Consider the following 56051-nt stretch of genomic DNA (forward strand, 5'->3'; position numbering starts at 1 on the left):
AAGATTTGTGAGGACTATGCGGTGAGTCACGGTCTTAAATATAACGTGACTAAAAGCCAGTGTTTAGTCTTTGAGCCTGGCCGGAACAGTTGTTCAGATATTCCTGCAATGTTCCTTAATGGTAGTACGATAGACCGAGTAACCCAATTTAAATATCTCGGGCATATTGTGACGGCCAACCTCGGGGACGACCCAGACATGGAGCGAGAACGAAGGGCCCTGTCGGTGCGGGCGAATATGATAGCACGAAGGTTTGCTGGTTGCTCAAGGGGAGTTAAGATTACACTCTTTAGAGCATTTTGTACGTCCCTGTATACCTGCAGCCTTTGGGTTCAGTACACGCAACGGGCCTATAGGGCCCTTCGGGTCCAATATAATAACGCGTTCCGGGTGATAGTGGGACTGCCTCGCTTCTGTAGCGCATCAGGTATGTTTTCTGAGGCGCGCGTTGATTGCTTTCAGACGACCTTGCGCAAGCGCGCCGCATCCCTGGTGCGCCGGGTGCGGGACAGTCCCAATGTCATCCTGAGAATGATAGCGGACAAGCCTGATTGTCCGCTATTGCTACACTGTGCGGGATTACATTCCCCTCTGACCACCATACAGTGGTAGCTCTGTAGGTTAACTTTATATGTAAATATTTTAGATTTAGGCTCCTACTAACCCTTAATTAATTGTCACTTTCATTCATGTATGTACTAACAAAATATGTGTCTCTGTTACACGAAATAAATAAATAATAATTTATTTTTATCTGCTTAACACTATACAGAATTTTTGATTGTTATCTTGATCCGTACAAAAGATGGATGACATATTTGATATCTAACGCCTCAATGACATAAAAGGAAGTAAGCTGAAAATCATGATTGATGAAAAACAGATAAACAATCTTGTTTCTTGATTGATCTCTGAGTCTTGTTTTCTTGTTTGACTGATGTAAATAAGATTTTCCCCTCACTAGCTCGAAAACACGTGTTTTGTCCTTTAATACCAGCGGGTAAAAACGCATTTTATCCACTAGTGGGTAAAGTAATTTGACCTTGAATAAAGTCAAATTAACTGCTTTAAAATTGATAAAATTAGGTGAATCTAGTAATAAAGATGATTTACCACCTGTGGAACTACTGGAAGCAGTGATAAACGCATTTTTTGCGTTGTAGTTTCCTCGCTATAGTGAGGGGAAAAGTTTTGTGTTGCACTCGGGTGCAAATGTATTTTACTTCTCGTGTGTTAAAAAACTCGCAAGTTCAGGATTCTATTCTCGAACCACTCGCTTCGCTCGTGGTTCAACTATAGAATCCTTTCACTTGCTCGTTTTTCAATTCCACACTCGGCGTTAAAATACAACTTTGCCCCCTTGTATAACAAATAACTATTATTGACTCCTGCAACGCCATCTTTTTCTACTTTCAGAAACATGTACGTATAATGATGATAAGCAGTCGCTTTAACTGTAGTCTGTAGCTGGTGAGCGATATTTATTTGAATTTTGTCTTATTTTTTCTTGAAGAAAAAAAATAAATATGATTTAATACTATCACCTTGGAAATAACAAACAAGTTTATGTGCCTTCCACCACTGCTGATGAGGGAGGGAGATTATATCATGTGAGATAATCTGAAGTATGTAAATATGATTTTCTTGTATCAGCCGAGTAACGTTTTATTAGTGTATTCGCCAGATTTTTAATAGCGTTTAGTTAATACATAGGTTGTGGTATTGTATAAATGAAAATAACTATCACTATCAGATATTTCAAAACGTCATAAATTAGTAGTATTATCGTTTCGTCATTAATTATCTGTATTGGTTTATTTATAGTAACCTTTTTATCCGTCCGACTCTATTCTCCTGACGCCCAATGTGCAATGAGATGTACATTTGGGTTCAATGGAATTTTAACTCTCATGTGAATGAATAAAGTAGCATTTCTTTTCTCTAAATTTCGAACAATTGAAACTCAACTCAATTTAAAATGCAATTAGGATCAAAATTCTTTAGCAAATTTTTTGTATGGTGGGCGTTACGAGGCTATACTACTATACGGTATCTAGTTTTTGTCAAGTCTGGCTAACCTGGCAGGCAAGTATGGTCACGCGATAAATGATAAAACATCTGGCCCTGGATATCGCACTTACAAATAGTGCGATAGGGACGGCCTGATGTTTTATCATTTATCGCGCGACCGTACTTGCCTGTCTGGTGACTTGTCACCACTACTGCCACCATAGCTGGGCATTAACTCGTTAATCCGTTAATCGTTAATTAACGAAGTTAACATTTCGATTAACGGATTAACTTTTAAGTTAACTTGAAAAAATGTTAACGGACTCGTTAACTTCCGTTAAATTTCTCCGAGTCCGTTAATCGTTAATCTAGTAGGGCACAGGCGCCATCTGCGCTGCGAAAAACACGTTCTGAACGCTACTATAAAAGCCCGAAGTACGGCGAATCCTATGATTTGCCGGTAAATCCTAGGTTTTACCGATGTCGATTGCTAAAATTCCGAAATATTACCTAAAAAAGTATTCTTCACGTGGATTTGCTTTTACTAACTTTGATTCGGTGTATCCTAAGCTTTACCATGGCGACTGTTGTAGTGATAGAGCAGCAAATTCGAGCCCTATTTACGACCACATTCGCTTCCTTAGCCTCTACCACCCAAAGTGCCACAACAGCTCTAGCTCAGGCAATCACTGTCTTCCACGTGCAGCCTAGAGTTCAATAGGCTAGCTGTACTTCGGCCTTTTATAGAAATATAATACGTTATAGTGGATACTGATGCAACTAAATATTTAAAGAAAAGTTCATTTTTTTTTACGTGTTAACGGATTAACGATTAACTTTAACTTACGTTAAATTTGTCGAAATGTATCGCTTTAACGATTAACGAAGTTAACTTTTTTAGTAACGGATTAGCGATTAACGAAGTTAACTATTTGATTAACGGTGCCCAGCTATGACTGCCACTATCTAATTATCTATACAACGTGTTTCCGGTAACACTCAAAACCTCAGACACCCCAACTGATTTATTTTTTTAAACTCATCTAGAGTATTCATCTTTTAATCTGATGGTTACTTTTTTTTAAATTGAATTTTTAATTTTCTGTACAGCTCTACTTGACTTTTAGCTGTACACTCAATAAAATAATTGCTAACTTCCACCATAAACCATAAAACTATTTATTTGTGTACGTTACTGCAACGACATAAGGTTTACCAATAGACAGCTAAGATGTCACTGTAAAACACTTTTAATCTTTGTCACAGTAAACTTCTAATTGGACAGGTAATCGCAGTAAGCAAATTTAAACCCAATATTCAAAATGACAAGGTTGTAATTAGGTACGAGTTCAATTTGTTATGACTTATGGATAAACATTAAGATTAAACTGACAAACAACGTCAAACTCGTAGCGGAGAAAATAATCGTCCAAGTAACCAGCCAGTATTATTAATACCCCTAAATACTGAAAAAGGTAAACAACCTCTAGCAATGCGATATACACAATGTTGTCTTACGAGTACAATAGAATAGGCACGTAAAAAATAACTAATAATACAAATTTAAATAAAAATATTACCCCCATCAAGATATAGTTCAATCGATTCTACTCTCGATTTTGAACAAACTGTTTTCAGGTTTTTAGTGTTAAGTGAAACACGGTGTATATCTACTTTGTAAGTTGGTTTTGCAAGTTAATTATCCAATAACTACAGAGCATGTTCCCATTAGTTTTTGACGATTTAGAATACGTTACTCGATAGCGTATACGGCACTAAAAATGTATACAATGTGTAATTTTTATAACCGGCAATATTTCCTGGATATAATAAGCTTGCTATATAAAAAACTAGCTTTTACCCGCGGCTTCGCCCGCGTAATAAAAGTATTCATTAAGATTTTCATTTGGATCCTTAGGTTTCTCTGGTATATTTATCTGCGATTATTTCGATTGCACATAATACTTTTGCTTGAAATGATTGTAGAAATATTACACATCGACCACAGCGTAGGTAATTCTATATACGCTGGGGAAACCTTTATAAACATCCCACATAGCCCGTATTTCGACACTATGATCGGTGGGTAAAAAGTACTTTTTCTATTATCCCTTACAATTTTTTACATTTTGCTTATACTTATCGCAAACGTAATCTTCAAGCAAGCAAACAACGATCGTCTTAGAGCACTTTGATTGTAAGAGACCGCCGACCGGTTATCCGTATCCCTCTAACGATACCCATATTATCCGTATCCGTATCCGTTTCCGTATCCGTATCCGTATCCGTATCCCTATCTCTATCCCTATCGCTATCGCTATCGCTAACGCCATGGCTATCGCTATCCCTATCGCTATCCCTATCGCTATCCCTATCCCTTATCAAGATAACACTAAGTTCTCGCGCTTTGTACACATATTTAAAGTCACATACAGGTCGAAAGCGATTAATTAACATTATTTTTACCTTTTTTCCCAACGTTTCGGCCAGGTTGCACTGGCCGTGGTCGCGGAAGACTGACGTCCCAGCAAAATGTCACCGGAGATGTAAACAACACAAAACTACCCGATATTAATTTATATAAATGTTCGGGGTAGACAAATAAATATAATCTACCCGCATGTAATTATTTACGACATCACATTAGAAACCTCAAAAATAACAGTACTTCTCCACTATTTAATGGATGTTATTATACATATAAACCTTCCTCTTGAATAACTCTATCTATTAAAAAAAAAACCGCATCAAAATCCGTTGCGTAGTTTCAAAGATTTAAGCATACAAAGGGACATAGGGACAGAGAAAGCGACTTTGTTTTATACTATGTAGTGATATCGCTATCCCTATCCCTTATCAAGATAACACTAAGTTCTCGCGCTTTGTACACATATTTAAAGTCACATACAGGTCGAATGCGATTAATTAACATTATTTTTACCTTTTTCCCAACGTTTCGGCCAGGTTGCACTGGCCGTGGTCGCGGAAGACTGACGTCCCAGCAAAATGTCACCGGAGATGTAAACAACACAAAACTACCCGATATTAATTTATATAAATGTTCGGGGTAGACAAATAAATATAATCTACCCGCATGTAATTATTTACGACATCACATTAGAAACCTCAAAAATAACAGTACTTCTCCACTATTTAATGGATGTTATTATACATATAAACCTTCCTCTTGAATCACTCTATCTATTAAAAAAACCGCATCAAAATCCGTTGCGTAGTTTCAAAGATTTAAGCATACAAAGGGACATAGGGACAGAAAAAGTGACTTTGTTTTATACTATGTAGTGATGTAGTGATAGTGATAATAAAATATTAAGTAATATTGCAATTCGTTCCATTTTACGGACACGCCTCCGCGCTGCGGTGACGTCGCATACAGAGATAGTTGATCGGGCGATTAGATTATGGTGATTTTTTATTGTTTTGGTTGAGTATATACTACCTCCTGAAATATTGCCGGTTATAAAAATTACACCCTGTATAACTTTTGGTTACACCGCATATCTGCTGAAATATTCGCTAACGTCTACGTAACTTACATCTCGCTCATTAATGCATAATCATAATGCTAGAACGAGAATGTGTCAATGTTAAATAACCTAGGTGCATGATCTCTGTTGAAGGATAGGGCAAACCTCAAGTTTCATATTATCCACCTAATCAATGCCACTTCGGGTGCGGTTTAATGCTGCCAGTGCAAGGTCGCCTAGATCAGTGTTGCGGGAAACTGTCCAATGATTAGTGTCGTTTGTAGGCAATGGCATGTCCCTGTCGCTATTTCTTTTTTTAACTACGTATACCTACATTATGTACTTACATAGTTCGTGTCGGCAAAGGGACTAGTTTAAAAACTATTGGCAAAACATAAATAAATATGTCATGTGACTCTAATCGGTTTTTTGACTTTCTTGGTGTTATATTTGGCGTCATCCATATATTTATTACGTCACAGTGTAGGGAGAGGGGGGGGGTCATACTAAATTTGACAATTCAAAATTTTGCGTGACGTAATATGTGGATGGCCCCCTTCCCGCAGGAAGTGGTACACAATTGATTATTGTTAACAATGTTTTTTCTGATTTCAAAATCGTCGATTGTCCAAAGATAACTTGAGGAACGTCATTGTTGTTATTATAATTCTAAGCATACGTATTCATGGAAATCGAGGATCGTATTCTACAGTTTAGTGAGTGCATCGCCTCAAGGGTTTGGAGGATTAACCTGGGGCCTCTTACATATTAAAATGCAACCATTGCAACCTAATATTAGTAGGCATTTTATATGAAAAATCACTAAATAACTTCCAGGTAGGTACGATACGGTTCTAAACTTTATTTCTAGCTTTAGAATTTAGAGTAGCTTTGATGTAGTTACTTGTCCACAAAATAAAATAAAAAGTTTTGTAGTTTTCATTACATGCATAAGGCACTGTGGAAACACGTAATAAAGAAACAAAACGAACAAAAGATTAATCACTCCCGTGCAAATAAAAGAGACACGGTGATGTTTATAGTTACTCGCCCAGCAGTCAGCTATAAAAATCGCCGTGTCTCTTTTATTTGCACGGAAGTGCTTATCTTTTGTTCGCTTTTATAGCCGATAGCTCATAGCTTACTAGCTCGCAGTGGGACCAGTGCCTAAGGGCTTCAGTGTTTTTAATAAAAAATTACCTGTACGTGTATATCTCCATTACACTTATATGTCAGTTCGCTTCACACTATTGAAAAGTCTATGGGTACACCGGCCAGCTAGGAACTTCTAGAACGGAGAGAAAGCACAAGACACGTCTGCTTGGTAACCACCATTTATTGAAAGAGAAAGATGATACGTAGGTAGGTACATAAATCTGTCGCCGATAATTGATGCTACCCTCTTTCATAATTATACCCATATATTACACCTCCACCCTTATTTCTAACATGTACATGTACCTTTTAATCTTTAATACATTTGAAGCCATTTCTGGCGATATGACTTTAAAGTTGACAGCTATTAAAGTGTACACAAAGAAATATTTTATTACATTCGGTAAATGGTTAACTAACTAAAATTCGATATTTAAGGTATTACAGTGTTTAGTCAATCTCGAAACCGTATCTTTTTACAGGAGGCAACTTATCTCTCGGTCTCAGTATGGGCCGGGGAAGGTTGACCGGGGGGACGCTGGGTTCCAACCTGTCTGGTTGTGGTGGTGAGGGAGTTGCCACTGATGTCCCACCAGACTCCACATCCTGAACCCCTACATTAGAATTGTCGGTGCGCTCGCTCCCCAAACCGTCCGACTCTTGGGTTGATGATGATGGAGACGGATCCTCATATGTGCTCAACCATCGACTTTTAATTTGATCTACATGCCTATGAATGGGTGAACCGTTTTCCGCCGCAACTATATAATTGCGTGAACTTGTTTTTTCCTGAACTTTTCCATTTAACCATCTCCTACCTCCACTGTAATTCCTATACCACACATTTTCCCCCACGTTAAACTCCCTGGCTGTACCTCCAGCGTAAGTTACTTGCTTCGTTTGACGTTCCTTGACTCTGTCCTCTACCGACCCGTCTTTTAATAAATCAAGCCTGGAACGAAGTTTCCTACGCTGCAATAGTTCTGCCGGTGAGACCCCTGTGGTACTATGTTCTACATTTCGATACGCGAGAAGGTAAGCCTGCAATGCGGCATCTATGTCGCTACCGTCCCGCATAGCCTTTTTAATTGCCCGTTTGCACAGTTTAACCGCGCCTTCCGCGGCCCCGTTCGACGCTGGATGGTACGCTGCTGCATAGGTGACCTTAACCCGATTATGTGACATGAAACTATTATATTCTTGGCTCGTAAAGGGTGGTCCGTTATCGGACACCACTTCTCGAGGTAAACCAAAACGCGCGAATGTCTCTCTTAATACCTTTATAACGGCTTTCGCCGTGGTGGATTGCATTTGGAAAACCTCTAACCATTTTGAAGTAGAATCGATAATAATCAAAAAGGTCCTACCCTGTAGGGGCCCTAAAAAATCTACATGTAACCTAGTCCAGACATCTGTCAAGTAGCGCCACGGCTGTGGGGGCGCACGCGGTGGCGCCGCGCTCTCCGCTGCGCACGTGCCGCAGCTCTTGCAGGTGCGCTCCACATCCGCGTCGATGCCCGGCCACCACATGACACTACGCGCCATACTTTTCATTTTTACAATCCCCATGTGGCCCACATGTAGCTCCTGTAACAACTTCTCCCGTAATACTTCGGGAATTACTAACCTGTAGCCCCAAACCATACAGCCTCTTTCCATATACAATTCCTCCCGTCGCAAAAAGTAAGGTTGGATCTCACTGTCCTTTACCGATGATGGCCAGCCGGTCTGTAAGTAAGTTACTACTCGTCTTAATATATGATCTTTTTCTGTGTTAACCTGAACCATATGTTTATCTATAGGTAAAAAATTTTGAATGAAATTCAAATACGTAACTTCTTTCGGTAACCTGACCGATTTCTTTACAGGTAAACGGGACAGAGCATCTGCCGCGTTATCCTCACTTCGCACATATTCGATATTAAAATTATATCCGGTCAGCAATACCGCCCAGCGTTGAAGTCTACTAGCTGCCATTACCGGTATTCCTTTCTTTTCGCCAAAAATAGATACCAGGGGTTTGTGGTCGGTCCGTAAAGTGAATTCCCTGCCATATAAATATTGGTGGAATTTTCTCACCCCAAATATTATACTTAACGCTTCCCGTTCTATTTGTGAATAGTTTTTCTCTGCTGCATTGAGTGTCCGCGACGCGTACGCCACCGGCCGCTCGCCGTCCGGCGTAATATGAGACACCACTGCCCCCAGTCCTAAACTACTCGCGTCACATGTGAGAACAACCGGCAGATCTAGGGAATAATGAGCCAGAACTTCACTAGACATTAATACCTTTTTTATTTTTCTAAACGCTTCACTACACTCTTGATTCCAATGAAAAGTAACCCCTTTTTTTAGTAACTTGTAAAACGGTGTAAGTATGGTACTAATGTTTCGAACAAATTTTGCATAATACATTACTAAGCCGATAAACGAACGCAACTCGGTAAGATTACTTGGTTCGGGGACCTTTTTAATTGCTTCTATTTTCTCGGGGCATGTGTGTACACCTTGCCTACTGATAACAAAACCTAAGTACGTCACTGCCTCGGAAAAGAAGGTACACTTATCTTTCCTAACCTTTAGACCGTAAGTTTGGAGCCTCCTAAACACCTCATGTAACGTCTTTAAATGTGTTTCATCATCTTCCCCGGTTATAATCAGATCGTCCAAAAAAATACCTACGCGCGGTAAATCTCCGAAAAGCTGCTCTAATTTTCTCTGAAAAATACCGGGGCTCGACGCTAACCCATATATAAGTCGATTATACATGAACAAACCTTTATGAGTGTTTATGACCGTAAACCGTTTGGATTCGTCTAGTTCAAATTGCGCGTACGCTTGAGATAAGTCTAATTTGGTGAATCGATTCCCTCCATGTAATTTAGCTAGTAAGTCATCAACCCTTGGCAGCGGGAAACGGTCCACCTCCAAACATCTATTGAGAGTTAACTTAAAGGCTCCCCACAGACAGTCTTAAAAATTCATAATCTTAAAAAAAACTTGTATGCAATCTGACAGTTCAAACTGACACTGACAAGACAGTGACAGATTTGAACTGTCAGATTGCATACAAGTTTTTTTTAAGATTATGAATTTTTAAGACTGTCTGTGAGGAGCCAAAGTCAGCACATACCCGAATCGTTCCGTCTTTTTTCATCACCGGCACTATAGGCGTAGCCCAGTCGGACGAGTTTACCGGAGTGATCACGCCGTCAGCCACCAGCTGGTCGAGCGCGCGCTCCACCGGCTCGCGCAGCGCGTACGCCAGCGGGCGCGCGCGCAGGAACACGGGCGTCGCGCCCTCGCGCAGCCGGAACCCCACCTTCCCGCCGGTAAACCTTCCCAGGCCGCCTTCAAACACTTCACAATATCTGGAACTGAAATCATTTATGTCAAAAATATGCTTCGTACTGACATTATTACAATCTACAGATTTCACTAAGTCCGGCAATAAACCTAATTCTTTAATCCACTGTCTGCCGAGTAAACTCGTTTTCCCGTTAACCATTACATACAAATCTAAATCTTTACATATATTTTTATATTGTACCGACGGTAATATCCTGCCTATGGGTTGGACATTTATTTTCGTATAATAAGATAAGTTCAAGTCACTAGCTTTTAATGGACACTCTGAAAATAACTTATTATAACAATCATCGCTAATACAAGAAATCGGACTTCCCGTATCTACTTCCATTTCTAAAATTACATTATTCACTCGTAATTGCACTATGTAAGGTCTATACTTCGTTAACTTTTTAGCCTCTATAGAAAAGTTATTTACCTCTTCACTGCCGTTACTGTCACTTTCCAAATCCTCGTCCGCTGCCTGTTCTTCTAACATCGCATGAAATGACACATTTTTCCTCATATTTGGACACATTTTCTTAAGATGCCCTTCTTTGTTACAAACTCTGCAAACATAGGCTTTAAATTTACACAAACTGTGCACATGTGGCCCTCCGCACGTCGGACATTGCTGAGTTTGTCCTCCCTTCCCGTCTGCAGTGTTCCTAACCGCTCGTCCCTTGCCCGCGCCCGTGCCGCTGGCGCCCTTTGACCCGTCGCACTGCACGACCTTTGAACCGCGCGATGCATAGCGCTCCGGCCCCGCCGACTGCCGCTTGTCGCGTCTGACCGCGGCCAGCTGATGCACTGCCGTTGCCATCGTGGACGATGATACTCCCTCCCCTGTTATAGAACGGTCCTGTACCAACGCCGCATGATTTTCCGCAGCTTCCATCGCCACCGCCACTTTAAATGCTCTTTCAAATGTTAGGTTATCTTCCGTAAATAACTTTTGCCGAATACTGTCATTACGAACGCCACACACAAATTGGTCTCGTAAATTGTCTTTTAAACTAGTCTCGTCGAAACCACAATCTTTGGTTAACTTTTTCAACTCCGCGGTATATTCCGCCACGGTTTCGTCACTTTTTTGTGTCCTTTGACGAAATTTAAATCGTTCGGCCATGGTACTGCGAGCTGGCTGTAGGTGCTTCTTCATAACTGCCACAAGGTCATCGTATTTTTTTGTTGACGGCTTGTCCGGTGAACATAAATTCGCCATGAGCTCGTACGCCTCACTACCCATGACGGTGATTAACGTTGCCACTTGCACTGCCGGTTTAACGTCGTTTACCAGAAAATATTGGCCTAATCGTTCCACATATAAGTCCCAATTATCCTTATGCACATCGAACGCACCAACTTTACCGATCGACATTGTAACTGTGATATTCACTTTTGTCCACTTGACTTAAAAAAAAAATGTTCCACACGCGTTTATTCCTCGATCTCGTCGCCACTGAAAAGTCTATGGGTACACCGGCCAGCTAGGAACTTCTAGAACGGAGAGAAAGCACAAGACACGTCTGCTTGGTAACCACCATTTATTGAAAGAGAAAGATGATACGTAGGTAGGTACATAAATCTGTCGCCGATAATTGATGCTACCCTCTTTCATAATTATACCCATATATTACAACTATCTACGAGCTCGGTAAGCTACCGAAATAACACCTAATTTGAGTATCCGAACCACAGAAATCTCTGCACCCATCTCAGTTCACACCGTGGCTAGCAGTGACAATGTGGTTACTAACTATTTCAATACTTTTGTTCATTTCTTTTTATAAGATTACATTCCCTGGCCGATCGCGTTATTATCCTCCAGGTTTGCAATATTTTTTGAAAAACATGTTACATGTCGGCTGACGAATACCTAAACATATTTTATTTTAACTTTAAGGTCCATGTTCGTTACCAATAATAGGAAATCTAATATCCGTTTGGATCGGGTTAAGAAAGCTGAAACATCACCACAGTCTTTGGCAATCATGGGCGAAAATGTATGGAGACATAGTGGGTCTCCAGTTAGGCTCTATGAATGTTGTTGTGGTGTTTGGAAAGGACTTGATCAAGGAAGTTTCTTCGAGGGATGTGTTCGAGGGGAGGCCGGATGGGCTGTTTTATATGATACGGTCGTTTGGAAAGAAGTTAGGTGAGTACCTACTACTTTTATTTGTGACGATTTGATTCCTGTTGATTTTACTTATACCTAGAAGCTCTCGTAAGATCTCAAATTAAAGATAGATTTTTTTGCATCCTCCTCATCCTCTATGCGCTATCCCGGCATTCGCCATGGCTCATGAGAGCGGGGTCCGCTTTGACAACTAGATAGATTAGATTTTTTTGCATATTTAAACTTAAACTCTTAATAGGTAGTGTTTTAATTTTATTAAATTGTGTTTTAAAATTCGTAAAACAGGTGTCAGTTAGGCTAATGGGCGTCTCAGGTGACCCTAGAGCGGGCTCTTTCTTTGCCCAGAGAATAAGTTTGGCGATTCAGAGGGGGAATGTAGCCAGCATATTGGGGGGTTTCCCGGAGGGAGATGAATTGGGAGAAGTTTATATAAAAACTATAGTTTGTAGTTGTAGTTTGTTTTGTGTGATGTTTAGTTGTAAGTCTTAGTAAGTTAATTTTAAGATTTCGTTTGTTAGTGTTCAGAATAAGTTTTATTATTAAGTAACTTTTTGTGTAATCATTGATATTTTATTTACATCTTGTTTCTCAAATAGGTACATGAACTCGACTGGACTTCAGTTTCCCCCTCAAATTACGTTTAAAACTACATAACACAATGGTTTCATTTATAACTGACCCAGGTAATTTTTATGATAAATATTTACAGGAGTAGTATTTTCTGACGGCCAAAGCTGGAAAACAACTCGTGGAGTGCTCCTTAAGTATTTGAAAGGTTTCGGTTACGGCACCCGCTCCATGGAGGCGTACATAGCCGAGGAGTGTACAGACCTCGTCAAGCTTTTGTCGAATACGCGCCAGCCTGTCGTAGTCAATGATTTGTTCGACATTTCAATCGTCAATATTCTGTGGAGACTGGTAGCGGGCACAAGGTTGGTAAAATTATAAAGTACTTTTTTTTAACGCCCAGCAGTAGGTAAGCACAAAGAGCCAATCTTTTGAACTCATATCGTATCTAGAGATAATTTACATATAACCTGGAAGTTCGAATCAAACCTAATTGTTAGTTTTACTAATACGTACTTAAAATACGATACAAACAAGCATACGGCCCTCCTGATGGTAAGCAGTCACCGTAGTCTATCAGGCTTCCGCCTGCAACCCCAGAGGTGTTACATACGCGTTGCTGACTGTCTAGAGATATGTAAACTATAATCCCTAATATCCCTAAAGTATCGTATTTACAAGTAAAGAAATACCACTCAGTAACGCAGCCTCCATGAAATTAGCTTATGAAATTTGGTTTAAATTTCAATGGTTAAAACTGTAGGTATACAGTGCGTAAACCTAATAAGGGCGATAAATGAAACCAGGCATATAATTCAATATTGTTATCATTCATTAAGAAGTGTTTTTGAGCTACTCTTAATTTTCACCCCATAATGAATTTTTGAAAAAAATCCCAGCAGCAATGTACTGTAAAAGTGGTTGCGATGACAATCAATGACAACTGTCAACGAGCGTTTAACGCGAGTGTGTTTGCATTACGTTGCGGGCCGAATTAATTTGTATGGATAAAAAAAATATTTCAATTTTAAGTAAAAATTATCTAATTCCATTTTTTATGTCCACTCACCACCATGTTACCACCGTTAAGAGGTTCGCCCGTATTAGGTTTACACCCTGTATATATACAGGGCGTGTTTTGATAGCGGGTCAGTAAGGGCAGCTATGAGATCCCCTGGTCCTACGCGAAAATGGTCTAAAAAGACCATCCCTCGATTTCAAATTCATGAAAAATGGCATTTACAGATTTTGAAAAAACATACAGTGTGCAAGAAAAATGGCATTTTTGATAAACTTTTTTTTGACGCCATTTCCATCAACCCATCCATTTTTCATCAATTTGAAATCGAGGGATGGTCTCCTTAGACCATTTTCGCGTAGGACCACGGCACGGGATCTCATAGCTGCCCTTACTGACCCGCCATCAAAATACACCATGTGTATGGTGGACAGCATACTATTCAATATACTCTATGGTGGACAGGACAAGTCCCTAGTTGTGAAGCCAGCAGCATTGGACTTGGCACAATAAAAACTTGTTTTTCAGATACGATTTGAAAGACATCCGTTTAAAAAAACTATGTCATATGATCAAACGGGCATTCAAAGTGGTTGACATGAGCGGTGGTGTGATGAACTTCATGCCTTTTCTGCGGCATATCATTCCTGGCGCCATTGGATATACGGAGTTGCATGAACTGCACGAGACACTCTACTCGTTTATTAAGGTGAGGGTAGGCTTGTCCGAAAATTAATAGAACTTTTTTATTTTAATATTTGAACAGCGCATATACGGGTTGTAATTTTTATAACTGGCAGTATTTAATATGAGCATAACTGATGAACAACCGAAAACACTAAAACAACAACAAACTGCAGAAGTTGCTAGTTGTAGAACTGTAGAAGTTGGTAGTCCCTCTACATTGGAGAATTGCGATTCACAGATCTATTTTGTTCCCCTTGCCCTGAAACGTGTATCCTAAGGTCTAAACATGTACCCTCCCTCGACCATGACAAATCCAATGGATCCAGAACCTTAGAATATATTTATAATACGTGACTTAACTATTCCATATGAATAACTAAAGGTGTGGTGTAAGCCTAAGGTGTAAGAGGGGAAACGAGAAAAGAGTCCCCGATAAAATAAAATTATACGGGTCCTTGGAATTCCAAGTGCAAGTGTGTCTGGGTCTATTCTAGAATGTAAAGTCTATCTATACTTCACTACTCGTAAATATTGACGATCGGTTAGATCACACAAAATATCACATTCCGCAAGTTAATAAGGAACGAAGAGCTCAAGTTCAGACTATTTTATTTGCAATAGCGATAACTGTTCAATAACAAATGATTATTTTTTAGATCAGGGGCGTAATAAGTCTTATTTTTTTTTCTTATTTTGTTGTTGATCTATGTAACATAATGGCTTAATTACACTAATTACTATAGTTGGTTTTACTGAGTATCCGTTTACAATCAATCATGAAGCAATTAATCATTTAAGTTTAGTCTATAATTCTATATTCATTATTATCGATATCCTCGCTGGACTTGATAACAGAAGACATATTGGAAAAATGACAAAATTTGTAAAACATATGCTTGGTTTGTAAGAATTAAGCAAAGACCTAAGTATTTATAATTTTTCACCATACCAACTGGGTAAAGGCTTACTTTGCTATTCGAAAACAGATAGCAAAATTGCATTTTATCCACAAGAGTGCAAAGTAATTTCATACAAAATTTAACTTGATGTCTTAAGCTGGCTACTAGTATTTACCTATAAATGATGATTTTGAATCATAAATATTGACTAAATTGATGAATTTGATTTAATTTGATGTTTTATAGTTAGTATTTTGTTCGTGTTGGTGTGGTGAAAAATTTTGTGTTTCACTCGGTGGCAAAGTTTGTTTAACCTACGTGCCTTGAAACCCTCGCAACGCTCAACGCTTGCGGTTCAATATTGGAATCTTTCGCTTGCTCGGGTATCAATATTGGCACGTGCGGTTAAACAACAACTTTGCCCCCTTGTAAAACAAATAACTATTATAAAGATTTCAATGTTGCTCGCAGGAAAAGTCGCGTTTAGATTATGATTAGAAATGCTTCATGTTTGCATCAGAATACTTTTGCCCACACTAGATTTTAAGTTAGACAGGGTAAGCCAAATATTGTGTATAGACAGTACGAGAGTACCTAAATACCTACTTGTAGGGAAAATCATACTATTGCTTCTGTTGCGAATAAATTAAAGTATAAATAAATAAATAATAAATAAGTGAATAATTAACTATAAATATACAACTCAAAAGAAAATATGGGCCATTAAGCTCTTTTGTGAACACTACAGTGTTTAAAATGTATGAAATATTGGGAAGTTGCTACCTCTTCCGTTCACAAAAAATTCTGGATTTGTAAAATTAATACTGAAACGTTTTTATGTTACGCTTTTCATGTAGCGTTAAAAACACGTAGTGGCCCTTATTTCCTTTTTAGTATTACAATACAATACAATACAATTATTTATTAATAACAAAAAAGTTATAGGTCGTACCTAAAGTTAAACAGTAGGAAAATGTTTTTAATTAGTATTAATTAATTTCATCATAATTTCAATTATACAATGAATAAGGTCGAATATGGTTCGACTTGAATTGACAAGAATAATATTCTCATATATAAATGAATGTATGTCGTGATTGCGCAGAGGACTTTTAAGCTACCTTAAAGTATTCCGCGTAGTCGTAGAAAAGCTCGGCCATGAGCCAAATTTTTAATTTGAATTTGAAACCCGCGATGGTAGTTGCGTTTTTGATATTATCGGGTACGCGGTTGTAAACGGCCGCTCCCGTGTAGTAGACCGATCGCTGGAGCTTAGCGAGTTTGCAAGGTAATATATGTAGTTTAGAATCTGAAATAGATAGATAATATAGTTACTAGTATAGTTTAGGTTGGTTGTCACTTCGTATAAATTCTCTTTTTATCCCTACTTTATGTATGGTAGCAGATACGTAGGCAGGGACAAATCGGAACGCATCTTATAAACGAGCATGGGTCCCTCCCGCCGCCACGATGGTCTCTCCGGTGATGAAGCTGGCGTGATTAGAAGCCAGAAACGCCACGACGCCAGCCATCTCTGGTGGCTGTCCCAGCCTTCGCATTGGTATTAGCGGCAAAATTTCCTTCCAAAGTTCTTCTGAACTTGAAAGCTGTAAAATTAGTCAATTTATAAATAAAGTCTTAATTTGTGTCTTATGCAGTAATAGGATATAGCGCGTCTGATTCTCAAATATTTCGATAAAAAGTTCTAAATCGGTTATAAATAGATACCGACAGTCTGATATGCACTGACGTGGCTGACGTAGCTACTATTAAGGGGCTAGGTCTAGTCCCTGAGACACTTAAAGCCTGATTATTACTAATGTAGATAGCGTTAGAGTTTTAATAAATCTGTGAATTCATACATAGGAATGAATGAATGAATTCATTCCTACATATTTATAAAACAGTTTAGTGACCCTATTTCCTCTTTGCCTCTGGGTCCCTGACTGTCAGCTAACTACGCCACAGCCCACACGGAATGCTCAAGTTATACAACCCACCATCACCCTTCCCGTAGTGGTAGGGCAAAAATCTCAATTCACGGAAAGAATAGGATTAGTGAAATAATTCGTGTTTGAAATGTTTGATTAGTATTTCCAAGAGTATTAATATATTGTCACATATACTTACAATCGAAGCGAATTTGGTATCAATAACGCCAGGCGCCACACAGTTACATAACCCTTATGTTTTCACTCGCAACTTCATTCGCTATAGCTTTAGTTAACCCGATCAACGCTGTTTTGCTCACACTGTACAGACTTATAGGCTAAAATGAAAATAAAAAGTAAATTCAAAAGACTAATAATCCTAATATTAAATCAAAGTGTCACACCAAATAATTAATACTCACCAACATAGGTTTATATCCAACTATAGATGAAATAAACACTATGCTGCCACCGCCTCTTTTGGATAGATTAGGGTACAAGCTTCTTTAGCCAGCGACCAAGAGCTTTTCACGTTCACGTCAAATACTTTGTCCCACATGGCCTCTTCTGCCTGAAAAATATTATTGATTTGTTTGCATTTAACTTAATAATCAATAATACATTGATGTAATATTACTTCGTAAAATTGGGCCCTTACGAGCACTACGAAGTAGGTAGACCAGACCCTTTAGCACAAATTGCCTTGTCGCGCGCGAGTCCATACTTGAAGTCGCGCTTGACGTATGGACTCGCACGCGACACGGCAAGTAGTGCTAAAGGGGCAGTTCATTAGTCCACAAAATATATAATCACGTGCGCATTTTCCTTGGACTGTTTATTATGCAAGGAGCTGTCTTAATTTTTGAAATCTGTAGCCTTATCTTACCATAAAAATGTATTAACTGTCTATGTTTACTTTTAATAATTCCGACGCTCCTGGATTAAGAGCGCTATGACAAAAAAAGGCGATATATTGTAAAATGCACAATATTTATCGACAAAATTGTACACTTTACTCATACTAAAAGACAGTGAAAGTACTTGTTTCAGTTAGAACATCTTATTAACTGTCGGTTAAATAAAAAACATATGAAAAAAAAAGCTTTTTCAATTAGTAATGATTGTTTTTCTGATGCTCGTTTAGGAAAAACCGCGTGAAGCACAGAATTCGGAGCTCTTATTATGTACAATTTGATAAGATCACTCTCATAAATGAGGTAAATTTAAGTTCCAAATATCTTGTACTTAAGGCCCATTAAACAATATTTATCATTTAATCCTTTGAAATTGAGAAATTGAAAGTAAAACGAACTCAATTTTGTCTTGAAAATACATCGAAACAAGTGATCATTTCTCCGAAAATCTACATGTTATCGAAGTTATTTTAGTATATAAATAATCTGCACAATGTGCTTAAACTGCTGTTATCCATTTGTCGTTATAATATTTTATCATGATTTTTTGCCAATTTTTTGAAAACTAGCCTTCCTGTCGCTATTTTACCGGCGACGGACGCCTGCGATTTCAGTGCCGCGCCGGAGCTCGAGGAGGTAAGACGTATGTCGCTTTGGTCTCCGAGTTTTCATCGCAAACGTCGAGAATATTTATTGTTGTGTGGGTCGGACGCCTTGTTTCTACACGGGCTATCCTCGCATTGTGTGTGTGTAAACAGCGACCAACGAGTTTGATCCTAGATCCGTAAATATTTGCTTTTGTAATACTTTGTTATGTTTAAATGTTAAAGTATTACAACGTTGTGATGATAAAAATGTGAAAATTACAATACGGTCAAGATGATAAGACACATCAAGATGGTACTCGGGATCTGATGATGGAGCCAGAAGGTGGTCACCAGTACCAGTGAACCATGTAAGTAAACGACTTCGTGTTTAGGCTCGTTGGGTTCGTCTCAACAAGACCTTTGACAAGAGTCTGATGATGGAGCCAGATGGTGGTCACCAGTACCAATGAACCATATAACTAAACCCAGAGATGGGGAAATCGTAATCGATTCCGGATCACACGATTACTTGATTTTACTTTGTAATCTGACACTACTGGGTGTCAGATTACTTGTAATGTAATCAAGTGAAACGGTAAATTACCATTACATGTAAAGGAATCACTAATCATCTATACAATCATTACTATTACCAATAATTCGGAATCATAGTCGATTCAAAATAACTGAAATTATTGACTTGATTACTTTCAGATTACGAATATGTAGTACCTCAGATTGCTGACTGTCACTTTGACACAAAAGTCGTCATGGGTGTCGTAAAATAGGTTTTAGGAGGTGCTGATTCCAAAATTAATGACTAATGTTCAATCTGACATTGCTGACTGTCACTCTGACACAAAAGTCGTCATGGGTGTCGTAAAATAGGTTTTAGGGGTGATGATTCCAAAATGAATGACCAATTTGGAATCTGACATTGCTGACTGTCACTTTGACACAAAAGTCGTCATGGGTGTCGTAAAATAGGTTTTAGGGGGTGCTGATTCCAAAATTAATGACCAATGTGGAATCTGACATTGCTGACTGTCACTTTGACACAAAAGTCGTCATGGGTGTCGTAAAATAGGTTTTAGGAGGTGCTGATTCCAAAATTAATGACTAATGTTCAATCTGACATTGCTGACTGTCACTCTGACACAAAAGTCGTCATGGGTGTCGTAAAATAGGTTTTAGGGGGTGCTGATTCCAAAATTAATGACCAATGTTCAATCTGACATTGCTGACTGTCACTTTGACACAAAAGTCGTCATGGGTGTCGTAAAATAGGTTTTAGGGGGTGCTGATTCCAAAATTAGTGACCAATTTGGAATCTGACATTGCTGACTGTCACTTTGACACAAAAGTCGTCATGGGTGGTGTCGTCAAATAGGTATCCGGAGGTGTTTGAAAACTAATGACCAATTTGGAATCTGACACTGTTGACTGTCACTTTGACACAAAAGTGATCATGGGTGTCTTCAAATAGGTTTTCATGGGTACTGATCTCAATATTAATGATCAATTTGGAATCTGACATTGCTGACTGTCACTTTGACATAAAAGTCGTTATGGGTGTCGTCAAATAGGTTTCCTTTCCAGGGGTACTGTGCAATGTCAGGTTCCAAATCGGTCATTACTTTTTAAATCATTTCATTAATTTTGGAATCAGTGCCCCCTAAAAACTATTTGACTACACCCATGATTCCTTTTGTGTCAAAATTACAATTAGCACTGTGAGATTCCAAAATAGTCGTTAATTTTGGAATCAGCACCCCGGAAACCTTTTTGAAGACACCCATGACGACTTTTGTGTCAAAGTGACAGTCAGCAATGTCAAGATTCCAAATCGGTCATTAATTTTCAAATCAGCACCTCCGAAAACTATTTGACGACACCCATGACGACTTTTGTGTCAAAGTGACAGTCAGCAATGTTAGATTCCACATTAGTCATTATTTTTGGAATCAGCACCCCTAAAACCTATTTTACGACACCCATGATGACTTTTGTGTCAAAGTGGCAGTCAGCAATGTTAGATTCCACATTGGTCATTAATTTTGGAATCAGCACCCCCTAAAACCAATTTTACGACACCCATGACGACTTTTGTGTCAAAGTGACAGTCAGCAATGTCAGATTCCACATTGTTCATTAATTTTGGAATCAGCACCCCCGCAAACCTATTTGACGACACCCATGACGACTTTTGTGTCAAAGTGACAGTCAGCAATGTCAGATTCCACATTGGCCATTAATTTTGGAATCAGCACCCCTAAAACCTATTTTACGACACCCATGACGACTTTTGTGTCAAAGTGACAGTCAGCAATGTCAGATTCCAAATCGGTCATTAATTTTTAAATCAGCACACCCGAAAACCTATACTCGTGGTATGTGCACTTGAAATGTGAAAGTGAAAATGCTAGAATGACATGTAAACCACGAAGTTGTATAGTCATATTGTTCATTGGTATTGGTGACCACCATCTGGCTCCATCATCAGACCCTGAGCACCACCTTGAAGTAATTAGAATTGTATTTGTCTTATTTTATCATCATATTAATATAATTATACTTTACTCTAATACTTATCATATAACAAAAGCAAATATTTGGGATGGGATCTACTTTTATAATTATTACTTTAATTTTTTAAATAAATTTTAACATTAATTGATATTATTTCGCGCTATATTCTCGTATTTTCGTACAAAATAATGTTTATTAGAAACCAAAAGTTTATATCGAGATAGTAGATTGTGGTTGTTATCAAAATTCCATAGAAAGGATCAAGATTGTTTTGTCCATTATTGTAGTGCGAGCGAGTGATAAGACGTGCTAGAAAGGGTCGGCATATTGGGCTCGCGCGGCGGGTAAAATACCTAATTTCGCCCGACGCCGAAATGTTATAACGCTCTTAACCGCAGCATTAGAAACTACTATGTCTAGACCCCCAAATTTTGCATTGGCCTGAAGAGATAACATTGGATCAGTATCAAATTCAACTTGTGAATCAGTCTCGAAAAGTCACCATGTTATGGTTTAAAATATGGTACATTATAAAGGATATATAAATTTAGTTGTATAACACTTCATATAGCGTGTAGTTTTAATAATTGGCAATATTTAAGGAGTTGATCATACAGCTGATACAGAACCGATTTAAACCACAAATACCTTAATCTTACTGAAAATATATATGTTTAAACATTTTATCATAGGGGTTTCACAAATAGTGTACCTTTTTAATAGTAGTCATTTTTAGGGTTCCGTAGTCAACTAGGAACCCTTATAGTTTCGCCATGTCTGTCTGTCCGTCCGTCCGTCCGTCCGCGGATAATCTCAGTAACCGTTAGCACTAGAAAGCTGAAATTTAGTACCAATATGTATATCAATCACGCCAACAAAGTGCAAAAATAAAAATGGAAAAAAATGTTTTATTAGGGTAGCCCCCCCTACATGTAAAGTGGGGGCTGATATTTTTTTTCATTCCAACCCCAACGTGTGATATATCGTTGGATAGGTATTTAAAAATTAATAAGGGTTTACTAAGATCGTTTTTTAATAATATTAATATTTTCGGAAATAATTGCTCCTAAAGGAAAAAAAAGTGCGTCCCCCCCCTCTAACTTTTGAACCATAAGTTTAAAAAATATGAAAAAAATCACAAATGTAGAACTTTATAAAAACTTTCTAGGAAAATTATTTTGAACTTGATAGGATCAGTAGTTTTTGAGAAAAATACGGAAAACTACGGAACCCTTCACTGAGCGTGGCCCGACACGCTCTTGGCCGGTTTTTTTTAAATAAAACTTACCAATAACGATATATTTATATAAATAAGATTTGGCCTATTTAATTTCTAACACTGATTTAGTATAAAAATCGATCTTAAATATTTTTTTGTTATTTTTCCTAGAGTCAGAAAACCATTGTCTATCACATATATTCATATCTCGTTAAAAGAAAAATTCATGCTTGAAGGGTTAAGGGTTCTAGCTAAATGAGGCATAAACGTATGTATCGAATGAAAAATTTACCTAGGACCATAAATATCACTAATACAGCGCGTTTAAATAGTAGGTACAGTCTTCAACGAATGTTTCGATCGTTTTAATTTATTTTGCTTTTACAGGAAACAATAAAAGAACATGAGACAAACATCGTCACCAAAGATCCGAGAGACGTCATTGATGCCTTCCTGATCGAATCCATTGAAAACAAGGCTGATGCAAGTATGTACCGACCCATGGTACCATTTTAGTATGTAATAAAATAACTAAAACGTACTTATTCTTCTTCTTCTCTGCATATTTGCGTCCACTGCTGAACATTATGCCTCTTTCATGGATTTCCAGTCCGCTCTATATGCGGCGGTATGCCAAGCACACTACTATTAATGGGTACTTTGGGTACTAATGTTATAGTACTACTACACGACCGGGCCGTGCAAACGTGCTTCATGTACCTATTTATTTTAAGTAAGAACGTTGGCTTCATGTATGGAAGAACGTTGGCTCGGCCCGGACGTTTTATTTGTTAGTATGTACTCCTCATGTGTCTATGTTTTCCTCAGTCACCCGTTGACCACGAACGCTGTAAAGAGTTCGAAACGTCGGGATGTATTTTAAATTCATTATACGCGATTTAATCCGTTTCCATAGTTTTATTTCATGAGTAACTATCGCGGTAACCGAAGACAATATTAGTATGTACTCTTATTAGACGTTACTGTATTATGAGTGTATTATCAATCTGCACGGGAAGCATGGTCGCGCGATAGACGATAAAATATCAGGCCGTCCCTATCGCACTTACCAATAGTGCGATAGGGACGGCCTGCTATTTTATCACTTATCGCGCGACCATAATTGCCTGCCTGGTAGTTTTGATTCAAATACGTAGTTAAGTTATATTTATGATTCTATCTAATTATCTATACAGTACACGATATCGCTATTATTACGTATAACATAGCATTATCTAATCACAAACAACCTTTAGGGCCCATTTAGACGGTACGAGAAATCGTATACGAGTTTCATTTCATTGAGTATTTGGATTGGTGCGCTAAGTTGTTTGTAACCAGAATGGATCGCAATGTATTTAAAATCGCATGCGAGTTCGCATGCCGTCTAATTCAGACCTTATATTGTTGCGTACTTTGAATGTATCTTTAAAACAGGATTTTAGTTATCGATTTATACAATCAAATTAAGTTTCGCTTTCGCTTTAAGATACAAGTAAAATGAGTAAAGATCTATAATTCTGTACCTATCAGTGGCGGGGCGTGAAAATTTTCGTTGGTAAAGCCGGAGGGGTTTTTGGAATTTGTTTTGTATGGACTTCTACAGATACTAGAAAATTTTAGGGAACCCGTTGGGAATCGAGTTGTATCGACGCTCCGCCACTGGTACCTATTATACTTGGATATTACATATACGCCTACACAACTCAAGAAGCAACCGCTGGTTCTACGAAATAATTTGAATTTGTTATGAGGATTTCATTAGGCTCAGATACGAAATGTACGAGTACCTATGGATATATACCAGTTATATACTCTACCAGTTATAGAAAGTAATATTTACACATTACTGGAATAAATTAGGGATCTACTAAAAAACTCTTATATAATTGTATTAATAACTGTCATGCTCGAATACAATTCAAAAGGGAATCAAATAAATACACAAAAATTCGATCCTTACACCGTTGTAACAGTTTCAGAAGAAGAGCTCCAAGTAGTGTGCCTCGATATGTTAGAAGCTGGAATGGAAACCGTTGGTAACACAGCCGTTTTTCTACTTCTACACGTCGCCTTAAACCCACATGTGCAAGCGCGCCTCAGGCAAGAGATAGATGACGTCATCGGCTCTAAAAGACCGCCGGCGTTGGGTGATAGATCAAGGTATTTCTTCTTCGTCTCCTCCCTTCAATTTTCTTAGCACTGCCTTTAGGCTGGAACAGACATATTCGTCACCTCTCACTCATCCTCGTCATCGTTGAGATATTGAGTAAGTAGGTAGGTAGTTGGTACTTGGTTTAGACGCTATCGCTGCAAATTGGAGGTTTTTAGGAGTGCACACTCGTGACGTTCTTTACGTTCTTATCGTGTATTCAGTGGCCTAACTTTTTTTTTTTTTTTAATGCGTGACACTTGATTTATCGCGCACTGTTAAGTGTCATAATATTGACGATAAACTAAGTATGAATTTCCAACTTCTTCAGAATGCTGTATACCGAGGCAGTGATTATGGAAGCCCTCCGAATTTCAAGTGTGGCCCCAGTAGGCATCCCTCATGTGGCTCGAGAAAACACGCGGCTCAAAGATTATATCATTCCTGAGGTAATTTTTCACACGATACTTAAAATATGTGATCAATTGGTGTAGTGACGGTGACACCCAGGGCATTATAGAGCGGATGCTGCTCAGCATATAACTAAAGATTTATTTACTATCATTAGATAATAGTACCTGGACGACTTCGAAAACTCGCGTTTTCCGGGAGCTAAGACTAAACTAGATCCATTTTTCACCCCCGAAAACCCCAACAACATTTTTCAGCGAAATCTTTAGAGCTACCTCCGAGATCGCCGGTATATATGTTATGGACCAAGTGATAAATCGGGCACTATACATAATGCCCGGGCATTATGAATAATGCCCATTGTGAGTGGGCAGTTTGATAATAACTATTCAAATAATTAAATTGCCCGGGCATTATACATAATGCCCATCTTCTGTTGGGCAAAGTAATAATAACACATCGAATAGCTGAATTTTGCCCGGGCATTATACATAATGCCCATCCTCTGTTGGGCAAAGTGATAATAACATATCGAATAGCTGAATTTTGCCCGGGCATTATACATAATGCCCATCCTCTGTTGGGCAAAGTAATAATACCACACCGAATAGCTGAATTTTGCCCGGGCATTATACATAATGCCCATCCTCTGTTGGGCAAAGTGATAATAACATACCGAATAGCTGAATTTTGCCCGGGCATTATACATAGTGCCCATCCTCTGTTGGGCAAAGTAACAATAACACATCAAATAACTGAATTTTGCCCAAGAATAGAGATTTTTTATTTTATTTACACAAAGAAAATTACACAGTATGAGAATCCGTAATAATATAAATGGGAAAGTGTCATAACGTCGGCGGCCTGCTGAACTGATCACCGGAATCTGGCTACCGCAGTCTCACGTCTCGACAACCTTTCAGCCACTCTTTAAGTGTTGCTCTGTTGTCGCACCGTGTGTGTAGCCGTTTTGCAGGGCCCACTCAATGAGTTGGCAAGTTACCGCCTGTCTTTTACAATTGTGAGACTTATTGTCAGGTGCCCGATAGTTTCCTCCCATAGCCCTCTATCCAGTTCATCCAACTTATAAAACAATAACCCATGACATGACTTTAGCTCCCATCGTAGCACAAAAGTAGTGCACTGCAATAGTCTTTGCACCTGGCGGGGACCATCTACGGTTGTATCATATCATATTGTGCGCTCGGGGTGGTATCCGCCACGTGTACCTATCCCTTGCCTTTAGATTAAAATGTCTTAAAAGGCCTCTGTGCTGTTGGCTCTGGCCCCACGCATGCCTCCCAAAGGTCCACGCATGTCCACGATCCAGAGATATGCAAAAGACACACCGAATAGCTGAATTTTGCCCGGGCATTATACATAATGCCGATCCTCTGTTGGGCAAAGTGATAATAACATACCGAATAGCTCAATTTTGCTCGGGAATTATACATAATGCCCGTCCTCTGTTGGGCAGAGTAATAATAAAACATGTAGCAAAGCTAATAGATGGATTGGCGCAGCTTCAGCAGACTTTCGTGCCGATCTGTTCAAGAGACTGTATGCAGTTTCATATCAAACTACAAAGGACACCGTCGCGAGCCGCCTGCAGTGCCGTAGGACCTCTCGATGTCAAGGATGGCTAAGATAGGACTTATACTTATACTGTAAGCCGATTGAGAGAGTTAAATGCATCACTTACCTCGGTATGAAAATAGATGAAACCTTTTCATGGTCTTCTCATATAGAGCATTTATGTAGTAAATTAAGAGTCCTACTCGGTAGATTTTATCACCTTAGCTATAGAATACCAGCAAGCACCCTAAAATGTATCTATATATCTTTAGTGGAATCAATCATAAGTTACTCTCTGGACTGCTATGGCCTGACTTTTAAAACAAATTTGGAAAAAGTTGAAAAATTGCAAATTAGATTTCTCAAATTATTAGTGAGCAGTAAAATTAAGAATAAATATAAAAATGATTATTATAAGTTATTTAAATTATGTAAAATTCTTCCAGCCACTCTTAAACACAAGTATCTATTATTAGTTAATCAGCATGGCAATCAAGAGAGTAACTTATCTGAAATGAGCCAACAATATAACACCAGATCTGTAGCTGCAGGTAAATATGCTGTCCCCAGAGTAAGCAATTACTATGGGGATAGGCTCATTAAAAAACGCTTACCTTATTTACTCAACTCTTTACCTGTGGCTATTAGAACAGAGAAAAACAAAAATAGATTTAAGAGGGCTTTGTTCAAACACTACCTAGACAAAATTTAGATGCCTCATTTATTTGTGAACTACCTAACCATCTTTGGCAATATACTTATGTAGATCTGTATTCATTACCATGACAACTAATTATAATTATGTACCTTTAGACTCACCCAGATCCCACAGTCAAACTGTGTAAACAGTTTTGGGGGACATTGTATTTACATTTAAGTTCCTATGTAAGATGTTTTATTAAATAAAATAATAATAAATAATCAATGATTTAGAGTTAAACGACAAGTCCGACATAGGCAGCAGAAAAAACCGGCCAAGTGCGAGTCGGGCTCGCGCACAAAGGTGAAACGCCTAGTTCCGTAGCAGCAAATATAATAAACTTATTATGTCAATTTATACACCTGCCAAAATTACAGTTAAATCAACCTATCTCAAAAACTATAAGAGATACTTTGATCAAACCAAAAATCGTTGAAAGAGTTAATTAGCATGCATCACCTCTATTTTTTTTAGAATTTTATACCCCGTAGTTATAAAAATAGAGGGGGGACATACTTTTTACGACTTTGAGAGCTGATATCTCAAAAACCGTTCACTTTAAGAAAAATGTTTTTAGAAAACTTTATATCATTTTAAAAGACCTTTCCATTGATACCCCACACGGGTATGTACATCGAAAAAAAAATTTTCATCCCTCAGTTACATGTATGGGGGCCCCACCCCCAATTCTTTTTTACTATTTAGTGTCATAATTTTGTAGCGGTTCATACAACACATATTCCCATCAAATTTCATCACTGTAGTACTTATAGTTTCCGAGTAAATCGGCTGTGACAGACGGACAGACGGACAGACGGACAGACGGACATGACGAAACTATAAGGGTTCCGTTTTGCCATTTTGGCTACGGAACCCTAAAAACAACGATTACGTAGCAGTATCATAATGACCGGGCAATGTGATAAAAAATGGCGTTCATGCAAACTTGTTAAACTTATTATCAATTTGCCCAACGATCACGTAGCATTATCATAATGACCGGGCGATGTGATAAAAAATGGCGTCTAGACAATGATTAATCACTTTGCCCAATACAGCTAGGCATTATTCATAATGCCCGGGCATTATACATAATGCCCTTATAATCACTTGGTCCATAACATATATAAATAAATAAATATATACCTACCTAAGAATTGCTCGTTTAAAGATAGATGGATAATCTAACTTTATCTAGAGATATAATAGATTATAGAAAAGGTAAACTATTTTTTAATACTTGTAGGGTGCACTAATCTTACTGGCTCTCCACGACCTTCACAACGGGCTTCACTGGACGGACCCGCACGAGTTCAGACCCGAGAGATTTCTCACAAAAGAAGGGAATCTAGTACAGGATGAGTGGCTGATGCCCTTTGGCACAGGTAAGACCTTAACTGGGGTTGTTCACCAACATAACAGGGTTATGATGATGGCAAGCAAGTATAAGGGCGCCTTGATGTGTGTTAAAAATATCTTGCCGTTTTTAGGTTACCCACACCGTAGAAACCTTAGGTTATGGGACCAGGGCCGGATTAAGGGTAGAGCGAGTGGAGCGGCCGCTCTAGGCGCCACATGGTAAGGGGGCGCCAAAATCGAGAATGTGGAAAAATCCATACAAAAAAATTATACGTTGCGTATCACACGCGCACATATCACAAAATGGCGAGAGGAGTCGGAAATGAATCCACTATTGAAAATCTAGATTTGTAATTCAGATTAATTGGAAAGTTGCACCACATTTCCAACATATACCAACATTCATAAGGGCGCTGTAAAAATAGTATTCTACCCTTGACAAACCACATTGTTGTGCAGCGAACGACAAAGTTACGTCGCTATCCAAATGCAAAAATATGAGTCTACCCGATAGTTCAAAGCGGAGTTCCTCATAAAGGCGCAAAACGTTTCAGATAGGCGCTATTTTGTGAGTCCCAGCAGATGGTGAGCGAACTTCAAAGCAGTGATCTGAAGTGGCAAAATAACGAAATGGGCATCTTGACGGTGACGATCGAGTCCGCAGTTAATCTCTTAATTAACTCTTAGTATTATATTATAAAAATAATACTGATGGCGAAATATAAGGCCTAAAAGTCGGGAACATAGGCGCCCTGTGAAGTCAAAATACCCCAAAATATGTCAAAGACCGCAGCTCTGCAGAACATAAAAGCTTGAAAGTTCGCTGATACCCCGCTGGCGGGTTGAGTCTTAATAAATCGAGTAAAAAAAATCGCGCTCGCTTGGCTCGCGCTTACTATTTATATGTTCTCTTTTGGTGAAAATGTAAGTGTAATCTTCAAATTAGGTACTTAATTACTATGTAAAAAATTTATTTTCCTACTCAGTGAAACCTTACCAAGGGGCGCCGAAACTCAAACTCGCTCTACCCTGATCGAGTGCACGGGCCGGCGCTGTATGGGACCATGCGTCCCTTCAGAGTTACCGCATTCTGTTAACAATGAAACTTTTGTAAGCTCTAAGAGTGTATCAACTAAACACATTTTTCCCCTCACTAGCTCGGAAACACGTATTTTGTCCTTTAATACCAGCGGGTAAAAACGCATTTTATCCACTAGTGGGTAAAGTAATTTGACCTTGAATAAAGTCAAACTGACTGCTTTGAAATTGATAAAAGTAGGTGAATCTAGTAATAAAGATGATTTACCAGCTGTGGAACTACTGGAAGCAGTGATAAGCATTTTTTGCGTTGTAGTTTCCTCGCTATAGTGAGGGGAAAAGTTTTGTGTTACACTCGGGTGCAAATGTATTTTACTTCTCGTGTGTTAAAAAACTCGCAAGTTCAGGATTCTATTCTCGAACCACTCGCTTCGCTCGTGGTTCAACTATAGAATCCTTTCACTTGCTCGTTTTTCAATTCCACACTCGGCGTTGAAATACAGCTTTGCCCCCTTGTATAACAAATCATCATCATCATCATCATCAGCCTATCGCAGTCCACTGCTGGACATAGGCCTCCCCAATTTCACGCCACCGTTTCCGATCTTCGGCTGCTCGCATCCAGCTGCTGCCAGCCATCCCGCGCAAATCGTCGCTCCACCTTGCCTGAGGCCGTCCTACACTACGCTTGCCGAGACGCGGTATAACAAATAACTATTGAATAATATTATAGTAAGTGTATAAAGTGCCACGATTAGGGAATGCAATCTCGACGAGATTGGGGCCCAGGCGAGATCTCGGGAATTCATGAAACCAATCTCGCGAGATCTCGCCAATTTCGAGATCTCGCGAGATTGGCCGGTTTGTGGGTTTATTCTTGTAAATAATCACAATATAGCAATGAATGAGGATAACAATAATAAGAATGATTGCTATTATGAAACAAATATTTATCTTGACTATTTTTTCATATTTTTTTGATGTATATTACATTGTTTAACATAAATTATGTACCTCACAACTCACAATATATTTTTAAAACTTTGAAGTATAAATTATTATGTAAGAAAATAAAATAAAATAATTCACGAATGAGTAGAAGCGTGCCAAATTCGAAATCGTTGTCATGCCAACCGCGAATAAGTACACAGTAGAGACTACTTAAAAAATCCGCAACGTATGCCTTTATTGATGAAAGGATAAAAATTTAACATTATAAAAATCAAGGTTATCCCTACCATCATTAAATAGACCCACATAAAAACATTACTCAATTAATTATGACTAGTTTACTACTAATAAATTACTTAATTATATTAGACTACCAATACAATACGCTTCTTAAACCCGACAGTTAAATAAGAAACTAAAATAGAAAGAAAAACGGAAATATATACATAATTTATCATTAAATAAATATTATTTTTTCACAGATTGACTTAGTCCCACGGTAAGCTCAAGAAAGTTTGTGTTGTGGGTACTCAGACAAAGGCATACATAATATACAAGTACTTAGATACATAGAGAACATTCATGACTCAGGAACAAATATCTGTGTTCATCACACAAATAAATGCCCTTACCGGGATTGAAATCCAACACCGCGGCGTAGCAGTCAGGGTCACTACCCGCTGGGCTAGGCCAGAGCGGTCGTTAAATATATAATAATAACATATTACAATATATAGTAGTGTATCTATTTAAAAAAGAAATAAAAAAATATATAATACAATAATTTGATTTTTTTAATGTAAAATAGAAATTGTTATTGGTTGCCTAACAAACGACAGCCGTAGTGAGGTTGTTGTAGGCTTCTGCTCTCTCGACATCCAACAAAACTCTGTGCATGAAAATTCGTAAAATAGATGGTTATATACACACAGCCGTAAGTGTAATACCATAATGGCGAATCACGCAAATAGGCCTGGCTGACACCCTTCGAAATATTTCGAAACGGTCTGAATCTGTCATTCGTCATTCCGAACTGAGATAGGTAAATTATTGAGCGAAATAAGCGAGTTGAATCTCTAGATCTCTACTGAGTTAACGAGTTGGCGAGTTCAGTTAAATGATATAGTTCATATAAATCATTAACAGCTTGGGAAGAAACATGTCTAGTCATTTCGCGACCTTTTATGCTTGAGTTCAATCTCGTTGATCTCGCGAGATCTCGTCAATTTTTCGGCCGAGATCAATCTCGCTAAAAATGACCGAGATCTCGTACAAAAGAGATCTCGCGAGAACGAGATTGCATTCCCTAGCCACGATGTATCTACCCACGTTAAATATCCCAAATACTTAACGCTGTCCAATTTGATATCAAGGTATTATTGTACTATTATTTTTTTCCCCTCACTAGCTCGGAAACAAGTGTTTTGTCCTTTAATACCAGCGGGTAAAAACGCATTTTATCCACTAGTGGGTAAAGTAATTTGACCTTGAATAAAGTCAAATTAACTGCTTTAAAATTGATAAAAGTAGGTGAAACTTTGATTAAAGTAAAATAGCGGAAGATAGGTGACGCGCCACTCAAATGTGGCCCTCAAAAATCAAGCTCCCGTCGCTTGATTGCTTTCAGTTGCAATCAGCACTGCGTGCGCATCGGATGTCGTGAGACGTGTAACGTGAGGAAATTATAAATTATTTTTTATTGGTAAAACGTAACCAAAATGCTTTCGTGTGCTTTTATGCGTTGCACAAACCATTCTAAAAGGAAAAACAAATCGCAGGGAATCACATTTCACTCGTAAGTACATGAAAAAAATATTTTCTAAGATAATTTATAAATTCAGTCTTTGTTTTGACGGCCATTTTGCAGAGCGGGATAGAAATATAAGTTTCATTGACGTGCGACCAAATACGCATGATACATTAATGACGCTCAAAGATTGCCTTTTGAGATTTGCCTTCGCGGTAGCGTCAGCATAAAATATTGATCATAATAAATAATTCATATAATAAAACTTTTACCTGGTATTGATTGTTGATTAATAGGCTACTAGACTCGTATCGAATTTAGCACATCAAGTTATTGTTTTCTGTAGTATTTGACTTAAGAAATCAATATTTATAGCCTGCGGGCATTAAAAGTGCGTGATGACTGCGTATTTTTAATTAAAGATGTGTGTATATTTTTTTTTAATTATGGACTCCGAACACGGTGTTGGCCGATGGAGTGACGTCACATAATTCAGATCAACTATGGAAATTAGAGGTAGTAATCTGATCTCCATAGAAGCAACCTCTATTGTATTAAAATTCATAGTCGTTGACGGGTGTGACAATGTGAAATATTTTTTCTAAATATACTGACGTCATGTCATAGATATTCTATAGATTAATATAGCTGATGTTGTTTTTGCCTGATGAAGTAAAAGTAAACTTTAAATATTTTTTTGCGGGTTTTTAAGTCGTAATAAAATATGGTACTATTTTTTTTCGTTTAATTAGACAGTAATTAATAATATAAGACATACTTTGAAAAAGAGTCAAGTAGCCTATTATTTTTTGTTAAATGATATTTGACCTCATTTTTGCAACAAACTTTAGTAGTACATTATTTTGTTATTTTTATTTACAAATAATAAAATGATGATCAACTAAAGTTTGTTGCAAAAATGCTTGCCTTATCAACAAGATTTTTTTTTATTTCACTCGCACCAAATATGTTTATTTGTTTTCTAGTTTTCCTGGAGATGAACTTGTCAGACACAAAAGGCGTATTGTAGTGCGTAAACAACGACAAGAGCCAGACTGGACGCCTCGACTTTTCTCGCTATAGTGAGGGGAAAAGTTTTGTAAATAACTATTATTCTAAGTATAGGAAAATACCCTATCGTAACTCGTAAGCAATTTTAATAAAGTTTGTCTTAAAGAAAAAATATGAGGTCACTATTTTAGTTCCATCAATTTCTGCCATCTATTCTATTTTCAAAAAGTAATAGTGTGTTGTGAGTTGTAATAGTGTGATTAGGGTTGCAAATAGAAAAAAAACCAAATGTTTTTTTTTTCAGAATTATGAAAAAAAAAACCGAGCATTATGATATTTTTTCTAAATATGTTTTTAGGGTTCCGTAGTCAACTAGGAACCCTTATAGTTTCGCCATGTCTGTCTGTCCGTCCGTCCGTCCGTCCGTCCGCGGATAATCTCAGTAACCGTTAGCATTAGAAAGCTGATTTTTGGTACCAATATGTATATCAATCACGCCAACAAAGTGCAAAAATAAAAAATGGAAAAAAATGTTTTATTAGGGTACCCCCCCTACATGTAAAGTGGGGGATGATATTTTTTTTCAGTCTAACCCCAACGTGTGATATATTGTTGGATAGGTATTTAAAAATGAATAAGGGTTTACAAAGACTGTTTTTTGATAATATTAATATTTTCGGAAATAATCGCTTCTAAAGGAAAAAAAGTGCGTCCCCCCCCCTCTAACTTTTGAACCATATGTTTAAAAAATATGAAAAAAATCACAAAAGTAGAACTTTATAAAGACTTTCTAGGAAAATTGTTTTGAACTTGATAGGTTCAGTAGTTTTTGAGAAAAATACGGAAAACTACGGAACCCTACACTGAGCGTGGCCCGACACGCTCTTGGCCGGTTTTTCACATGAACAAATAATTCGACAATAACGGTTTTTCGTGACTTGTAACGTGTTTCAATAACAATAACGTACATTTTAATACGATTAACATTCAGTATACAAACGTTTATTGGGGAATCCCCGATGCTACGTGCAGCGTGGAGAGGCGGTCGTGTTGCCAACAGTAAATAGTGATAACTACCAACTACAGATTTCGTAAATGTTACTTTTATAAGACCAGAACTTAAAGTAATTTGATTAAATTCGTTTAATAGTTAACATTAAGTCTAAAAAAACGTATAAAAGTATTAACTGCTTTGCAAATTTTGAGATTTCGTACTTTAGAAAAAAAATACTCCAGAAAAAAAACTTTTTTTTTTTCACGGTTTTTTTTCATGTTTGTTTTAAGCCAGAAAAAACCGTATTTTTTGCAACCCTAAGTGAGATACATGTCATCAAGCTCTTATATTTTCATTTCAATTTTACGAAATTTCATTTCTTTCACGCGGAGGAACTCCACGCGCTTTTTTCTAATGTCTGTATCAAATAAGATATTGTTGACAGTTGTGGCAAAAAGTGACTCATCTAAATTTTGGTGAATAAGTTCATAATTTAGTTTAAAAATAAGACGTAATAAATATTAAAAAATATACTTGCAATTATGTTTTTTTTTTGGTAACCCTACTGCGCCTCCGCGCTTCCTTTGAAACCATATTTCTCTAAAACTATACAAAATAGGGCATGCAATATATCATTTTCTGATAAATGAAGGACGAGGAATTCATTTTTGGAACAAAAAAAATGTATTTTAGAACAAAAATACAAAATAAAATGGGAAAATCTGAAAACGAGATTTTTTTTTATACATATTATTGCACATTTTATGAAAACTGTAATGGTTTTTTCTAAATAAAAAAAATTATTTAATAGCTACATTTATCTAGTTTTAGAAAATGTATAATTTGTTATAGAAATATATTATAGGATGAGTGATAAAAAATAATTTACATCGCCCGATAGGGTGATTTGAATGCTCATTTCAATAAGTTTTGTCAATGATTTCAGGTATAATCACTATTTTTAACACACGAAAGCCGTAATCATTGTAGTTTATGGCTATTTTAGTGATTAATGTACTTAAAATAAAAAAAAAATACAAAAATTTTAAAAAATATTAAAAATGTGATAATTTTTTTTAACATTATCCTATTTTGTTCTTTCTACACAATATATATCTAAAAGCAATAAATATCAATAAAAAGCCACATTTATACAGTTTATAAAAATATATAGTTTGTTATATAAATATATTACGAAACGCGAGATAAAAAATAATGAATGTGACGTGGCAGGGCGATCTTGATGTACGGTACGGGCCAGCTTGTATGATTCGATGAGGTGAGGTAAAGGTACTCAAAGCTCTCAAAAAGTGTAGTTATTTAAAGTACTTCAAATTAAACAACATACTCCTATATAGTCTGAATTTAACTATTTATATTACATGAAATGATCGATTGATATGATAGGTCAGATATATACATCTGATCCTAATACATACGTACATCTTGTGAAATAGTAGTTATCTATATGATTTGCATAATTTATGGATAATTCTTACTTGACATATTTATTATTCCAGATCTGCGTCCTGTACTTTGGTTAACGAGTGCCGAAAATAGTTATTAACCAAAAAAGACCGCCAAATTAACAGCATTTCACCGACAAAAGCTGCCTTGCACCATTTTTGTAAGGGTTATAGGTATATCAAGGTGTCCATGTATGGGGTCAACTAAACCCAATTCAAAATTTGCCATTATTTTCTGCTTGTGGCTGGACGAAAGTCTGTAACAATTGGGATTTGGGAGCCTACTTGCCCGCAACGTTGCCTGTTGCTGCAGAAACATGCCTCGAAATTGTCGGATGCAGGTGTAATAAAAAACAGTGCCGCGTAAGGTGCAACCGTAAAAAAATACTTTTTAAATTAAATGTTCGGAGCTGATGTGCTTATGCAGTGGATGTTGTGATATATACATAATTAAATTCAGACTATTCATGTTGTTTTATTTGAATAACTCAAAATAGCTACACTTTTTGAGAGCCTTGAGTACTAGCCCCGATACACATGTTTTCGTCTAGTCAGACCATTTTTTGAAATTCTCCTTTGTACAAAAGCAATGTCTTAGTTCAAAAATCATTAATGTTTAATGCTAATACGAATCTAGTTTATTTTTTATCAGTCATGTATGTTGTATAGTCATGGATGTTTTCTATGTATATAAGTATTTATATATTATATATATCGTTGTCTGAGTACCCACAACACAAGCCTTCTTGAGCTTACCGTGGGCCTCAGTCAATCTGTGTAAGAATGTCCTATAATATTTATTTTATTTATTTATTTATTTTTATGGCACTATTGCGCAATAACTAACTATCATTGATACTGAAAGGAAGAATATGACGATTTTTATTTTATCTTTTATGGATGGGTAAAACCGATTTAAGGGGGCCCAAAGGAAGTAACTAAATTCTGCTAGTAAACTAAAAAATCTTCAAGCCTATGCATGCAGAACTGCTTTAGGAGAGGAGAACGTGATTAAGACATTTTTTTGCAATATAAGTCACATGCAATTTTATTTTACAATCAAAATAAACTATATTATAGGACTTTTACAATTTTCTGTACTGGGTCGTGATATACCTACATGTGTAAACGTTATTAGAATAAGTATATTTCTGTATTACTAGACGAACTCCACTGCATAGCGGGTAGTACCTTTACCTCACCTCATCGAATAATGCAACGTAAGATGTACATAAAAATTTTCATTTTCATTATTTTTTATCTCGCGTGTCGTAATATATTTATATAACAAACTATATATTTTTATAAACTGTATAAATGTGGCTTTTTATTGATATTTATTGCTTTTAGATATATATTGTGTAGAAAGAACAAAATAGGATAATGTTAAAAAAAATTATCACATTTTTAATATTTTTTAAAAATTTTGTATTTTTTTTTATTTTAAGTACATTAATCACTAAAATAGCCATAAACTACAATGATTACGGCTTTCGTGTGTTAAAAATAGTGATTATACCTGAAATCATTGACAAAACTTATTGAAATGAGCATTCAAATCACCCTATCGGGCGATGTAAATTATTTTTTATCACTCGTCCTATAATATATTTCTATAACAAATTATACATTTTCTAAAACTAGATAAATGTAGCTATTAAATAATATTTTTTATTAAGAAAAAACCATTACAGTTTTCATAAAATGTGCAATAATATGTATAAAAAAAAATCTCGTTTTCAGATTTTCCCATTTTATTTTGTATTTTTTTTCTAAAATACATTTTTTTTGTTCCAAAAATGAATTCCTCGTCCTTCATTTATCCGAAAATGATATATCGCATGCCCTATTTTGTATAGTTTTAGAGAAATATGGTTTCAAAGGAAGCGCGGCGGCGCCAGCCTTCCCCCTCTTCCCTCCTAAATTAAGGGGGCTCTCAATGCCTCCCGATCTTTATCTACTCAGGGCCACCCAAGGAACAACCTGTGCCAAGTCTCAGTGCTTAATCATAAAATGCAGGGTGTTGTGCAATAGCGTCCCCAGTATACTTACACCAAACCAAACATCGCTCCACAGTGCAAAATAGTAAAGTAATAAATAATAAGTAATTTATTTTGTTTTCATAAAAAATATGTTGCATAATTCTTATACTCCAATTTGTCTGCTGACGCTTCTTGATTATTTGCAATGACATTTCTTTTTTTTAAATCTTTATTAAAGAGCTTTGACATGACACTAGGAAAGAGGCTCTTCTCGATGCGCGCGTTTGTCTCGTTCGCACTACCGTCGGAATAAATCGGTGTGTCTCTGTCGTTCAATAGCGTAAATTTACATAGCTGTGTGTGTCTGCTTGTATGTAGTAGTGTGTAGTGCCATTTATTAGCTGACAATTAGTATGACGTGCCGTATCTTCCGCTATTTTACTTTAATCAAAGACCGGCGGCGTTGCGAACAGTAGTGTATCTTGATCTACATCAGATTATTCATATTAAATCCATTGTTTTTGATAACAAACACTTTTTGAACGAAAACAAACACGAAAATACTGCATATAAATTAAATGCAACGTTCAAAAAAGCATATAAATCATATAAATAAACTAAAATTGTACTTATTTCATTTAAATATCTGTTGTACTCTCCGTTGCTAGGCAACGGTGGGTGCCTCGCGTACGCACGCGGTCAAGCGCGAGTAGAGAGCATATTGTCAGATTGTAAATTGTAACAATTTAGCTGAGTTAAATTTTACGAAATAAATGCAAAACACACAGAAATAATTGTAAAACATAAATAAAATGCATTTTTCATACCGTATAATATATTTTATAGCTTAATAGTAAAATTTTGGTTGTGCAATAAAAATCCTTGGCAGATTGAAACATCCTTTGCCTGAAGTATTGTACGGATTGTATTAATTTTTAAAACTAAATCCATTATTCCCTTGGGAATAAAATAGTACATTATGCTTCAGTACACGTAGACGCAATGATACCTTTAAACAGCAAATGTGATGAAAATGTATTTTACTTCTCGTGTGTTAAAAAACTCGCAAGTTCAGGATTCTATTCTCGAACCACTCGCTTCGCTCGTGGTTCAACTATGGAATCCTTTCACTTGCTCGTTTTTCAATTCCACACTCGGCGTTAAAATACAACTTTGCCCCCTTGTATAACAAATAACTATTTTCCAAGTAAGGAAGTGCCACGACAATAAAAACATGTTTTGGCAGATTTAAATGTATCTAAGTACTCGAAATATTTCTAATAATTTGAGCGTTATCTTTATGGGAAACGCAGTTTCACTAGGCTGTTATTGTAAAATGTAAACTAATAAACAAAGAAAATAGAACGCAGTTCATACATTTTATTACAAGCTTATTTATGACAAAACAAATGCGGCGTATTATATTAGATAAGATGACCTTTTGGGTAGGTACTGATTATATGCGAGTACCTAATTAGAATAGAATTTTTATTGCTCTCATGTTGGTGTACAGATCTTACACTAGGTACAATAGTTACATAGCAACATGATACCCCACAGGGTATTGCAATATACATATAGGTAACAGAAAATAATATCGATTACCTTACTGGGATCCGAGAAAGCGAAAGATTAAAGAAACGTACTGAAAAACTCATTTGGAATGTACCATTAGGTATTCCTAATAAATTCCTAATTAATTATTAATTTCCTAATTGAATCTAGGGATGAGTAAGAAACCACTGTCATTAATTTTATAATCATTTCATCTGTTTTGTTGTTGTTTTGTTTTTAGGTGTACTTACGCCTAGACACACTGTTAATAAGTGGTGTCATAACAATAATAATCAAATTAAAATATTTAATGTTAGAATCGGCCTCCTGTGCAAAGTAAACATATAATAATAAATAATTTATTATTACAACTGATTTATCAATTATCATATTAATATGTAATATTTTGTCTCTTTAATCAATCAACACTGAAAGAAATGTTTGCATAACTGTAACCAAATTTTAGGTTACTGCTTACCTAAAAATTGTGACTTGCGAACTACGTGTTACCCATTACCAAACCGTGTTTTGTTATTTGTGTTGAGTTATGAACAACTTAACTATTTATGTTACTGTTTTAAATTGTATGTTCTACTTATAACAATGGTAATAGTCTAGTAATAATTATAACATTTTGTGATTTGCAACAAAAGTACAAGCGCCATTTTGTTACTATGGAACAAATAATTTAACTATTTCACAACCAAATTGCTTACGAATCTATAACATCTAGTTGGTTGCAAACACAAAAATGTTTTGTAATAATTAAATAATCCTACATTTACTTAGTAATTAAACTGTTCAATTATTTTCTGAATTGATTTATTTATTAGTAGTCAAACTGTTCATCAACTGGTAACTAATTTAATTTGTTGACGTGTTACAGTACTTAGGTTGTTAATCAGAAAGTTTAGTCTGGTAACTAATAACAAAACTGTTTAGCTACAAGTAGCTCGACCAATTTAGTAATCTATAATTAAAATGGTAATTCCACTATATTTTGTTAGTTAAACGTCGGATCAAATAGCTACCAGTCCATCCGGCAATTAACTTAGTACAAAAAGGACGATATCAATGAATCCGTCCTTAAATTAATCAACGAGAGTATAGTAAAATCACATTGTATTGAAATGAATTGTAACAACACCTTTTAGTAGCCTTACCCGATCACTTATTACGATTCAGTTTAAGTTTTTAGCTCCGTCCTGTAGCAATTCCGTTTAGGTCCTAAACTGAATCTTAGATAATATTCGTAATAAGTGATCAGGTAATGCTACTAGAAGGTATTGTTACAATTCATTTCAATACAATGTGATTTTACTATACTCTCGTTGATTAATTTAAGGACGGATTCATTGATATCGTCCCTTTTTGTACTAAGTTAATTGCCGGATGGACTGGTAGCTATTTGATCCGACGTTTAACTAACAAAATATAGTGGAATTACAGTATATTTATAATATTTATTATTTGACTGAATTCTGATAAATATTCATATTAAGACGGGGTTTTACTTGAATTGGTGTTACTTACATTAAAAACAACAATAATTAAATTCCATTATTTTCATAAATAATTAACGTAAAGCGTCTTGATACGAATATTCAAATTTTAGGTAGGTAGCATAGTAAAACTCTTCATTTAAATGCTAAGTACAGTTTTATTCAAATAATTCCTGTATTTCCGAAATATTATAATAAAATTATGACACTATAACATTATTTACTTTCTGATTTCGTAATCATCAAAAAATAGAAACAATGGAAATACTAACTTATGCTTATGTTTCGCTTTTACTTTAGCCCAAGAGCTACCCAGTGCATTAAGAACAAATTTTATTTTAAATCACGCATCAACTGCATTTCGTAACGAACATTATTTACAGTTAGGTTTATTAGAGCTTTGATAGAATATCTTACAATTTAGACGGCGGCAACGTTAATTCCATTTCGCACCGTCTTTCCGCTCTGCGTGCGATGGTCTCTTCTATTTGCGCAGCACATTTCACATGCATAAAAAAATCCTTCCGGCACAATCAGCTTATACGGCCACCAGAGAAGTTTAGAGTAGACCTGGTTTAATTCTTACTCTTGCCTACGTTCGAAGTAGTCACCAAAAAAGGGGTCGCCATAAATGCTGCCAGGTCCAGGACTTCTTCACAATGTTCTGAAACATTCAATTTAATATGTACCTTCCTCAGTCCTCGTATACTTTTTAATAATGTTTTATTTTTGTACATATTACAAAACCATTTTGAACTTTTATCGTGTAAAAAAGGGTTCTAAATACAAAAACAAAACAATCGTTAATATTAAAAGATACATATGAAATCAAAGGATGTGGTGATGTTAGTCTGTTCGGAAAGAGAAGAGTCGTGGGATGTATTGGACCCCAACCCCATACATTTCACTACTCTTCTCTTTCCGAACAGACTCTATAGGTACTTACTTTTTTGGAAAATGCGTCCGTAATTATACTAATTATGTTTTGTAGCATGGCTGTTTGGGTAATCAGTTTCGCCTTGTAATAATTTCTTATGGCCCCTGTACACACATGGCCAACGGTTCCACCAACCCCCTTGGCCAAGCGTGTAGAGGGCTACTTGGCCGTAAGTTGGCAGTTGGCGCTTGCGCTTGCCGGCCAACCGATTGGTGTCGGTTTTTTGTCCACACATCAAAGGATCTTGGCGCCAATGGCCAACTGCGTTTACACGTTGGCGCTTCATTCAGTTGGTCGTCAGCCGTCAGAGAGGACGGTAGTGAAATATCTACGAAAATAATAAGTTTATCTATGTCAATAATAGTGTAGATTTTAGGAAATAAAATAACCTTGCAAATGTTTAATGTATTTCCTAAAAAAGATAAATGTTCTTATCATAATATTAAAAAAATTGTTAATATTTCAAATAATTTAATTTTACTACGAGGTTATTATTTTTTAATCAAATTTTTCTGTCAATGTCTATGATCTAGAATTTCCTAGACTTTTCCATTCCACGTCCATTTTTCATGAAGAGCCAATGCCAAGTGATTGGTTCGCCAATGTGTAAACAGCGGCTCTTATCTTGGCCAAGGGGTTTCACAAAGGGCTGGTGGAACCGTTGGCCATGTGTGTACAGGGGCCATTATATTTCCTCTTCTGATAATAACTGCAAAATATCAATATGTTTTCTGTGTTCTGAAATTAAAACGTACACAAATGTCAGAATACCAACGTTCACTGATAAAGGATAATAGAACATACAATAGAACTTTCCAACTTTTCCAACGAATAACAATAAAATTGTAACCCCATAACCAAGGTGAACTGAAAACGCCGCAGTGAAAGGAATATAGGTAATGGTATTGACCACTCGTTTACTATGTTACTGGAAATTAGTAGTAGAATTAATTCCTGACCTACAAACCTACCTGCTGTGTTTACCTACCTGTAAATTGCCCCCTGTAAACCTACGTATTAAACTTAGGAATTAAGAAGACTTCCACCTAATTAATTGCGTATTCAATCCTACTTATGGGCATTAAGCACGTTTGGTAGATATCTACTTCCGCTACAACTACAGCTCCCATATCATGCAATTCATTATTGTTATTAAATGTTGTTACTTACCTTTAAACATCTAAATATTTACATAGGGAGAGCCACGACGCTAGGTACTCCTCCATCGTAGTGGTACTAGTACACGAGGCATCTCACACTCGGAGGTTCTGGCTGACTCCGCCGCCGCCGCCTCCTCAAGTTCACTCATATTGTGCACCCGCCCTTGCCTCCAAGGTTTTCTTCACAAATACCATGAATTTTATTAATAACAACCGGACTGAACAAACTGTGATGCGTGCTGAAATGCTGAGACTCTCGTCTCGAGGAAACACAAACGGGAACGAACAGGTTTGCTTCGGTCCGGTCCGTTTACTGTGCGGCTGTGCGCGTCGCGTCATTCTGTTTCATGTTATAAACAATCGTTAGAGCTACAGATAACAAAAGTTTTGTAGTGTTTTACTAAACATTACGTACTTTATAACTATAGTTTTCCTTAATTCGTACATTTGCTTAAGTAAGCAACAAAGAAGTAAAATCACTTATTTGTTACAAAACTATTTTTTGTTAATAAATAGAGTAGTAAATTAAAGACAACATAATTGTTTGTCTAATATTTGAATGAAATTGTTACCTGGTAGTTATGTAAGGTAAAATTATTAGTATGCTATTAGATTTGGTTAAAATCAATCAAACACTTTAACAGTCTGCAAACATATACAGTTTTGTTGGAACAACAATACATAGTTTGGTAAAACGTAGTCTAACGTACTGATAATAATTAAGGATACATTTAAGTTAATTATAAAAAGACAGTTCTGTTGCAGCAGCTCTACTACTTCGTTTAAGTTGATTAAGTTAATAACAGCCTAATATTAAATTACTGCACATCAAATACAAAATAACATGACTAGTATTGTATTACACCACAAAATTAGTTATGTAAATTTAACTAAAATTTGTTTCGCTATAACTTGAGTTCAATTATTTCTGAAACAACTGAATTAGTTCAGTTAATTATTTCTTTCAGTGAAAATAGGCAAGACAGATACGAGACCAAAAACTATAGGTAGTTAAAAACAACCGTTACATGTAAGTCTCGCAGAGTACAGAGTTTATTATAATGTCTTTCAGGTAAACGACGTTGCATCGGCGAAGGCCTGGCCCGATCCGAACTCTTCATGTTCCTGACATACCTTCTGCAGAGCTTTACCCTTGTAATACCTGAAGGCGACCGCACGCCTTCAACGGAACCGGTGAACGGGGTGACACTATCAGCGCAACCTTTTAGGCTTATATTTAGACTGAGACGTTAGTTTAATGTTTTTTGTGTACTGAGTTTTGTTTTTAAGCTCTTTCAATGTTTTATTGTAACTGAAGTCCCTTTCCATGTTCCTTGACATTTTTATTTATATGAGCCTCTTCCTCAGCACATTTCAGATGGATATAGTTTTATTATTCTAATATATCTCTCTTTCTTATCATCTGAAAGTCTGTTTGCCAGTCGGCAAAGGCCTCCTCCATTCGTTTCTGTCAAGATTCGTTAATGCAGAAATATACCCTTGTAATACCTGAAAGCAACCGCACGCCTTCAACGGAACCTGTCAACGGGGTAACACTCTCAGCAGAACCTTTTAGGATTATATTTAGACCGAGACGTTAATTCAATTTTGTATACAATTAAATCAGAGTTTAAACGCCCCTAAGCTACGGTGGCCACCTAAAATCTAGGGGCATCAGGACCGTACGCCTTAATTTCTCGTGGTACAAAACTTACTAACCAAACGGCTTATTTCGGGGAGCTAATTAAAATGGAATCTTTTGTAAACCTATTTTAATTTATTAATGTATTCCTTTGGAGTTCTGGATTTCATGAATTTTTGTTTCAGCGAAATAAATGGTTGGTTTATAATAATATTGTTTTAATAATTATATTTAACTCAACCATTAAAATTAAACCCCTTTAAAAGTTTACAAATAGTACTTTTCGGTCGCACAAAGTGCAGTATTTTAACAAGCGCATCAAGATAGTGGTCGCAAATTACACTTTACCAGTTTTTCTATGAACTAATAGTTCCGTGCACTATGCGTACCTATAATCGTGCTCGCCGAGATTCAGCGTAGTATACATCCAATATCCTTAGACCTTCGATTATACACAACTGTTAGCAATTTCGAGGCCACGTTTCTTCATATTTTCCTGAACTGAAATACGGTACGGAATACCTGAAAATCAATGCTAAGCGCGCATGCGCGCCGGTTCGCGCTTGACAGCCAGCTCGGCCGGTGATATTTTGTTGATAAATCCCTTAAATAACACTAGCAAACCATTTAAAATTGAAATATCTAAAAGTGATACAAAAAATGTTTAAACTAATAACTTCAGACGTTACTTGAATGTAACGAAATAAAATAACTAGTGATCGTGAATCTAAAAATAAATTTTAGTCATTTGTTACAATCATGTAAGGTGGATTTAAATGTCAATATTTCAATTGGGCTGGTTAAAAGTGTAAACAATATAAAACGACGATATGTGTCAGATGAATCGCACAGGTCTTTGAAGTTTTCAAGAATACTAGGATACGTGGTTGTAGAAATGAGTGGTTGTAAGTGAAGTAAGATGAACGAAACGCTTGGGCGAGGGTACGCAAGGATAGAGGCGATTCGGGCCGCGCGAGGAGAGCCTCTTGGTAACATGGAGCCCGGCGCTCCGCCCCCGGACCGGTACAACTCCGTGTACTTCACGCTGTTCGTCGCTGGCGCAGCGTTCCTGCTGCCCTTTAATAGGTAAGCTACATTTGAATCCTTAGCGTAAACTCTTCTGTGGCAAACTTAACGCAAGATTCTAGCTGAGACAGAGGTAATAAAGCACGTCACGAACGCCTGAATTCTTATATAATAGCCTCAATAATAGCAATATACGGCTCAGTGAAATGATTATATTAACTCTTCATTAGCCTAGCGTAGTAGCCGTAGTAGGTTATTATAATAGGCAACCATTATTATAATGGTTCTTAAATAATTAGGTATGTACTACGCTGTTTTAGTGCATCTTTTCTAGCGTGAAGAAAATAATGAATTTTCATTTAAAACTTTAAGACAGGAGTGCAAACACATTGAAGTTACGATGTATTCACTTCTTTCTTTCATGCTAAGATATTTTACAATAAAATTTTCATTTTTGCGGGACAGAATCATGTAGAGTTAATCCTTAAAACAAATGACATTCCTTTCTAGTCATTGTCATTACATAGATTACTAATCGTAGTTAATTCTTATTTTATGTAGAGATGCGTTTTTGTTTTCAGTGCGTTGGCACTTAAAGTTTGGCCCGAAATACAGCGCGTAAACCGTATAAGAGCGATAAATGAAACGCATATAATTCAATATTGTTATCATTAATTAAGAGGTGTTTTTGAGTTACTCTTAGTTTTCACCCCATAATGAATTTTTGAAAAAATCCCAGCAGCAATGTACAGTAAACGTTGTTGTGATGACAATCAATGACAACTGTCAATGAGCGTTAAACGCGAGTGTGTTTGCAATGGATAAAAAAATATTTCAATTTTAAGTAAAAGTTATCTAATTCCATTTTTTATGTCCTATACTAGCGCCCTCCTGGCAATAGTCATAATAAACCTAACACGGGCGAACCTCTTAATCCCGCAACATGGCTAGTCATACATTTCCGGTCAGGCTTTAAACGATAAGACCATCAACTATTTACGAAGATCACAAGCTAAATAACAACATATGTTCACAGTTTCATAATGGCAGTGGACTACTTCCAGCACCACTACCCAAATACCACCATAATGTTCGACATGTCAACGGTCTACATCGCGTCAGCTTGCGTTGCGGTGGTCGCTAACAATCTACTGTTGGATTTGTTTACGTACAACACTAGGATAACATTTGGTAAGTAATAACGGCGTAGACTATTTGGGCTCCACTTCCCAACCGTGCCATAGTTTTTGACATGTCGAAGGTTTATATCGCGTCAGCTTGCGTTGCGGTGGTCGCTAACAATCTACTGTTGGATTTGTTTACGTACAACACTACTAGGATAACATTTGGTAAGTAATAACGGCGTAGACTATTTGGGCTCCACTTCCATGCCATAGTTTTTGATATGTCGAAGGTCTATATCGCGTCAGCGTGCGTTGCTGTACCTAACTAATCGCTAACAATCTACTGTGTTGAATTTGTTTAATGTTATTTTCTGCAGTGAATAACTACCAAGGTTACTATGTACCTAATGCGCCTAAATAATAATCTTACAAGCGATATTTTTATGAGATAAGAGGCAAACGAGCTGATCGCCTGTTGGTAAAATGGTAAAGCCATAACCGCCACACAGGCGCCATAACACATCAGACAAGTTGCAGCCTAAAATGTATGACAATCTCTTGTGTCGTCATAATATAGTCATAAAATAACTGTCCCTGGTTCCGTTAATTCAAATCAACGTTTTGATGCTTTTTAATATCTTTCAGGTATCCTCGTGTCCCTAGCAACGATGCTATTCGTGGCTGTATGCAACATCGGCTGGGACGGGTTCTCAACTCGCGTGTCGTACACCATAAACCTGGTGGCCATCGGGGTGGTCGCGTTCGGCTGCACCGTGCAGCAAGCCTCGTACTACGGGTTCACCGGCTGCCTGCCGCCGCGGTACACGCAGGCTGTCATGGCAGGAGAGAGTAAGTTTACAGAGATAGCACTAGTGTAGAGCGAGATGAGAGCGTAGTGACCATCGGGGTGGACGCGTTCGGCTGCACCGTGCAGCAAGCCTCGTACTACGGGTTCACCGGCTGCCTGCCGCCGCGGTACACGCAGGCTGTCATGGCAGGAGAGAGTAAGTTTACAGAGATAGCACTAGTGTAGAGCGAGACGAGTGCGTAGTGACCATCGGGGTGGTCGCGTGCGGCTGCACCGTGCAGCAAGCCTCGTACTACGGGTTCACCGGCTGCCTGCCGTCGCGGTACACGCAGGCTGTCATGGCGGGAGAGAGTAAGTTTACAGAGATAGCACTAGTGTAGAGCGAGATGAGTGCGTAGTGACCATCGGGGTGGTCGCGTGCGGCTGCACCGTGCAGCAAGCCTCGTACTACGGGTTCACCGGCTGCCTGCCGCCGCGGTACACGCAGGCTGTCATGGCAGGAGAGAGTAAGTTTACAGAGATAGCACTAGTGTAGAGCGAGACGAGTGCGTAGTGACCATCGGGGTGGTCGCGTGCGGCTGCACCGTGCAGCAAGCCTCGTACTACGGGTTCACCGGCTGCCTGCCGCCGCGGTACACGCAGGCTGTCATGGCGGGAGAGAGTAAATTTACAGAGATAGCACTAGTGTAGAGCGAGACGAGTGCGTAGTGACCATCGGGGTGGTCGCGTTCGGCTGCACCGTGCAGCAAGCCTCGTACTACGGGTTCACCGGCTGCCTGCCGCCGCGGTACACGCAGTGAATAATTTTTCATATTTTACTTTTAGGATTTCGGTCGGGAACACTTTATGTGTGAGCTCTGCCAAGCGTGAAATCGTTAACTTTGCGTATCATGTCGTCTCTCTCGTAAGTCGCTCTTGTGTATTGCCCATAGGTATTGATGCGATAGAGCCGGTTGCCTAATCCTAATATATCATTCGCCACGGAGCGTCAACGATTTTACTTTTAGCTAAAGACCCTAACTCATGTCTTCTTTATCACTATTCTGTAGTAAGTTTCAGCTGAAGCCTGAATGTGGTCGAAATAGCGATTCACATAACTATGTCGCATGTGTGGGTATCCCATGACCACTATACAACCATTCTGTTACGAACGTAGGAACTTACGTAGTATAAAAACTATGAGATCCTCAGAACTAATTAATCCGTCATCATGCAGACAGAGCAACTTTTAAGTTTTTGAGGAACTTAGGTTTTTTGTTCAGTTTAGTGCCCACCTATCTGAAACATGAGATTATTAATTTATTATACTCACACTTTCCCAGTGATATAAGACCGTAATTATTATTAGCGATTTCATAGACCAGCAACAATAACCGCACCATTTTTCCAGGCGCCGCCGGTTTCTGGGTGTCACTAGACCGTATCGTAACAAAATACGGTTTCCGCCAACCGCGGCGGAGCACGTTCATGTTCTTCGTGTTCTCCATCCTGATCCTGCTGGGGCACTCCATGCTGCACCACGTGATGATGAAGCACCCGCTCGTGCTGCACTACCTGCGGCTCACCAACGAGTCGCGCCACCGCCGGAGAATACAACTGCATCTCAACCCTAACGAGGACGCTACGTTGGTAGGTCTATAACTTAACAATTTTATAAATGGCTACCTTCCAAGATTATAGTATATTGACAGCAGTGGCAGTACAGGGAATTCTCCGACAATAAAGGACTAGTCTCCTTATGCTTACCATCACGCAGCCTATGGGAGTACCAGTTGACTTCTATTTAGACCTGACGATTTGACGCTGACGGACTGATGGTACAATATCGTCACCCCTAACGAGGACGCTACGTTTGGTAGGTCTATAACTTATCACTGTTACAACTTCCACTGTGTCAATCTTTCAAGGATACAATTTATAACAACGAGCAACCATCATAATTATGCATCATCAAAGTAAACCCTCTGGCAACCAAGGACCACACTTGTCTCGTGCTTAGAACGCTACATTGGTAAGTTGGTAATAAATTGTAAATATCGGCAATCATCCAAGAATTGACTATTTGACAACACCGTGATTCCTCTGACAATAAAGGACCACAGTCTTCTTTTTATGCTTACCATCAAACATCCTATAGGTATATTGATTTAAACTAACACGATCTTCACTCATATTATTAAATTAAAACGGGACTTAATCGCGTAAAACTTACGTTTTATATTTAACCCGACGTTTCGGACATGACATTACGTCCGTGGTCACGGGTAGACTGGCTGGGAGTTGTATCAACATCTTCTAGCTGTACGAGTTTTTCGAACTACCCGCACTTGATTGTCATCAGTCACTTTTACGCTAGGGTTGCCACTCTGCCTACATACAACACTCACGACATCCGATGGTATGAGACGGGAAGTTATCCTATAGGTACACCAGTTTGATTCTATTTAGACATGACGATTTGACACTGATGGTACAGTCGAGTTCATATGCAATAAGGTGAAAAATGTACACTTATTTATGAACTCGATTGTACATTTTCCACACTTTTAGAATGAGAAACCACCATAATATATCCTCAAAATTATCATCAATTTGATTCTCGAACGAACCTACAATTTTATCCTTTTTCAGATGGAAGGAGAATCGGGTGATGGCAGCTACGGAGTTTTAAAATTGCAGAGTCCAGTCCTATCAACAACTGGACAAGGTAAGACTTTTGAAGAACTTCAATTTAAACGTTTATTGTACCAAAAAATTATTTTATATTTTGCTGGATCCTAAACTCGTATATGGTCTGTTAATCTAAATTACAGAGCATAGAACTCCAATAATTGATAAATTGTAAAAGAAAGATTAAGCTTTTGGGCGAACTCGCTCCATCGTAAATCACGTCTTCACCTCGACTAGTCTGTGTTTATAATTTAAAAAAAAGTCGAATATTATTTGTTGCAGGAGACATAGAAACCAACACATTCAGCTTCGCCAACCCGCTGTACTCGCCGACATCGGCGCCAGTGCTGTCCACGCCGAGCGCCTCCGAGCCGGTCGCCTCCCCTCCCGCGGCGCTGCGCACCCCCCGCCCCTCCTACAAGGTCGAGGACGTCGTGTTCGAGGCCCCGGAGAGGCCCACCTCGTGGAGGGCCTTTAAACGTAATTTTGATTTGTATTTAAGAGTGTCTTACTCAAGCGTTTCTACTGACTGTTGGGAATAATGCAACCCCCCCCCCCCCCTGCCCCAGTTTTGACATCTTTGTAGTCCTTTTCAGTCCCTATTACAGGATTGCCTGGGTATAGCGAGCTGTTCTAAAATGGAATCCCAAGCGATGTGAAAGACTCGAGTATTGCGTCTAAGTCCGTTTTCACATTATACGATCCGATCCGATGTCGGAAGGATTTCAATGGAAAAAATCCAAGATGTCGCCTATAATGTATGGGATATCGGTCCGACATCCGATATCGGATCGGATAATGTGAAAACGCACTAACGTGAAAATAGTTTTTCTACAATTTGCTGCACAATTTAGACTTAGGTACATGTAGATACCTATTGAAAATAATTTGTTTAAAAAAAATAGGCAGATAAATACTAAAAAGCAAACAATCAAAAACTACAGCCAAAAAGTGCCATTTTGATCCTTCCTTCACTTCCTTGTACGCGAGAAAGTAGTAAAATCGAAACGACTGGTGATAAATTAAAACACGACCAAAAGGACTAGGGGGAAATCGACAAAGCTGCGAATTAGTCATGATGTAACTTTTTTTCCTTCAGGAGGCGTGCTAGCACGTTGGGCTGTAGCCCGATCAATCTACCCTTACATGGTATCAATCGGGCTGGTATATTTCACCACTCTGAGCCTGTACCCCGGCATAGCGTCCGAGGTGCCATCCTGCCGTCTTGGCGACTGGATGCCCATCATACTCATGTCAGCATTCAATCTTTTCGACTTCATTGGAAAGGTAAGAATAGAATATAGCTAAGTTAACAATAGGTAGGTACTTATTTCAAATAATGAATGGAATTATATCTGGCTACTCGCCACTGTCAGTCAGCCCAAAGACTATAGTGGGTATACTCACCGAATTCGATCGATCATACATACATAGATTAGGCACATGCTCCGAGTTGGAAGGAAGAGGAAGGCTAGTTTGAGTTTCCAGTTTATTGGGTGATTGCAATCTTTCTGATTTAAATATTAAAAAAAAATACAGACGTATTGAGAACCTCCTCCCTTGACATTGGGGCGGCGATTAAAAAACCTACCGGATACATTGTCAGCTGTTGCTGACAAAATTATACACAATTATATTTAATTGTATACGTATTTCATCATTTAGAAAAAAAAATATTAATTTATGGCACCGACGTACAATATCATAGGTATTGAGAAATCACCAATATTCAAGACCATGTTCCCTACAAAGCCACAAATAAGAAAAAATACTTTCAGATTGCAGCCGCATGGCCTTACGAGTGGAGCCGCAGTCAACTGCTGATGGCGAGCGGCGTGCGACTGTTGCTAGTACCGCTCATGTTACTGTGTGCCGCACCACGTCACTCGCCACATATCGTGGGGGATGTAAGTACTTCTAAAGAGGATTATGTACATCTCGTGACTTAAGCATATCCTGAGATTCTGATATTCTTTTTTTATTATAAATGGGCTTACTCTAGACCACGGACTAGCCAAAGATATGGCCTACGATGGAGTGAGCTCGCCCAGAAGATGCCTGTTCACAATAGATTTGAAGGTTGCCGGGTTATATGAGCACGGAAATATAGCCGCCGGCAAGGAATTCCACTCCTGATGGCGTGGGAATTCGAGCGTGCCGTTACGTTCTTGATGGAAGATCTTATCCCATACGCCTGTGGGTGATTATCAAGCTTCAGCCTCCCAGAGGTCTATCTTACTCGCCACACACGACGTCTACTTGTGACGAACCCATGCAGCGTATTATGGCGAACAAAACGCTAATGAAATGTCTCACTGTTACGCTAATAATATTGGTATCTTGTGATTAATCCTTAAATTAATATTTGTTTCAGTTCTACCCTATCATGTTCTCCGTCGTGCTTGGCTTTACCAACGGAGTATTCGGTTCCGTGCCTATGATCATGGCACCTTCACGCGTCGGCCGTGAGCATCGTGAAATTGCTGGTAAGCATCATTAAGTACAAGTCTATGTACCTAGGCCTAGAATTCCAGAATTTTAGGGTTATTAGACTCTGGCACACTATAATAAAGAGTACAATCGTACAGTATAGCCACTGCCGCTCCCCGCTGAAAGTGCCCCCCCCCCTCGGTTACCTCACAGTTACCGCCTGTTAAAAACGCGAAAAGTTAGGTATATTTGATCACTAGTGTCCGAGGTGTGACTCTGGGTTACTTTCTGATCTTTATAATGTTGCCCCTGGGTTTTAGAAAACTAGATTTGGTCAGGGTGAAAAAGACTGTCGTCATCGTTACCCTACTACAGGTAGAAACTAATAACAATTTCTCGTCCACAGGCAACATGATGACTCTGTCCTACAACGGCGGCCTACTCTCCGGATCGCTAGTGTCATATCTCTTGCTGGGCATGCTCGGAGCCCCGGCCGGCGCGCCGTGCCGCGCCTACCCCACACCAGTGTTACCCACAATCGCGACTACAACGCCACACTCCAACCTCACTACAGTACATTAACAGAATGTACTCTCTGACTAGTGTCATACTTCCTGTTGAGTATGGTTGTAGCACAAACCGCCACGCCTACTCCACGTGTTGCTTACGATAGCGACCACCACACAGCACTCTAACTTATAACCTCATGACATAACAGTGCACTGTTGTAATCCTAAGGTACGGAAGTCCTAAGGCACGCCAGAGGTGCAAATGGTCTTCATGAGCTCGCGCCACGCCTTCCTATCTTCAGCGACCCTCGTGACCTCGCTCGTAGGTCATTCTCGACGGATCGCTTCCACGCACAGAACTAGATTTAGATAGAAGAAACAAGTTCATCTATTTGTATAGGGGCCGAGCGTGTCAAATTTTGTACTGAAGTTGTTTCTTGCCTGTAATTTTAAATATGTCTCAGGCTCTTGATTGTTCATAATTTTTGTGTTGTTGCAATTGAATATCACGTAACGAGGCATTTTTTATGTTTTGATTGACTTCAACTTACAAAAATTGACGCCCGAAAGCTGCAAGCTGCGATTAAAGACGGACAACTCAGTGGATTTCACTGAGTTCATTTGACACGCTAAGTAGATACGTTTGCTTGATCTATGGTATATATGACATCTGTGCTTCCACGAGTGAACAGGGCTCCTAATGTCGCTAATGTACTCTAACCTCTAAAGACGTCAAGTGCCGCGTCAAAAACAAACCAATACCAACGGTGTACTTCGACAAGGTTCACGATCCGTTCAAGGTGAGCGTCAGAATGGCGGGTGTACCGGGTAGATATATTTATTCAATCCCATATTATTCTTCAATGGCTCTCTGAATTAGTGTGTGTTTCATACATGTGGAAGCACATTGCGAGCACTAACCTTAGGCAGTACTTTCACCCTCGAGTAAGCAGCCATTAGCTAGAACTGGAAGTACACCCGTCAGAATGGCGGGTGTCATTAATTTCTTAAATATCTCTGGAGTTCAAAGAGCAGATTTCTCGAATTTTGGCGCACATTTGGCACATTGCTAGCACTAACTCCTGACGTATACCACACCAGGATTGCTTGATGTACACCCGCCATTCTGACGGTCACCGTTCAAGGGCCTTGCTTGCAAACACTCACCACTCATTCCAATTTTGTGAGGTTGAAAGAGTATTCATTACCAATACGATGGCAGAGCTGGCTAAGTAGACAATATCCCAATCTCGTTAAGTAGTGTCGTGCATACTGTACGCCGATTAAGATGAAGAAAAATCAAAATTCAAAGCCGCAACTCCGCTACGACTTGCTACGAGATCGTAGCTTATCAATCTTGTAGGCGAAAAACTATGTGTGTCGCTTAACTTCAAACCTGGGTAATTCCATTCTGCTTTGCTTGAATATAGGTATAAAAAATATAATATGATCTGAAAGATAATCAACCTTATAGCAGAATGTATTTACCCAGTTTTGAAGTTAAGCGACACATGTACACTGCACAAAAAAAAACATTGAAAATGTTCATCAAGCAAGAGCACAATAAACATCTAATCATTTTATAATAAATACCTGGATAACCTGGGTTGATAGTATTGATACTTTGAAAAACCTTTGTATAATCAAAGTAACCAAACCAACGTAAGTATATCAATCACTCTATAGATAGACCATGAAAATATTAAGTTGGAGGTAGAAACACCTTAAGGAAATAAATAGGGGCCAATTAGGCCAAGATGGGCAGGTCCATTCTGTGAAATTTGCCATGACTGAATGTAACGAATGTAAACAGTTAGGGTAATTGTTCATATGGTATAAGTGAGTCGATCAGTAGAATAGAAATACGTCTAAGAAAATATTAGTGATTCTAAATTATCGCATGTTGCTTGTAGATATATTAGTAAAAGCACCCAAATTTGTACCTAATAATTGAAATATTATGTTGTTTTTGTAAGAATATTATGGTAACAACCTAATAACGACAGTGTCCGTACTGTCCGTCTCATCTCTTTCAATCGTGTGGTGTTAAAGAGTGACGGCCGTAATATCACGTACACCTGCTATACGTACGCATAAAATAAATGAATTATTCTATTTGGTATATTAACAATTGTTAATCATCTTGCTATTGTATATTTTAAAAGGATCATCTATAAAAGAACACCGACTTCTATTACTGACTCTAAGACGGTAGTCATCAGAATTTGTTACCGTTACTAAATATATGTATTTTTATAAAATGTTTCATAATTATAATTGTGATTGATATACGCCACACCAAAAACATAAGGTAGTCATTTAACAAAATAAATTTATATCAAACATAATTCGGTTACCTAATACAGTCGCCGTTATCACTCTCAGTTTTAGTTTCATTAACTAAATGAAAGTAGGGTATTTATTTATCTAATCAGAAATTAGGTTACTTTCCACTAAGGTCACAATATTATCTCTCTCCCATTTCACTCGATTTAGTTAAAATTAAGGTCATATTCGTAACAAGGGTCATATGCGTAATTAATCTTTTTGTTATATATTTTCAAGAAATGATAATAGTGGCAAAGAGACGCGTGTAAATGAGGCAGTAGGGGAGATTGGGGAGACTTGGTGCCCCTAAAAGGTATACATATTATAGATCATACTTAAAATAGCAAATCAAATAGGAAAAATATAGCTAATGGTTCTCGTACAGGCCTTACTGTCCTCATTTCGCCACACTGTTTTAGGGTCCATGTATATGTATAAAATACCTGGTATGCTAATAAATATCTCCCTTTTCTATTTAATTCA

General features: G+C 37.9%; 3 protein-coding genes across 5 annotated transcripts; 2 read left to right on the forward strand and 1 right to left on the reverse strand.

Moving 5' to 3' along the window:
- Positions 1–1444: 1444 nt before the first annotated feature.
- On the forward strand, positions 1445–44853 carry LOC125232236 (farnesoate epoxidase-like). 3 transcript variants are annotated; one of them, XM_048137883.1, is made up of 9 exons: positions 1445–1470; positions 11908–12159; positions 12851–13073; positions 14255–14435; positions 22880–22979; positions 24469–24655; positions 24976–25093; positions 28577–28715; positions 44104–44853. In XM_048137883.1, exons 2-9 carry the CDS (start codon positions 12006–12008, stop codon positions 44283–44285), a joined length of 1284 nt encoding a protein of 427 aa, XP_047993840.1. In that variant the 5' UTR covers positions 1445–1470; positions 11908–12005; the 3' UTR covers positions 44286–44853. The 3 variants fall into 3 exon arrangements, with proteins under 3 accessions (XP_047993840.1, XP_047993838.1, XP_047993839.1); XM_048137881.1 differs by lacking the exon at positions 1445–1470 and adding an exon at positions 11649–11832; XM_048137882.1 differs by lacking the exon at positions 1445–1470 and having other exon boundaries at positions 11664–12159.
- LOC125232238 lies at positions 9783–11640 on the reverse strand. Its single transcript, XM_048137886.1, has 2 exons — positions 10441–11640; positions 9783–10030 (listed from the first exon to the last, which is right to left on the reverse strand). The coding sequence occupies exons 1-2, from the start codon at positions 11380–11382 to the stop codon at positions 10016–10018; spliced, it is 957 nt and encodes a 318-aa protein (XP_047993843.1). The 5' UTR covers positions 11383–11640; the 3' UTR covers positions 9783–10015.
- A 460-nt stretch (positions 44854–45313) lies between the features above and the next one.
- LOC125232069 (equilibrative nucleoside transporter 4) lies at positions 45314–53572 on the forward strand. The gene is made up of 10 exons (XM_048137682.1): positions 45314–45759; positions 46736–46890; positions 47469–47672; positions 49022–49260; positions 50263–50338; positions 50584–50781; positions 51401–51588; positions 52080–52208; positions 52676–52787; positions 53138–53572. The coding sequence occupies exons 1-10, from the start codon at positions 45593–45595 to the stop codon at positions 53311–53313; spliced, it is 1644 nt and encodes a 547-aa protein (XP_047993639.1). The 5' UTR covers positions 45314–45592; the 3' UTR covers positions 53314–53572.
- The last annotated feature ends 2479 nt before the right edge of the window (positions 53573–56051 follow it).

Source organism: Leguminivora glycinivorella, chromosome 12, assembly GCF_023078275.1.
Source record: "Leguminivora glycinivorella isolate SPB_JAAS2020 chromosome 12, LegGlyc_1.1, whole genome shotgun sequence".
NCBI lineage: Eukaryota > Metazoa > Arthropoda > Insecta > Lepidoptera > Tortricidae > Leguminivora > Leguminivora glycinivorella.

Bases quoted from the DNA above. Each gene is read 5' to 3' on its own strand.
- LOC125232236 (XM_048137881.1), top strand. From the start codon at position 11,748: ATGTGGTTACTAACTATTTCAATACTTTTGTTCATTTCTTTTTATAAG. The intron at 13,074-14,254 runs GTTGGTAAAATT...CTTGTTTTTCAG, and splicing joins AGACTGGTAGCGGGCACAAG to ATACGATTTGAAAGACATCC. The intron at 22,980-24,468 runs GTATGTACCGAC...CCGTTGTAACAG, and splicing joins TGAAAACAAGGCTGATGCAA to TTTCAGAAGAAGAGCTCCAA.
- LOC125232238 (XM_048137886.1), bottom strand. From the start codon at position 11,382: ATGTCGATCGGTAAAGTTGGTGCGTTCGATGTGCATAAGGATAATTGG.
- LOC125232069 (XM_048137682.1), top strand. From the start codon at position 45,593: ATGAACGAAACGCTTGGGCGAGGGTACGCAAGGATAGAGGCGATTCGG. The intron at 49,261-50,262 runs GTAGGTCTATAA...ATCCTTTTTCAG, and splicing joins CTAACGAGGACGCTACGTTG to ATGGAAGGAGAATCGGGTGA. The intron at 52,209-52,675 runs GTAAGTACTTCT...TATTTGTTTCAG, and splicing joins CGCCACATATCGTGGGGGAT to TTCTACCCTATCATGTTCTC.